General features: G+C 35.2%; 2 long non-coding RNA genes across 2 annotated transcripts; both read right to left on the reverse strand.

Moving 5' to 3' along the window:
- Window positions 1-2591: 2591 nt before the first annotated feature.
- LOC141700172 (uncharacterized) lies at window positions 2592-6442 on the reverse strand. The gene is made up of 3 exons (XR_012566232.1): window positions 6217-6442; window positions 3728-3991; window positions 2592-2672 (listed from the first exon to the last, which is right to left on the reverse strand). It is a non-coding gene; the product is annotated as an uncharacterized LOC141700172 (long non-coding RNA).
- An 8273-nt stretch (window positions 6443-14715) lies between these two features.
- LOC141700171 (uncharacterized) lies at window positions 14716-18726 on the reverse strand. The gene is made up of 4 exons (XR_012566231.1): window positions 18449-18726; window positions 16196-16459; window positions 15051-15141; window positions 14716-14781 (listed from the first exon to the last, which is right to left on the reverse strand). It is a non-coding gene; the product is annotated as an uncharacterized LOC141700171 (long non-coding RNA).
- Between the last annotated feature and the right edge of the window lie 53363 nt (window positions 18727-72089).

Consider the following 72089-nt stretch of genomic DNA (forward strand, 5'->3'; position numbering starts at 1 on the left):
TTTGTAGCTCATGAACCCGAAGCTCAAGAAGTCAAGGTTGCACCCTCCTCAACAATCAAGGAAATTGTTGTAGCTAAAATTGCTCATGGTGAGCCAGAGGATGAAAGTGAGTTTTATATAAGAACTTGAATAGTTGCAGGATAAATCTATGGCATACATGGCTACAAAATTTAGTCATGTTAGATTCAGAAGAAAACCCAACTCTAAATCAAGGGGTTCATCTGGGAGATTTCAGAAGGGAAGCTACTCGTCAGAGTCAAGCTCTAGAGAAGGCTACAAGTCAAGCTGGGTTGACAAGAGCGAAACAAGATGTTACAACTATAATAAGTTGGGGCACTTTGCATCTGATTGCAGAAAGCCCAAGGCAGTAAAGGGAAAAGATTCTTGTTGTGGATATTGTTATGACCGGCATTTTGTGTAATATTAATTGCGAACTTTGTATATATTTGAATCGAATATAAATATACCTATTTGATTATACACTTGTGTGAATGGAGTTGCTGCATTATAAATTGCTTTACTCAGAATATGAATTTTTCAAAGCGATAGTTTTATTAATTGCTCCTATTTTTGATTTATAAAGAATATTATTTACCATGGAAAATTATCTTTTAAAAATTATTTCAATCACAAATTTCAAAAGTGATCTCATAAAATTTCTAAAAATCCAAGTTATTTTATGGTATAAATTTTATAATTTTTAAACTTTTATTTTATTTTATAAAAATAGATCTTTGAAAATTAGTTGTTAGGTAATTAGTAAATTACATGAATATCCTTGCATGCAAATACCCTCCCATTCAACTAAAGGGCTAAAAAGACAATTCCAACCCCACTCACTCTCATTCTACTAGCCAATTAACCACTTTGACCTTGCATGCAAATTTACCTAACTTTAGCTAGAAGGTTACTTTTATTATTTACTAAATCCACTCATTTTTAGTCAAAACAAAGGCATAAAAACAAACACAAGTATCATAGCACTTCATTTTCACTCCACCATTCCACCCTCACCTCCCTCCCCTCCCTCTCGGCCTCTTGGCCGAAGCCCTACCCCCTCCCTTTTTCTTCCTTCTTCATTGAAACACCTAACTTCCATTCAAGTAAATATTACTTCCTATAACTTGATCATATGTAATCCAAAGAGTTTTGAGTAAAAAGTTTATGTTTTGATCTTGCATATCATATTTTTAGTTGGAACTCAAAGTACAATCTTGATTCTCATCGATTTAAGGTTGTATTATTGTGGGAACTACAAGGAATGGTGAAATTCCAAGTCAAGAGAGTGAAGATCTTGTTTTTAATGGTCGTTTCCCTTCTATTTAATTCGGATATGACCATAAGGGATCCGAATGAATGGTTCTTGATGGTGTTTTGTTTCCTTGTTTCATTTTTGCGTGTTTTTGTGATAATAACATGAATTTTTTAGTATAAACTTGATAAAACCCTTTGCATGCTAAGTGACCATTTAGTATTAGTCTATGTTAGGCTTGCATGTTGATTTTATGATAAAAATTATTGTGAAAATCATATGGTTTTGACTTATAAAATTCAAAGGCATGCATGCATATAAACAACTCATGATTTTCGGAAGTTTTTGATCATTTGGATTGATAATTGTTAGTAGGCTTTAATTTCAGTTGAGTTAAGATATTAATCTTGATTTGTGCTCCTTGATATGTGATGTTAATTCATATATATTTATAAAGAAGATATAACTTGTTGTTTTCAAAAGTTGATGACTTGTAATTAGTGTAGTGTGTTAACTTTTCTTTTGCTATGTTGCACCTTATGTACGGATGATCTCCATTAAGTCAATATTGAGTGTAGGAGAGTTATTTCAGTAGATCACCTTGATTGAGGTTTGGTTTGGGTTTTTGGTTGTTGTTGGTTGGGTTTGTCAAATAAGAATTTTGGTGAAAGGAGAGTATTAGTTTCTGCAGAAAATCAGTTGGGTTCCCTGAGGTTTAGAGTGAGATTTGACCTTGTCATTGTTGTGCACTTTGAGGCCCAAGTCACCAAAAGCTATCACTAAGGAGTATACAATAGGTTTTAGGTGTTTGTTGGAGGTTTGTAAGACGTTTGGTTAGGTGCACGAGTAGAAACACCAAATCTGTCCAGCAGGGGATAGTTTTGTTGCAACTTAGGAATGGGAAGTTTTGACCATGTCATATGTAGACCCTCATTAGGCCCTGTTCGACCTTAGTTAGAGGGAGTGTCAGAGGAGTTTTTCCAGCCATAGTTCATGTAACGCCCCCAAATCCGGGGTCAGGGGATTTGGTCGTCACGATGAAACCTCAATCCAAAATAACCTGTTAAATCAAATAATAAATGCCAGCGGAAGATATTTATCATAAATGACCCCAAACTAATCCAAGATCTTTTAAGGTTACAGTTCTAGAAACAAGATATCCAAATTCAACAAATAAATTTTCTCACTTTCTTTTAAAACTCTTTTCAATAAATTCCAACTCAAAACTAAACCCACTAGTATAACTTCGAAATGAAGTATACTAGGCCCAAATAAAATATACAACTATAATATAATCTAATATAAATAACTTTACACAATAAAACTTACACTAGTCCGTAAACCCTGGACCAACCACCTTCCAAGAGCTTCTTCTTTGCTTCCTCGAATTATGCAGCTAAACAACGCAAGCTAATCCTCACTGGAGGTTAAATTTAAAAACAGGCAAGTATGAGCGAAAGAAATGCTCAGCAAGTTAATTATAACATATATAGGGTCGTTTTGATATAAAACCGACATCTGCATCAGCGCAGAACATAGAAAAAAAATCATAATTGTTGAATCATAAAATTTTATAGTTGAGGAATCCCAGAATTGATTCCTTAATTATATTCAAAACCATTTTGATACTTTTGAGCGAAAGGCTTCAGCAATACTTTGAATCTTGACGAGAATAAAACTCGTAAAACAGTGTTTACGGAAATATCGTAAACCACAATAACATGAAATAATGAATATATATTGAATCATAAACTTTATTCAAAACCGAACTCTAGAAATTAATACTTATCAATGTTCAAGAAATTCCTAACTATTCAGTATCCATCATTATCGACTAAGTTTCCATAGACTTAGCCTGCTAAACCAGCCTGATAAGGACGGGTTAAATAATTAAGAAGATCCCAATTCATTCAAGATTCTAATTATCACTGAGCAACAAATGCTGCAGCAACAATCTGAACTTCGAATTCATTTATAAACACTGTAATTTTCCCGAAACTGAGTGCTAAGAAATTAATTCATAATCATAATTTCTTTTCAAGAAGGAATGCCGTCAATGGCGATCAACAATAAATTAGACTGGATACTAGAAACCAACATATGCACTATAATCTGCTGATCAGTCAGAATATAGTGCGGATCTATACCCAACTGCATAGACCCAACCAACATAAGGAGTACTCAGGCAACTATGGCCTAAAGGGTCCGGTTCATCTCCGGCCCATAGGATCCAGCTCATCACTGGTCCTTATATATATATATATAGTAACCATCCAGTCCGTGGAGTATTTTGATGTCAAATCACTTTGGGTACTTGCTCAAGAGAGCAATCGATGATAAAGGAATAATAGTGAAAGGAACTTGCATAAATAAGAGTAATTGCAGCGAAATATAAAACAGTTTAACTATTCTGAACTTAGAATAGGAACGAATAAATATTTGCAGTATTTAAGGAGAAAGGTTAGGAATACTTGCCTTTGGGTTTTTAGCAGTTAGTCACACTCGCAAAAACACAAATATCTCATGATGCTTTCTCAAGACGTCACAATTTCTTATTCTTAACTCTTTGATATGTCGCTAATGCAGTTACTGGGATCTGATACGAAATCTTATCCAACTTCAGTCTTGATCCCCAACGTATGGTTCTGTTAATCTCGAACCATCCGTAACTACTGAACCCCTATGCAACTCTCCCTTTTTCTTTTCTTTTTCTTGGTCTCACGCCCTTAATGCCTGATCCTATCATAAGCAAAAATATACTACTTTAGTATCCTTCTGAAATGATTATCTTATTTCTACCCTTTCGCGATATATATGTATATATATATATATATATCACATAACAGGTCGCACATATTATAGTTTAAAACTTACTACCAACTCAGAATATTATTTAACACGAGAACGCGCAACTTATGATAATATTTCTACGAAAAATTCGGCATGACCTATTTGTAATATGGACAATACCCTAAATAACCACACCACAAATACAACCCACAAGTCATTTCAATGTTCTTACCCAAACATATCCTATACGTGTTACGACTAACAATCATAACATGCTTTCAAATCATTGAAATCAAATAAGTCAAATAGATTTAGATACAGGGGAATTTTAGAAAATTTTGGCATGAAGTATTCGTAATTAGGACTATCCGCCTGTTTTTCAATTCCACAATTTAATCTTATAAACAAACAAAATAAAGTTGCCTCAACTTGCAGCAACATAAAAGTAAACAAGTAAGAAAAGTACCCGCCCAGACTTGCGGCACCTAAACATTTAAGGAAAATTACCCGCCCAGACTTGCGGCACCTAAACAATTAAGTATACTGAATAATTTATAATATTTGAACTTACAGTTATATAATTTAGCATCACCAATTCAACTTGAGTAAACACTTAAATAAATCACCTTACACATATATCACATAGACTAACTATACACATATTCAAATCACACTCTAATAATTAGCAACTAAACTCAATCTCAAATAGGCATATACTAACATGTATTTTCATAAGACACATCGTTGCTATCACATATACAAATAACAAGTCAATGTACATGTGCACAAGTCAAGTATGTCATCAAGTATGCTAACTTAAATCTATAATTTAATAAACTAGAAAGCACATATCAAATCACTAACCAACACTTCTATATTATAGGTTCATATATTTAATCTATTAAACAATGACTATCAATCACATATATTAGCACAAAACCATATGTCGAGTTATAACATACAAAATAGCTACCGAACCTAAAATTTAAGTTAACCAGCCTCGGAAGAATGACATTTTACAACACCTAGATGAACTTAAACAGAAAAGTTTAAAACATAAAAGTTGTAGGATATTTAGCGACCTTTCCAAAATGGTAAGGCTCGCTAAAAATGACCAAGTAACGAATTCAGAAACTTTAAAATATACAGCTGCATAAGCAGATTCAGCCCTGTTTTCGCAAGTAACTTAGTATTTGAGACTCCTAAATCATAGAATTGATTAATGAACTATAAGTAACAATTGTAGATCCTGAATTAAGCTTTTAAAATTGGTATAGTTCAAAGTCATAGCTAAAATAATGAATTTACTACGAATTTTGAAGTCAGGATGTATCAAACTGAAATAACAGGACAGATTTTACAAATGGCAGATTTTATCATAATTGCAGGCCGAATTTGGAAAAACACAAAGAATGAAAATTGTAGATAATTCCATTATCTTTCCAGAGAGTGCAAAATCATTATCATACGATGAACTAGTTAAAAGCTACGAATTTAACAAGAACTCAGCTTATTTCTAAACGGATTTGACAACACAATTCACAACATATCATGCATATAACTCACTAATAATCCTTCAAATAACTATGTATAAATCTGAAAATTTTGTAGAACAACTCAAAATACCAAGACTGAAATTTAAAACCACCATAAACTATTATAACTTAAACATATATTAACCGGGTCAAGCCATAATCACTTAACGAACCAAAACTCAAGTTATACACTACTACACCATTGTTATAAATCTAAAAACCCGGAAATCATCTGTACCAACTGAAATTTCAGATTTTATAAAATCAAGAATAGTAGTTGTCATTTAGACATTCAATCCGCCTAAGAATATATAAGCGAAATTCAACCAAGTATTGACTTACACAACTCGAAACTACACAAAATCAATTAGCAAGTTCATAACTATAATTAACAAGCAAAATCAACCTAAACCAAATAATATTTTATGCCGCCGACTCGCCGGAGTTCATTGCCGGCGGCCGGCTGACCTCCGATCAACCCCAAATCACGGGTGAAGATCGAGGTCGAGCCTCTGGTTCGTCGAAGCAGCCCAGTTCTCGTACTATCAAGGAATTCGCGATCTTCCCAACATCAATTGTAGGATTAAAACAAAAGAAATCAAGCCGAAGATATATATGTATGTATATGAGAGTATATACCTGATTGAGGGTTAAATTCAGAGGGTGATTGAATTAAAGAACGGAAGAAACAAAAAGAAAAAGAAAGAAAGAAGAGGGGTGGAGGAAAGGCGTTGAAGCGGTGGAGTAGAGGCGGGGGAGGGGAGCAGCGACGGGGAAGAAAGAAAAAGCTGGGGGGGGGCTGTGTTTTTTTTTGTTTGTTATTGTGTTTGTTGTTTTATTTTTTCCATTACTCCTTCCCAACAAGAAAGTGACACGCAGCCAAACCCATCCTAAAATCAAACGCGTGTACTAATAGATAATCACGAAGATTCTGAAACCCGGTTTATCCCGAAAGTTGACATTAACGGATCGAGGTGCAGACAAAACAATTCCAGAAAATTGACGAAAAAATTTAAAATGCTCGAAATATTTAAAAGTTAATAAAATAAAATTTTCTTGATTTTTGAAGCATTTCTGAATTTAATACTGATTTTATAATTAGATGAAATCAGGCAATCATTTAAAGATAAATAATCAATAAAATATTAATTTCTAAATTTTATAAATTCCTAAAACGAATAAATAAAATTATAAAACAATACAAATAATTTTAGAAATAATTTTAGCATTTATGAGAATAAATAATCAATAAAATCATTTTAAGAACAAAATAATGTCGTTCAATAATTAATTATACAAATAAGGTTCGTATCCACAATTACCCAAAATTAACAATAAAGTAACACACAGACTCATCCCATATTTTATTTTGAGCACATAAAAATTGAAATACTCAAATAATATCACATATAAACACCCAAACATCAATTCCACTTATCATATAATTCACTAAAATTCACATAAAATCACATAAATAATTCCAAATAATTATAATAATAATATCTAAAAATATGGGATATTACAATCTACCCACCTTATAAGGATTCCGTCCTCGGAATCAGCAGAAGAAAGCACTAAGGGTTTTCTAACCAACTTTCCATTCCCAAATAATCCTAGTTTTCCATAATCTCAAATAAATCTTGTATTCGTTGTATGATAAAACTTTTATAGGAGCTTCACCGTGCACCACTGTTCCATTCACCTCTTTTGACCAATTCCTCAATAGAATCGCTTTACTGATTGCGAGAAAGAAGAATAGAGAGAAAGATAGAGGGAAGAAAAGAAAGAGAAAGATAGAGAAATAAAGAAACAGAATGACTTCGCTATACACCCTGATATTTTAATCGCATTGCAATCCACTGTTGCTCTTGATAATCCCATCACATAACCCTGCTTTGACTTGACCAGGATAACTCAGCTTAACTTGATTGGCATACCTTCGAATGTTTGGGATGACAAAATCATGGAATTTCAAAAAGAAAAGAATTTGATACCATAACGGAACCAAAATCTGAATTTGAGAAAAAGTATTGTTGAAATAAAAGAATAACTGAGAGATCAATATGATCAAACGAACTTGGTATTGCGTGTCCAAATTAAGACACTACTAAAGGTTGTTAACCTTCATGTATTCACAATACACACAAGTGATGGCGTCCCATCCAACTCCTATCACACAGACAGGTATACCTTGTGTCCCCTATAGTTAGGGTTGTTTATCCCAGTCAGAATAAAAGAATATCAAAGTGATCGAAAATCAAATGAATAAAACTGAAAAGATTTCAAAGCTGATATTTCTGAAGGAATGAAATCCAGAGAAAAAAATTATGGCACCAAATGAGCAAGTGGTGTCACATCACCAAGAAACCATCCACCAAATAAGAAAAGTGGAAGTTAAATTATCATAACTTGGCAGAGCTATCAAAACCTGAAAAAATAGGCTTCATGACAGCCTCTGACACATTTAAAACACAGATAGGATTGAAAATGAGTGTTAGGGAATATATCCTCTAACAATCACTTCTTTTGAGAGATGTCAAAAGGAATTATAGAAAGAAAAGGTATTGCCAAAGTCTTAATATTTATCTTCAATTTGAACTCTCCAGTTGACTCGCCATCTGATTCTAGACGCTTCTTCATGTTCCAAGGATATCGATAATCTTCATCGTCGTCGAATCGTAGTAGCCTCGGAAGATTCCACAATAGAAGTTTGCAGCTTCCCGGAGTTCCGTCCAGCTCAACACAACCATCTCGAACGAATGCGCCTATCTTAACTTACTCGTTGGCACTATATCTGATAGTCCAACAGGAACTCGATATGAGCTCAAACGTCCTCACATAGCTATACACACTCCTACACACTCTCGTTTCTAGTTTACTATAACCTCAGCTCTGATACCAACCTGTAACGCCCCCAAATCCGGGGTCAGGGGATTTGGTCGTCACGATGAAACCTCAATCCAAAATAACCTGTTAAATCAAATAATAAATGCCAGCGGAAGATATTTATCATAAATGACCCCAAACTAATCCAAGATCTTTTAAGGTTACAGTTCTAGAAACAAGATATCCAAATTCAACAAATAAATTTTCTCACTTTCTTTTAAAACTCTTTTCAATAAATTCCAACTCAAAACTAAACCCACTAGTATAACTTCGAAATGAAGTATACTAGGCCCAAATAAAATATACAACTATAATATAATCTAATATAAATAACTTTACACAATAAAACTTACACTAGTCCGCAAACCCTGGACCAACCACCTTCCAAGAGCTTCTTCTTTGCTTCCTCGAATTATGCAGCTAAACAACGCAAGCTAATCCTCACTGGAGGTTAAATTTAAAAACAGGCAAGTATGAGCGAAAGAAATGCTCAGCAAGTTAATTATAACATATATAGGGTCGTTTTGATATAAAACCGACATCTGCATCAGCGCAGAACATAGAAAAAAATCATAATTGTTGAATCATAAAATTTTATAGTTGAGGAATCCCAGAATTGATTCCTTAATTATATTCAAAACCATTTTGATACTTTTGAGCGAAAGGCTTCAGCAATACTTTGAATCTTGACGAGAATAAAACTCGTAAAACAGTGTTTACGGAAATATCATAAACCACAATAACATGAAACAATGAATATATATTGAATCATAAACTTTATTCAAAACCGAACTCTAGAAATTAATACTTATCAATGTTCAAGAAATTCCTAACTATTCAATATCCATCATTATCGACTAAGTTTCCATAGACTTAGCCTGCTAAACCAGCCTGATAAGGACGGGTTAAATAATTAAGAAGATCCCAATTCATTCAAGATTCTAATTATCACTGAGCAACAAATGCTGCAGCAACAATCTGAACTTCGAATTCATTTATAAACACTGTAATTTTCCCGAAACTGAGTGCTAAGAAATTAATTCATAATCATAATTTCTTTTCAAGAAGGAATGCCGTCAATGGCGATCAACAATAAATTAGACTGGATACTAGAAACCAACATATGCACTATAATCTGCTGATCAGTCAGAATATAGTGCGGATCTATACCCAACTGCATAGACCCAACCAACATAAGGATTACTCAGGCAACTATGGCCTAAAGGGTCCGGTTCATCTCCGGCCCATAGGATCCAGCTCATCACTGGTCCTTATATATATATATATATAGTAACCATCCAGTCCGTGGAGTATTTTGATGTCAAATCACTTTGGGTACTTGCTCAAGAGAGCAATCGATGATAAAGGAATAATAGTGAAAGGAACTTGCATAAATAAGAGTAATTGCAGCGAAATATAAAACAGTTTAACTATTCTGAACTTAGAATAGGAACGAATAAATATTTGCAGTATTTAAGGAGAAAGGTTAGGAATACTTGCCTTTGGGTTTTTAGCAGTTAGTCACACTCGCAAAAACACAAATAACTCATGATGCTTTCTCAAGACGTCACAATTTCTTATTCTTAACTCTTTGATATGTCGCTAATGCAGTTACTGGGATCTGATACGAAATCTTATCCAACTTCAGTCTTGATCCCCAACGTATGGTTCTGTTAATCTCGAACCATCCGTAACTACTGAACCCCTATGCAACTCTCCCTTTTTCTTTTCTTTTTCTTGGTCTCACGCCCTTAATGCCTGATCCTATCATAAGCAAAAATATACTACTTTAGTATCCTTCTGAAATGATTATCTTATTTCTACCCTTTCGCGATATATATGTATATATATATATATCACATAACAGGTCGCACATATTATAGTTTAAAACTTACTACCAACTCAGAATATTATTTAACACGAGAACGCGCAACTTATGATAATATTTCTACGAAAAATTCGGCATGACCTATTTGTAATATGGACAATACCCTAAATAACCACACCACAAATACAACCCACAAGTCATTTCAATGTTCTTACCCAAACATATCCTATACGTGTTACGACTAACAATCATAACATGCTTTCAAATCATTGAAATCAAATAAGTCAAATAGATTTAGATACAGGGGAATTTTAGAAAATTTTGGCATGAAGTATTCGTAATTAGGACTATCCGCCTGTTTTTCAATTCCACAATTTAATCTTATAAACAAACAAAATAAAGTTGCCTCAACTTGCAGCAACATAAAAGTAAACAAGTAAGAAAAGTACCCGCCCAGACTTGCGGCACCTAAACATTTAAGGAAAATTACCCGCCCAGACTTGCGGCACCTAAACAATTAAGTATACTGAATAATTTATAATATTTGAACTTACAGTTATATAATTTAGCATCACCAATTCAACTTGAGTAAACACTTAAATAAATCACCTTACACATATATCACATAGACTAACTATACACATATTCAAATCACACTCTAATAATTAGCAACTAAACTCAATCTCAAATAGGCATATACTAACATGTATTTTCATAAGACACATCGTTGCTATCACATATACAAATAACAAGTCAATGTACATGTGCACAAGTCAAGTATGTCATCAAGTATGCTAACTTAAATCTATAATTTAATAAACTAGAAAGCACATATCAAATCACTAACCAACACTTCTATATTATAGGTTCATATATTTAATCTATTAAACAATGACTATCAATCACATATATTAGCACAAAACCATATGTCGAGTTATAACATACAAAATAGCTACCGAACCTAAAATTTAAGTTAACCAGCCTCGGAAGAATGACATTTTACAACACCTAGATGAACTTAAACAGAAAAGTTTAAAACATAAAAGTTGTAGGATATTTAGCGACCTTTCCAAAATGGTAAGGCTCGCTAAAAATGACCAAGTAACGAATTCAGAAACTTTAAAATACACAGCTGCATAAGCAGATTCAGCCCTGTTTTCGCAAGTAACTTAGTATTTGAGACTCCTAAATCATAGAATTGATTAATGAACTATAAGTAACAATTGTAGATCCTGAATTAAGCTTTTAAAATTGGTATAGTTCAAAGTCATAGCTAAAATAATGAATTTACTACGAATTTTTGAAGTCAGGATGTATCAAACTGAAATAACAGGACAGATTTTACAAATGGCAGATTTTATCATAATTGCAGGCCGAATTTGGAAAAACACAAAGAATGAAAATTGTAGATAATTCCATTATCTTTCCAGAGAGTGCAAAATCATTATCATACGATGAACTAGTTAAAAGCTACGAATTTAACAAGAACTCAGCTTATTTCTAAACGGATTTGACAACACAATTCACAACATATCATGCATATAACTCACTAATAATCCTTCAAATAACTATGTATAAATCTGAAAATTTTGTAGAACAACTCAAAATACCAAGACTGAAATTTAAAACCACCATAAACTATTATAACTTAAACATATATTAACCGGGTCAAGCCATAATCACTTAACGAACCAAAACTCAAGTTATACACTACTACACCATTGTTATAAATCTAAAAACCCGGAAATCATCTGTACCAACTGAAATTTCAGATTTTATAAAATCAAGAATAGTAGTTGTCATTTAGACATTCAATCCGCCTAAGAATATATAAGCGAAATTCAACCAAGTATTGACTTACACAACTCGAAACTACACAAAATCAATTAGCAAGTTCATAACTATAATTAACAAGCAAAATCAACCTAAACCAAATAATATTTTATGCCGCCGACTCGCCGGAGTTCATTGCCGGCGGCCGGCTGACCTCCGATCGACCCCAAATCACGGGTGAAGATCGAGGTCGAGCCTCTGGTTCGTCGAAGCAGCCCAGTTCTCATACTATCAAGGAATTCGCGATCTTCCCAACATCAATTGTAGGATTAAAACAAAAGAAATCAAGCCGAAGATATATATGTATGTATATGAGAGTATATACCTGATTGAGGGTTAAATTCAGAGGGTGATTGAATTAAAGAACGGAAGAAACAAAAAGAAAAAGAAAGAAAGAAGAGGGGTGGAGGAAAGGCGTTGAAGCGGTGGAGTAGAGGCGGGGGAGGGGAGCAGCGACGGGGAAGAAAGAAAAAGCTGGGGGGGGGGCTGTGTTTTTTTTTTGTTTGTTATTGTGTTTGTTGTTTTATTTTTTCCATTACTCCTTCCCAACAAGAAAGTGACACGCAGCCAAACCCATCCTAAAATCAAACGCGTGTACTAATAGATAATCACGAAGATTCTGAAACCCGGTTTATCCCGAAAGTTGACATTAACGGATCGAGGTGCAGACAAAACAATTCCAGAAAATTGACGAAAAAATTTAAAATGCTCGAAATATTTAAAAGTTAATAAAATAAAATTTTCTTGATTTTTGAAGCATTTCTGAATTTAATACTGATTTTATAATTAGATGAAATCAGGCAATCATTTAAAGATAAATAATCAATAAAATATTAATTTCTAAATTTTATAAATTCCTAAAACGAATAAATAAAATTATAAAACAATACAAATAATTTTAGAAATAATTTTAGCATTTATGAGAATAAATAATCAATAAAATCATTTTAAGAACAAAATAATGTCGTTCAATAATTAATTATACAAATAAGGTTCGTATCCACAATTACCCAAAATTAACAATAAAGTAACACACAGACTCATCCCATATTTTATTTTGAGCACATAAAAATTGAAATACTCAAATAATATCACATATAAACACCCAAACATCAATTCCACTTATCATATAATTCACTAAAATTCACATAAAATCACATAAATAATTCCAAATAATTATAATAATAATATCTAAAAATATGGGATATTACAATCTACCCACCTTATAAGGATTCCGTCCTCGGAATCAGCAGAAGAAAGCACTAAGGGTTTTCTAACCAACTTTCCATTCCCAAATAATCCTAGTTTTCCATAATCTCAAATAAATCTTGTATTCGTTGTATGATAAAACTTTTATAGGAGCTTCACCGTGCACCACTGTTCCATTCACCTCTTTTGACCAATTCCTCAATAGAATCGCTTTACTGATTGCGAGAAAGAAGAATAGAGAGAAAGATAGAGGGAAGAAAAGAAAGAGAAAGATAGAGAAATAAAGAAACAGAATGACTTCGCTATACACCCTGATATTTTAATCGCATTGCAATCCACTGTTGCTCTTGATAATCCCATCACATAACCCTGCTTTGACTTGACCAGGATAACTCAGCTTAACTTGATTGGCATACCTTCGAATGTTTGGGATGACAAAATCATGGAATTTCAAAAAGAAAAGAATTTGATACCATAACGGAACCAAAATCTGAATTTGAGAAAAAGTATTGTTGAAATAAAAGAATAACTGAGAGATCAATATGATCAAACGAACTTGGTATTGCGTGTCCAAATTAAGACACTACTAAAGGTTGTTAACCTTCATGTATTCACAATACACACAAGTGATGGCGTCCCATCCAACTCCTATCACACAGACAGGTATACCTTGTGTCCCCTATAGTTAGGGTTGTTTATCCCAGTCAGAATAAAAGAATATCAAAGTGATCGAAAATCAAATGAATAAAACTGAAAAGATTTCAAAGCTGATATTTCTGAAGGAATGAAATCCAGAGAAAAAATTATGGCACCAAATGAGCAAGTGGTGTCACATCACCAAGAAACCATCCACCAAATAAGAAAAGTGGAAGTTAAATTATCATAACTTGGCAGAGCTATCAAAACCTGAAAAAATAGGCTTCATGACAGCCTCTGACACATTTAAAACACAGATAGGATTGAAAATGAGTGTTAGGGAATATATCCTCTAACAATCACTTCTTTTGAGAGATGTCAAAAGGAATTATAGAAAGAAAAGGTATTGCCAAAGTCTTAATATTTATCTTCAATTTGAACTCTCCAGTTGACTCGCCATCTGATTCTAGACGCTTCTTCATGTTCCAAGGATATCGATAATCTTCATCGTCGTCGAATCGTAGTAGCCTCGGAAGATTCCACAATAGAAGTTTGCAGCTTCCCGGAGTTCCGTCCAGCTCAACACAACCATCTCGAACGAATGCGCCTATCTTAACTTACTCGTTGGCACTATATCTGATAGTCCAATAGGAACTCGATATGAGCTCAAACGTCCTCACATAGTTATACACACTCCTACACACTCTCGTTTCTAGTTTACTATAACCTCAGCTCTGATACCAACCTGTAACGCCCCCAAATCCGGGGTCAGGGGATTTGGTCGTCACGATGAAACCTCAATCCAAAATAACCTGTTAAATCAAATAATAAATGCCAGCGGAAGATATTTATCATAAATGACCCCAAACTAATCCAAGATCTTTTAAGGTTACAGTTCTAGAAACAAGATATCCAAATTCAACAAATAAATTTTCTCACTTTCTTTTAAAACTCTTTTCAATAAATTCCAACTCAAAACTAAACCCACTAGTATAACTTCGAAATGAAGTATACTAGGCCCAAATAAAATATACAACTATAATATAATCTAATATAAATAACTTTACACAATAAAACTTACACTAGTCCGCAAACCCTGGACCAACCACCTTCCAAGAGCTTCTTCTTTGCTTCCTCGAATTATGCAGCTAAACAACGCAAGCTAATCCTCACTGGAGGTTAAATTTAAAAACAGGCAAGTATGAACGAAAGAAATGCTCAGCAAGTTAATTATAACATATATAGGGTCGTTTTGATATAAAACCGACATCTGCATCAGCGCAGAACATAGAAAAAAATCATAATTGTTGAATCATAAAATTTTATAGTTGAGGAATCCCAGAATTGATTCCTTAATTATATTCAAAACCATTTTGATACTTTTGAGCGAAAGGCTTCAGCAATACTTTGAATCTTGACGAGAATAAAACTCGTAAAACAGTGTTTACGGAAATATCGTAAACCACAATAACATGAAACAATGAATATATATTGAATCATAAACTTTATTCAAAACCGAACTCTAGAAATTAATACTTATCAATGTTCAAGAAATTCCTAACTATTCAGTATCCATCATTATCGACTAAGTTTCCATAGACTTAGCCTGCTAAACCAGCCTGATAAGGACGGGTTAAATAATTAAGAAGATCCCAATTCATTCAAGATTCTAATTATCACTGAGCAACAAATGCTGCAGCAACAATCTGAACTTCGAATTCATTTATAAACACTGTAATTTTCCCGAAACTGAGTGCTAAGAAATTAATTCATAATCATAATTTCTTTTCAAGAAGGAATGCCGTCAATGGCGATCAACAATAAATTAGACTGGATACTAGAAACCAACATATGCACTATAATCTGCTGATCAGTCAGAATATAGTGCGGATCTATACCCAACTGCATAGACCCAACCAACATAAGGAGTACTCAGGCAACTATGGCCTAAAGGGTCCGGTTCATCTCCGGCCCATAGGATCCAGCTCATCACTGGTCCTTATATATATATATATAGTAACCATCCAGTCCGTGGAGTATTTTGATGTCAAATCACTTTGGGTACTTGCTCAAGAGAGCAATCGATGATAAAGGAATAATAGTGAAAGGAACTTGCATAAATAAGAGTAATTGCAGCGAAATATAAAACAGTTTAACTATTCTGAACTTAGAATAGGAACGAATAAATATTTGCAGTATTTAAGGAGAAAGGTTAGGAATACTTGCCTTTGGGTTTTTAGCAGTTAGTCACACTCGCAAAAACACAAATATCTCATGATGCTTTCTCAAGACGTCACAATTTCTTATTCTTAACTCTTTGATATGTCGCTAATGCAGTTACTGGGATCTGATACGAAATCTTATCCAACTTCAGTCTTGATCCCCAACGTATGGTTCTGTTAATCTCGAACCATCCGTAACTACTGAACCCCTATGCAACTCTCCCTTTTTCTTTTCTTTTTCTTGGTCTCACGCCCTTAATGCCTGATCCTATCATAAGCAAAAATATACTACTTTAGTATCCTTCTGAAATGATTATCTTATTTCTACCCTTTCGCGATATATATGTATATATATATATATCACATAACAGGTCGCACATATTATAGTTTAAAACTTACTACCAACTCAGAATATTATTTAACACGAGAACGCGCAACTTATGATAATATTTCTACGAAAAATTCGGCATGACCTATTTGTAATATGGACAATACCCTAAATAACCACACCACAAATACAACCCACAAGTCATTTCAATGTTCTTACCCAAACATATCCTATACGTGTTACGACTAACAATCATAACATGCTTTCAAATCATTGAAATCAAATAAGTCAAATAGATTTAGATACAGGGGAATTTTAGAAAATTTTGGCATGAAGTATTCGTAATTAGGACTATCCGCCTGTTTTTCAATTCCACAATTTAATCTTATAAACAAACAAAATAAAGTTGCCTCAACTTGCAGCAACATAAAAGTAAACAAGTAAGAAAAGTACCCGCCCAGACTTGCGGCACCTAAACATTTAAGGAAAATTACCCGCCCAGACTTGCGGCACCTAAACAATTAAGTATACTGAATAATTTATAATATTTGAACTTACAGTTATATAATTTAGCATCACCAATTCAACTTGAGTAAACACTTAAATAAATCACCTTACACATATATCACATAGACTAACTATACACATATTCAAATCACACTCTAATAATTAGCAACTAAACTCAATCTCAAATAGGCATATACTAACATGTATTTTCATAAGACACATCGTTGCTATCACATATACAAATAACAAGTCAATGTACATGTGCACAAGTCAAGTATGTCATCAAGTATGCTAACTTAAATCTATAATTTAATAAACTAGAAAGCACATATCAAATCACTAACCAACACTTCTATATTATAGGTTCATATATTTAATCTATTAAACAATGACTATCAATCACATATATTAGCACAAAACCATATGTCGAGTTATAACATACAAAATAGCTACCGAACCTAAAATTTAAGTTAACCAGCCTCGGAAGAATGACATTTTACAACACCTAGATGAACTTAAACAGAAAAGTTTAAAACATAAAAGTTGTAGGATATTTAGCGACCTTTCCAAAATGGTAAGGCTCGCTAAAAATGACCAAGTAACGAATTCAGAAACTTTAAAATACACAGCTGCATAAGCAGATTCAGCCCTGTTTTCGCAAGTAACTTAGTATTTGAGACTCCTAAATCATAGAATTGATTAATGAACTATAAGTAACAATTGTAGATCCTGAATTAAGCTTTTAAAATTGGTATAGTTCAAAGTCATAGCTAAAATAATGAATTTACTACGAATTTTTGAAGTCAGGATGTATCAAACTGAAATAACCGGACAGATTTTACAAATGGCAGATTTTATCATAATTTCAGGCCGAATTTGGAAAAACACAAAGAATGAAAATTGTAGATAATTCCATTATCTTTCCAGAGAGTGCAAAATCATTATCATACGATGAACTAGTTAAAAGCTACGAATTTAACAAGAACTCAGCTTATTTCTAAACGGATTTGACAACACAATTCACAACATATCATGCATATAACTCACTAATAATCCTTCAAATAACTATGTATAAATCTGAAAATTTTGTAGAACAACTCAAAATACCAAGACTGAAATTTAAAACCACCATAAACTATTATAACTTAAACATATATTAACCGGGTCAAGCCATAATCACTTAACGAACCAAAACTCAAGTTATACACTACTACACCATTGTTATAAATCTAAAAACCCGGAAATCATCTGTACCAACTGAAATTTCAGATTTTATAAAATCAAGAATAGTAGTTGTCATTTAGACATTCAATCCGCCTAAGAATATATAAGCGAAATTCAACCAAGTATTGACTTACACAACTCGAAACTACACAAAATCAATTAGCAAGTTCATAACTATAATTAACAAGCAAAATCAACCTAAACCAAATAATATTTTATGCCGCCGACTCGCCGGAGTTCATTGCCGGCGGCCGGCTGACCTCCGATCGACCCCAAATCACGGGTGAAGATCGAGGTCGAGCCTCTGGTTCGTCGAAGCAGCCCAGTTCTCGTACTATCAAGGAATTCGCGATCTTCCCAACATCAATTGTAGGATTAAAACAAAAGAAATCAAGCCGAAGATATATATGTATGTATATGAGAGTATATACCTGATTGAGGGTTAAATTCAGAGGGTGATTGAATTAAAGAACGGAAGAAACAAAAAGAAAAGAAAGAAAGAAGAGGGGTGGAGGAAAGGCGTTGAAGCGGTGGAGTAGAGGCGGGGGAGGGGAGCAGCGACGGGGAAGAAAGAAAAAGCTGGGGGGGGCTGTGTTTTTTTTTTGTTTGTTATTGTGTTTGTTGTTTTATTTTTTCCATTACTCCTTCCCAACAAGAAAGTGACACGCAGCCAAACCCATCCTAAAATCAAACGCGTGTACTAATAGATAATCACGAAGATTCTGAAACCCGGTTTATCCCGAAAGTTGACATTAACGGATCGAGGTGCAGACAAAACAATTCCAGAAAATTGACGAAAAAATTTAAAATGCTCGAAATATTTAAAAGTTAATAAAATAAAATTTTCTTGATTTTTGAAGCATTTCTGAATTTAATACTGATTTTATAATTAGATGAAATCAGGCAATCATTTAAAGATAAATAATCAATAAAATATTAATTTCTAAATTTTATAAATTCCTAAAACGAATAAATAAAATTATAAAACAATACAAATAATTTTAGAAATAATTTTAGCATTTATGAGAATAAATAATCAATAAAATCATTTTAAGAACAAAATAATGTCGTTCAATAATTAATTATACAAATAAGGTTCGTATCCACAATTACCCAAAATTAACAATAAAGTAACACACAGACTCATCCCATATTTTATTTTGAGCACATAAAAATTGAAATACTCAAATAATATCACATATAAACACCCAAACATCAATTCCACTTATCATATAATTCACTAAAATTCACATAAAATCACATAAATAATTCCAAATAATTATAATAATAATATCTAAAAATATGGGATATTACAGTTCATAGGATTTGAGTTAGAATCCTGTGTCACAGATTAGTTCAAATCAGGACCCTTTTCTGCCCAGAATAACAGGGGAAGCATAGACTTTAAGCATAGTCCTAGGGAGGCCCAAGCTAGGCCCTTGAGCCACATCAGGTTTTGGAGTTGGATTTTGATCAGGAGAGTCTAGTGTAAAAGTTTTGGAGGTAAACTTGAAGTGTAAGAGTGTCAAATGCACCCAAGAAACCTTAGATGTCATTCTGAAATTTACCATAATGAGCACATTCACTTACTGCATAGTTTTAGAGCATTTAGGAGTGAAGTTTTGGTTGACCACCATAGTTTCAAGATAGAATAAAGTCAGTAGAGTGAAAGGTCCAAGTTACGGTCAATAGGAATTGGATGGTTTAGTAAAGGCACATCGAGTTAGGAGGCCAAAATTTGGAGATTTTGTCTAGTTTAGCGATCAAGTGACTTAAGTAAGTGAAGCGAGATCATCCAAGCCTGGTGTTGCAATATGGTGTGTGTGATATTATTTGGTACTTAAATATGGTATGTGAGCATATGTGGCTATGTGTACTATTATGATTATAAAGTGATTATAAATTGTGTGTGTATAGGCCTAAGTGCCATTATGTTTAACTTTTGGTTTACAAATAGGTTGAGTTGGTAAGAATATATTATAATGAGGTTATTATTATTTGTGTAGGATCTCGATACAAGGGTAAACTTGCCATTAAGGTCGAGTAAGGCTTCCAGTTGCTCCTACCTGCCAGTCAAGTCCATCCTTTCTTAAGGCAAGTGATTCAACCTGCCTCTTTCGTTTACACTGCAAGTGTGTGATAACTACTTCATATATACGATGCGAGTATTTTAATTCACCTTGATATACATGAACCAAGTGGTTTCGAATCTATATCCGCAGTATATGAAAATGACATGAATCCTCAAGTATTTATTACAAGTAGTTTAACTCCACTTGAAGATTGCTATGCAAGTAAATTAAAAGTCCTATCATGCTAGTGAAAGAGATGTGTCCTAAGTCCAATCATGTATGATGATTTAGGAATAACTTTTATGTAATCTGTTTTGATTTTATTGATATTAATAAAAGACTTGTTTTGGTTTTATTGCGGGCTTTATCTATTTAAGTGTTTAAATAAGATATACCATAGTTTAGAGTAAAGCTTTTTATGGATTATGATGAGATCATAATAATGAGACCTAAAAGATGATAACTCTGAACTTAAATAGTTCCTGGTCGTAGGATTACTAACTGGTAATTAGTAATCCGCAAAGATCGGTACATACTATGCTTGCTTCATTATGAAGGATGTCTGTTCTCATAAACATTTGTGTGGTGACACTATAGCTAGTATGTAGGTGTTTATTACAGAATAAGTTCACTGAACATGACTCACACAGCTGAACAACTGATGGAGTTCACTCACGTGTCAGCAGATGTTCACATAGTGATAGTTGTACAAGTATCCTTAGACTTGAGGTCATCATAGTCATCTTGTGTACACTGAACTATACTTTGGGTTAGTTCTTAGTCTCCAGGGACAATAATAAGGGCTTTACTGGGTGTAGGAATTTGTACACGAAGATAGTGTATAATCAATAAAGGATCTACCCCTTCCAGTGAAGGAAGAGAATGTTCAATGCTGATGCACTTATGCTAGTTCAGGAATCTCTGGCCAGAGTGAATGAAATTAGAAAGGAGTTTCTAATTCAAATTAATTAGAACTAAGCATAGTGAATGGGAAAGCATATGATTAAATAGGATAGGCTTGAAACGAGTTCCATGCCTTGTATTTAATCATGACATTGTAGGGTAGAAGGAATTAATTGTACGGTAACTATTCACTGAATAGGTTCTTGGTATTCTAAGCAGTGAATTCGTATTATCCGGATAGTCGCGATATGCTGAGAAGTATCCCTCACGATGTAGACCAAATATGATTAATTTATTAATTAAATCCTATTTAATGAATTAGAGAATTTATATAAATAATGATAAAAAAAGTTTTATCATTATTTATTTCTACTACCGACTTAATATTGAACCTACAGGGTCACACCATAAAAGAGAATGATTTAATGGTGGAGGAATTAATAAATGATGGCTGGTAATTATTTATTTATGAAATAAATAATTAATTAGAAAATTTAATAATTGATTAAATGAGATTTAATTAATTATAAATTAATTAAGAAAAAGTTTTTAATATTATTAATTCAGAATTTAACTTTTGGAAATTAAATCAAGTGAGAGAATTATTTTCTAAAGTGTTTAGAAAAAGGATTAATGATTATAAGGTGTTTTAATTATTAGTTAATTGGTTAATGAGAATAATCAATTAAAGGGTTAATAATAATAATATTTTATGGGAAAAATTTCAGCTGAAATTTTTGCCTATAAATATACTATTATAAACCCTATTTGCCTCAACCCAAAAATAAACCCTAATTCTAAAGAAGAAAATAAAAGGAGGCAACCCTAATTCTCTCAACCTCTTCCTCCCTCCAATACTTCGATCTCTTAGTGGATACCGGTGAAGTGCTTCACACTTGAGGAACAGCTGCTAGGGATCTCCGTTCATCATTCTTGGATCGCTTTTAAAGGTTAGTAATCGATCCCTTGATTTATTCACTATTTATATACGTTTATATGGGTTTTTATGCATTTTAATTATAATCCACGCTTCCGTGTATACATAAATCCCAACAATTGTATCAGAGCATAGGTTGTATGCATCTAGATTCATGGTAAAAATTTCAGAATTTTTGATGCATGTATGAATTTTTAATTCGATTTATTGATTCGAGGGCTATATCGATTTAATTATGAATTAAATCGAAAAATTTAAAACATGGTACTTTTTATTTTAGATCTGGGTTCTTCATATTTTTCTGAGAGTTTACATATTTTTTTTGTAATTTTAAGATCCCAGAAAGTATTTGTTTTGATTTTTTTAAAGTTTAATTCAAACAGAAAATAATTTTCTGATTAATGACATTAATAATACACGTGGCTGATTCTGATTGGCTGCTGAATATTAGGTGGCGCTGAGTCAGCAGGCGACGTCAGCAGATGACGTTAGCGTGACGTCAGCAGATGACGTCAGCGTGACGTCAGCAGATGGCGTCATTGTGACGTCAGCAGATGACGTCAGCGTGACGTCAGTGGATGATATCGGCAGATGATGTCAGCAGATGACGTCATCGCGGCATCAGCAGATGACGTCAGCGTTACGTCAGCAGATGTCGTCAGGCGCTTGAATTTTTATTTTGGCTCCCTAGGACGCATACGAACTCCGATTTAGACGTGTAAGGTACCGTTGGATTTGTTTTTCCGAGATGCACCTTCTGGAATAATTTATTAATTTTAAAAAATTAGTTTTAAACTGCTTATAGCCCATAGAGTGTATTTAATGCATTATTTGATAATATTAAATGCATGATTAATTCGTACATTTGTATATAATTGCATTAAATGTTATGACATGCCTAGATATATGTTCTTTTATATTTTATATGTGATATATGCTTGAGTTATCATGCGATGATAGATTTAGGTGAACTTAATTGACATAAGGCGTATGTTAGACGATCTAGGCTTAGTGGAAGTGTTCCATAATTTTAATATTAATATTATGAATACAATCATGAGATTCTTGTGTTTATGAAACACGTAATTAAATATGAATTTTCTATATTGAGAGAAAGGATGATTCTATCAAAAACAGATTTCGATCTGTAAGAAAGGGGTATTAAGTGACGCCTCTTGACAATGCTCCCCCCGATCTGGGAATCATCTGATTATCGATTATTGATTTGAAATATTTAATTTAAAAGGAAGAATCTCTTTATAATATGATTATGATTGTAACATAATATAATCCCTCTAAAATTAAATAATATCAAGTAGTAATTGGCCAATGACACAACGAGCTTGTGTCGGTCAAAGCCTTCCAACATGGTAGAAAGTAGTTCTTATTTTTAAATCATTGTCATTTCATGCTACAGCCGAGGGCTTTGATTTCGAAATAAGAAATACTTGTCTATTACATAGAGATGTGTACATTGAATTAGAATCTAAAGGTCGTCACGTGCTGTAGCCGTGGGCCGTTGGAGACTGATTCAATTGTATAAAATGTTGGGTTAGACTTGACTTAGAATATTGAGTCTGTCATGCTACAGCCGTGACTCAATTATTCAAGAGGCTAAAGTTTTATTAGGTAATAACATAAGATGTAATTGACAAGAGTTGTCTGCCTATTGAACATCACATGACGTTTCGTGCTACAGCCGAGGTTGTGTGATGGAATGTAGGATCCCTATTCCCACTAGCGTTATGAATGCTTAATTTTTAGCTTAAGGGGGTTATATAAATTAGATAAACTAGTGGGAGCCACTTATGAATAAAGACCCGATTCCTACAGTATTTTGAAATGAAATTGAATATTTGCTAAGTGTTGTTATGCGTTCATCTTTAAAGATTTACTATATACGTTATGTCTTCTGCACTATCACTCCGGAGTATACTAGATGTTCATAAGTTGACTGGTCCTAATTTTGCTGACTGGCTTCGAAACTTGAGAATTGTTCTCAGGGTTGAGAAGCTGGAATATGTGCTTGACTCACCTAAGCCTACTGAACCTGCTAATGATGCACATAATGATGAACTTGTTGTGTATCGTAAGTGGATAGATGATGCAAATGTTGCTCAATGCATCATGCTAGCTTCCATGAACATTGAGCTACAGAAGCAGCATGAGCATATGGATGCTCACACTATCCTTATGCATCTACAAGAGTTGTATGATGTGGCAGGGTGGACAGCTCGATATGAGATATCGACGGAGCTGTTCGGTTGTAGGATGTCTGAGGGATCATCTGTGAATGACCATGTACTTAAAATGATCAATTTGATTGAACATCTTGGACAACTTAGTTTTGCCATGGATGGGGAGCTGAGCCAAGACTTGGTCTTGCAATCACTTCCGGGTTCGTTCTCGCAGTTTGTTGTGAACTTTCATATGAATAAGCTGGATGTCAGCCTGCCTGAACTCCACAACATGTTGAAGACTGCGGAATCGAATTTTCCCCCTAAGAAGAGTTATGTTCTTCTAAGTGGTGAAGGTTCCAATCCTAAGAAAAGGAAGAAGAACCCTTCCAAGAAGAAGAAAGTAGGTGACAAAAAGCCGGTTCTACCAAAAGCTGAAGACCCCAAGAGCAAAGCTGTTTGCTTTCACTGTAACAAGGTGGGGGCACTGGAAGAGGAACTACAAGGTTTACCTTGCAGAATTGAAGAAGAAGAAGGGTAGTGAGACTACCGCTTCTGTTTCAGGTATGTTAATGATTGAATTGAATATGTCATTAAATCAAATTTTAACTTGGGTATAAGATACTGCCTGTGGTTCTCATATTTCCAATTCGTTGCAGGGACTAAGGAGAAGTAGGACTCTTGAGGAAGAGGAGGTGATTTTACGGATGGGAAATGGAGCAAAAGTTGCTGCTGAAGCTGTAGGATCATTTCATTTACATATGCCTACGGGCAAGACTATTGTTTTAAATAATTGTTATTTTGTTCCCTCGATTGTGAAGAATATTATTTCTATTCCCATTTTAGACTTGGCTGGATTTTCGTTTGTTATTCAGAATAATAAATGTTCAATTCTTAGAGATAACGTTCTTTATGGAAGTGGTATTTTAAATAATAGTCTGTATGTATGTAACGTAGAGCATAATTTACTACAAATTGAACATACTAATAAAAGAAAAAGGGATGATGAAAATCTCATTTTTTTGTGGAACTGCAGACTTGGTCATATTAGTGAAAATAGAATGCGGACATTACATAAGGAAGGGTTACTTGACCCCTTTGATTTTGAATCATATCCTACATGCGAGTCTTGTCAATTGGGTAAAATGACCAAATATCCATTTAGTGGACATGGAGAGAGGGCTGCAGATTTGCTAGGATTGGTACATACAGATGTATGTGGACCAATGTCTACAGCAAGCCACGGGTGGATTTTCATACTTCATTACTTTCATAGATGATCGATCTAGATTCAGATTTGTGTATTTGATGAAACACAAGTCTGAAGCCTTTGAAAAGTTCAAAGAATATAAGCATGAAGTAGAGAAACAAACCAAACATAGCATTATAACTCTTCGTTCAGATCGAGGTGGTGAATACTTGAATGGAGATTTTCTAGATTATCTCAAAGAAAATTGTATAGTCTCCCAGTGGACTCCTCCATATACTCCACAGTTGAATGGGGGTATCTGAAAGGAGAAATCGAACTTTGGTAGACATGGTTCGGTCCATGATGAGCTATACGAATTTCCAGTATTCCTGTGGGGTTATGCATTGGAAACCTCAGCATATTTACTGAATAAGGTGCCTTCCAAATCTGTTCCTCAAACTCCATATGAGATATGGAAAGAAAGGAAACCGAGTCTTAAACACGTTAAGATTTGGGGATGTCCAGCTTATGTCAAGAAAGTTGACCCTGATAAGCTGGAATCTCGATCCGTAAAATGTAATTTTGTGGGATATCCTAAAGAGACTTTAGGGTATTACTTTTATACCGATCATAGGGTGTTTGTCTCCAGACATGTTACCTTCTTGGAAAAGCAGTTTATCCTTGAATGAAACAGTGCGAGCAAAATTGAACTTGATGAAGTTAAAGAAGCATAAACTACTACGGTTCAAATGGAAACATCTATTCAGATTGAACAACCTTCTGTGGAACAGCCCATTCGTAGGTCAGGGAGAGTGTCTCGCCAACCTGAGAGGTATTATGGCCTTGTCATTGAGAATGACAATGAGTTGTCAATCATTGATGATGATGACCCTATGACCTATAATGAGGCTATGAGTAGTGTTGACTCAGAGAAATGGCAAAGTGCCATGAAATCCGAAATGGAATCTATGTATACCAAGCAAGTATGGACTTTGGTTGAAGCACCTGAGGGTGTGAAGCCTATTGAGTGCAAATGGGTATACAAAAGAAAGATTGGAGCAGATGGCCATGTGGAGACCTATAAGTCCAGGCTCGTGGCAAAAGGATTCAGAAAAGGCAAGGGATTGACTTTGATGAAACTTTTTCGCCTATAGCCCTGTTAAAATCAATTCGGATTTTGCTTGCGATTGCTGCTTACTACGACTATGAGATCTGGCAAATGGACGTGAAAATGGCCTTCCTCAATGGGAAACTTGAAGAGGAAGTGTATATGACACAGCCAGAGGATTTTCTTTCCAAGGGAAATGAACACCTAGTGTGTAAGCTGTTGCGAACCATATATGGTTTAAAGCAAGCTTCTCGTAGATGGAACATCTGTTTTGATGAGACAATCAAAGAGTTTGGTTTTATCAAAAACATAGATGAACCATGTGTCTACAAGAAGGTTAGTGGGAGCGCGGTGACATTTCTTGTATTGTATGTGTATGCCATACTTCTTATAGGAAATGATATACTGATGCTGCAATCAGTCAAAGTGTGGTTATCGAAGAACTTCACTATGAAGGACTTGGGAGAAGCATCCTACATTCTCGGTATGAAGATCTATAGAGATAGATCTAGAAAAATGATAGGTCCTACCCAGGATACATACATCCAGAAAGTGCTTAAAAGGTTTAGCATGGAAAACTCCAAAAGAGGTCTCATATCGATGAGCCATGGAGTGTCCCTTTCCGAAAAGATGTCTCCTAAGACACCTGAGGAAAGAGAACGTATGGGTAAGATTCCTTATGCTTCAGCAATAGGATCTATCATGTACGCGATGTTATGTACTAGGCCTGATGTTGCTTATTCAATTAGTGTGACGAGCATATATCAGTCCGATCCAGGTGAAGACCACTGGAAAGCAGTGAAGAATATCCTTAAGTACTTGCGAAGGAATAAAGATATTTTTCTTGTTTTGTGGTGAATCTGAGTTGAAAATAGAGGGTTATACTGACTCTAGTTTTCAATAAGAAAGTGATGATAGCAAATCCATGTCAGGGTACGTGTTTACTCTGAATGGTGGTGCGATTAGTTGGAAGAATTCCAAACAGTCTACAACGGCTGACTCCACAGCGGAAGCAGAATATATAGCTACAAGTGAGGCTGCAAAAGAAGCCGTTTGGATGAGGAAATTTGTTTCTGAGTTGGGAGTTGTTCCTAGCATTGAGGAGCCTATTGTGTTGTATTATGATAACAACGCAGCAATAACACAAGCTATGGAACCAAGATCTCATAAGAATTCCAAGCATGTCCTGCAGCGCTTTCATCTGATTAGGGAGATTGTTGAAAAAGGAGATGTCAACGTCAAGAGAGTTGACACACATAACAACATAGCAGACCCTTTAACAAAGCCACTTTCTCAAAGTCACTTTGATCGTCATAAAGACAAGATGGGTATTAGATACCAGAGTGATTGGCTTTAGTACAAGTGGGAGATTGAAAGAGATGTGTCCTAAGTCCAATCATGTATGATGATTTAGGAATAACTTTTATGTAATCTGTTTTGATTTCATTGATATTAATAAAAGACTTATTTTGGTTTTATTGCGGGCTTTATCTATTTAAATGTTTAAATAAGATATACCATAGTTTAGAGTAAAGCTTTTTATGGATTATGTTGAGATCATAATAATGAGACCTAAAAGATGATAACTCTGAACTTAAATAGTTCCTGGTCATAAGATTACTAACTGGTAATTAGTAATCCGCAAAGATCGGTACATACTATGCTTGCTTCATTATGAAGGATGTATGTTCTCATAGACATTTGTGTGATGACACTATAGCTAGTATGTATGTGCTTACTACAGAATAAGTTCACTGAACATGACTCACACAGCTGAACAACTGATGGAGTTCACTCACGTGTCAACAGATGTTCACATAGTGATAGTTGTACAAGTATCCTTAGACTTGAGGTCATCATAGTCATCTTGTGTACACTGAACTATAATTTGGTTTAGTTCTTAGTCTCTAGGGACAATAATAAGGGCTCTACTGGGTGTAGGAATTTGTACACGAAGATAGTGTATAATCAATAAAGGATCTACCCCTTCCAGTGAAGGAAGAGAATGTTCAATGTTGATCCACTTATGCTAGTTCAGGAATCTCTGGCCAGAGTGAATGAAATTAGAAAGGAGTTTCTAATTCACATTAATTAGAACTAAGCATAGTTAATGGGAAAGCATATGATTAAATAAGATAGGCTTGACACGAGTTCCTTGCCTTGTATTTAATCATGACATTGTAGGGTAGAAGGAATTAATGGTAAGGTAACTATTCACTGAATAGGTTCTTGGTATTCTAAGCAGTGAATTCGTATTATCCGGATAGTCGCGATATGCTGAGAAGTATCCCTCACGATGTAGAATAAATATGATTAATTTATTAATTAAATCATATTTAATGAATTAGAGAATTTATATAAATAATGATAAAATAGTTTTATCATTATTTATTTCTACTACCGGCTTAATATTGAACCTATAGGGTCACACCATAAAAGAGAATGATTTAATGGTGGAGGAATTAATTAATGATGGCTGGTAATTATTTATTTATGAAATAAATAATTAATTTGCAAATTTAATAGTTGATTAAATGAGATTTAATTAATTATAAATTAATTAAGAAAAAGTTCTTAATATTGTTAATTAAGAATTTAACTTTTGGAAATTAAATCAAGTGAGAGAATTATTTTCTAAAGTGTTTAGAAAAAGGATTAATGATATAGGGTGTTTTAATTATTAGTTAATTGGTTAATGAGAATAATCAATTAAAGGGTTAATAATAATAATATTTTATGGGAAAATTTTCAGCTGAAATTTTTGCCTATAAATATACTATTATAAACCCTATTTGCCTCAACCCAAAAATAAACCCTAATTCTAAAGAAGAAAATAAAAGGAGGCAACCCTAATTCTCTCAACCTCTTCCTCCCTCCAATACTTCGATCTCTTGGTGGATACCGGTGGAGTGCTTCACACTTGAGGAGCAGCTGCTAGGGATCTCCGTTCATCATTCTTAGATCGCTTTTAAAGGTTAGTAATCGATCCCTCGATTTATTCACGAATTATATATGTTTATATGGGTTTTTATGCATTTTAATTGTAATCCACGCTTCCGTGTATGCATAAATCCCAACAGCTAGTAAACCCAAGTAATTGTGATAATGAACCATGTGCAAGTTATACTCAGTAACCTTATCTTAATACCTAAAAGTCAGTCATTTCTTAACGATTATCCTTGATTGATTGATAACCCTATCTTTACCCTAAAGCATGACACTCTGTTATACCTTGAGTTAATGCTCACCTTCTCTATATTTTAATACCTATACCTCATTTGGAACCATTAATGCTTACTTTCTTTGTATTTTTAAATACCTACGCCTTACCTAAAAACATTACCTAGAACCACGTTTGCCCTTGTTCCTTCATACTATCCGATAACCTTGCTAAATCTCACTGTCAAAATCCTTGTATATAGAAACCTTGCAATTCCCTTGATGATGTATAGTCTAGTTGATCATGGCCTTGAAATTTCGTGGACCTTTTCCCTGTGCTTCAAAGTTGATCTAGAACCCTTGATAAAGATGCTCACTGTTTAGGAAATTATCTATCACCTGGCATCGGTTTTTAATAAAATAAAAAGTTAAAAATATGATTTGCAGTCCCAAAGGGGGACAATTATTTTCTTTAAATAGTGGATCTGGACTGAGACGCAAGTCCTTTCTGCTCTTAATTTGTAGGCTTAAAAGTTGCCTAGGGATCCCATTAATGTTCTAGAACCCAGCAAGGTTTGGGATTACTTCGCGGCTGATCACCGGCTGTAATCCGTAGCGTCATAAAATAGTTTTTGATAAAGAAATGGTTTGAATGGTTTTATTACTGAATAAAAGATGCCATCACGCAAAAGTTTATCTCTTGCTATTATTAGCTCTACCTTCACATTGTTATTCTTATATCTCGATTTATGTTTTGTATTGTATTGTATAGCACTTGTTGAGCATTTGGCTCACTACTTTCTTTCACCCTGATATTTCAGCTAGCAGATATGGTTAGATTCAATAAGACAGCGCGTAAGACTTGTGATGCCGATGCATATGTTTGAGCTCAGGTAGATTAGTGATCGTTTTGTGTGAGGACTCGATATTAGAAATCAGGTTGAAATAATTTATATTGTTGGGCTGTTCCAAACCCTAAACTGTAAGATCTTGGATTTCGGTTGTATTTACTTTCTTTTATTATCTATTGTAGTAATTTGTATATTATATTGTTAAGTTGGGGCGTGACAGTTTTTGGTATCAGAGCTACGGTTTAGAGTCCCTTGACAGCCCAAATAGGTTATAGGATATATGTATAAGTTATAGGATATTATGTGAGATAGTAGGTTAAGCGAATCAATCATTAATACTCCTCTTATATATATCTATGTATTGTTTGTCAGCAAAGGGCGCATTCCTCGTCATCCTCTGGGTCGGCTGACACTATTGCTTTCTCTGTGTATGCTGACTTGAAGCGCGAGTTCGACATGCTTCAGGGCAAGTACGACCGACTGTTAGACCGATTGAAGAACGTGTATTCGGACAGCTGAAACTATGAAGGGAAGCCTAAGGAGCAGATGACTGTGATACTTGAGACTTTGGTTCAGTACGTCAAAACTAAGCTTGAGGAGATGTCATCGCACCGAGACCGTACCAGCTAGTATACCCTCCAGATTGCGGACGAGCTCCAGAGTATTGGGAAGACGCTTCGAGAGGAGAAGACTACCAAACCCCGTTCTGACGGAGTGGAGCCTTAGTTCTTTCCATTATCTACCTTTCATGTTGTTGTATTATCGGACTTTGTAGAATTCCCTATTGTTTCCTTTAAATAAGCATGTTATTCCTAGATTCAGACTTTATTCTAATCTTGATGTACCTTGACCTTAAAATTTCAATTATTATGCACTATCGTTTTATTTGCTTTCAATTATTTTACGCCTTTATATGCATCACCCTTATTGTTTAATTTAAAAACTCGACCTCATATGTGAACAGAATATCATGTGACACCTTATCCTCGAATTATCTTATTGTTCATACCTGTTTTGATAAAACTTTTATTTCAGGATCATGCCACCCAAAAAGAAGAACCCAACAACCACATCTACCACAGATCCTAATATTCTTCGATTAATGGAAACCTTACAATAGCAAACAAATGATATAGCTCAACAACAAAGAACTCTTCAACAACAATTTGAAAACCAAGATAACCGTGAACCACACCAACCACCTGATCCACCAGTACCACCTCGACAAGTTGTCACTTTCAAAGATTTTCAGAATGTGAATCCACCTGCATTTCATGATACCACTGACCCAGTAATAGCCAACACATGGATTAAGGAAATGAAAAGAGCTTTTGAATTGGTAAAATTAGGGGACGATCAGAAGACACCATATGCTACTTACTTCCTGAAGGGTGAAGTCATTTATTGGTGGGATTCAGTGAGAGCTATGGAGGCAAATCAGCAAGTTTCTTGGGAAAGGTTTAAGAAGTTATTTTTTGGACAAGTATTACCCTAAGTACATGCAGAATCAGATGGAGCTTAAATTTCTTGAACCAAAGCAAGGGAGTATGTCTATATTGGAGTATGAGAAGAAGTTTACAGAGCTGTCAAGGTTTGTGACAAAGTATATCAACAGTGAGGAGGAAAAAGAAAAGAGATTCTAACAAGAATTAGAGTCTTGGATCAGAGATAGAGTGGCTATGTTTGAGCTTGATACTTATGCAGGAGTAGAACAGAAAACTGCTCTGATTGAGGGTAATGGGATGCAGTCAAGGAAGGAAAAAGATAACAAGAAAAAAGAAGGTTCCATTTTACGGAGAGAAGTCTGAAGCTGGAAGCTCACAAGATAGGAGTGTGAAAAGGATTGGATTCCACAAAGGCAGGAATTTTCAGAAGAAGGGAAATTTGAATAAAAGACAAAAATCAAAAGGGAACAACCAGGCAAGCCAAGGGCAAGTTGGAGAAAATAGATTTCAGAGGCCAGAGTGCAAGCATTGTGGAAAAAGACACCCACGAGTGTGTAATAAGCTGAACATGACATGCTATAGATGCAACCAGAAGGGACATTTGGCTAACGAGTGTAAGATGCCGAAGCCGGGAGTCACATGCTACAAGTGTGGAAAGACTGGACACATAGCTAGGGAGTGCAAGTCAACTGGACCCGTCAAAGCTCTAATGAACGTGGCAAGCACCAGTGCAAGCATACCAACTAAGGTATTGGCATTACCTCCACAACCTACAACAACTCCGCAAGCAGGCAAGGATGTTTGCTTTGAAAATGAAGGATGCTGTTCAGAATTCTGAGGTGATAGCAGGTACTCTTTTATTAAATAATGTTGAAGCTAAAGTATTGATTGATTCTGGAGCAACGAGATCTTTTATATCAGAAACTTTTGTTGATAAACTTCAATGTGATAAAATGACCATGAACGAGGTAGTAAAAGTGGTAATTGCGAATCAAGAGAAGATTCCGGTAAGTCAACTTTGTCCTAAGTGTGAGATTGATATCTCGGGATATAAATTTTCAGCCGACTTGATACTTTTCAAGTTAGGGGAGCTCGATATAATCTTAGGCATGGATTGGTTAGGGAAGAACAACGCTCAGATAAATTATAAGTCTAAGAAGGTGTACTTAAAGACAGATAGTGAAAATAAAGTAGTATTTAAGGGACAGAGGCAAGAGCAACTATTTCTTACAATCGTTCAGGCTAAGGAGTTGCTTAGGAAAGGTTGTGAGTCATTTCTAGCTTATGTAGTAGATTCAGAAAGAGACAGCCTCAGCACAGAAGATATTCCCGTAGTCAACAAATTTCCAGATGTGTTTCTAGACAAACTATCAGGTTTACCGCCAGATCGACAAATTAAGTTTGAGATCAACTTAGCTCCAGGCATGGAACCAGTTTCAAAGGCCCCATATAGGATGGCACCAGCAGAAATGAAAGAGTTGACAAGCCAGCTACAAGAATTGTTGGACAAAGGAGTGATAAGTCCAAGTATGTCGCCATGGGGAGCACCTGTTCTGTTCGTAAAGAAGAAAGATGGAAGCATGAGGCTATGTATAGATTATCGGGAGTTGAATAAGGTGACGATTAAGAAGCGATACCCGCTACCAAGAATAGATGACCTATTTCATCAGCTGAAAGGAGCAAAGTGCTTTTCCAAGATTGACTTAAGATCAGGATACCATCAATTAAAGATCAAAGAAGAAGACATCCCAAAGACTGCATTTAGGATAAGATACGGACATTTTGAATTCTTAGTAATGCCTTTTGGGTTAGCTAATGCTCCAGCAGCATTTATGGATCTGATGAACCGGGTATTTAAGAAGTATTTTGACAAGTTTGTACTGGTATTTATTGATGACATTCTTATCTATTCAAAGTCGGAAGAAGAACATAAACAACATCTGTGGATAACATTGGATATACTCTGACAAGAGAAGTTGTATGCCAAGTTTTCTAAGTGTGAGTTTTGGTTAAAGGAGGTTCAATTTTTGGGTCATGTTATTGGAAGTAAAGGAGTTAAAGTAGATCCGGCAAAGATTGAGGCAATTATGAGTTGGGAAAGGCCAAAGACAAGTTTTCTAGGATTGGCAGGATATTATAGAAGATTTGTCAAAGATTTCTCGAAAATTGCCACGCCATTGACTAAGTTAACTAGGAAGAATCAAAAGTTCGAATGGAATGCAGAATGTGAGAATAGCTTTCAAGCGTTTAAGCAGAGGTTGGTTATAGCTCCGGTGTTGGTACTACCAGACGATCAAGGAAACTTTGTGATTTTCAGTGATGCTTCACATAAGGGTCTGGGTTGCGTGCTAATACAACACAACAAGGTGATTGCGTATGCGTCAAGACAGTTAAAACCACATGAATTAAAGTACCCTACGCATGACTTGGAACTAGCAGCCATAGTATTTGCACTTAAGATTTGGAGACATTATCTTTACGGAGAAAAGTGTGAGATCTACACGGATCACAAGAGTTTAAAGTATATTTTCACTCAGAAGGAGCTCATGAGGCAAAGGAGATGGTTGGAACTAATTAAGGACTATGCTTGTTTGATAAATCATCATCCTGGAAAGGCGAACATGGTAGCCGATGCTTTGAGTAGGAAGGAAAGACTGAATAGGATAACAATACCAAAAGAATTGTCTGAAGAGATTAAGAGATTTGAATTGGAACTTTGTGATTGTGGAATAGTTGAAGAGGTTTGTCGTACTATGACTTTTCAACCAACATTATTGGAAAGATAAAGAAATGTCAGGAAAAAGTAATGCAGCAGGAAAGAAATCAGCCAACCGGGGAAGAGATTGGGACTCAAAGAGATGAGCAAGGTATATTAAGGTTTTCCTCAAGAATTTGGATTCCTCATGTGACTGAATTGAAGAATGAGATATTGCAAGAAGCCCACAATTCAAGATTTTCAATCCATCCAGGAAGCACCAAAATGTACCAAGACTTAAAGCAGAACTTTTGGTGGCCAAACATGAAGCGAGAAGTGACAGAATGGGTTGTGAAGTGTTATACTTGTCAGAAAGTGAAGGCAGAACATCAAAGACCAAGCGGATTAATTCAGCCCCTAAAGATTCCAGAATGGAAATGGAAAAATATTTCTATGGACTTTATAGTGGGACTACCGCGAACGAAATCCGGACATGACGCTATATGGGTTATAGTTGATCGCCTTACGAAGTTGGCGCATTTTCTTCCAATCAACGAGAGGTCTTCTTTGGACAGATTGGTCCATCTGTATGTGCATGAAATCAGTATTAAAACATGGCATGCCCGTATCGATAGTTTCAGACAGAGATCCCCGATTTAACTCGAGATTCTGGAAGCAATTTCAAGAAAGTCTTGGCACGAAGTTAAACAATGAGTACGACGTATCATCCGCAGACTGACGGTCAAAGCGAAATGACAATTCAAGCAATCGAAGACATGTTACGTAGTTTTGTAATTGACTTTACTGGAAGTTGGGATGACCACCTGCCATTGGTAGAATTCTCCTATAACAACAGTTATCACTCCAGTATTGACATGCCACCATACGAAGCTTTATACGGACGGAAATGCAGATCACCAACTAGTTGGGATGAAGTGGGAGAAGGAAAGATTCTAGGCCCAGAATTGGTACAACAATTGCATGAGACAGTCAAATTAATTCAGAAGAGGTTACTTGCTGCTCAAGATAAACAAAGAAAGTATGCGGATCCAGCGCGCAAGGATGTCAGATTCCAAGTGGGTGAAGCCGTTTTGCTGAAAGTATCACCAAAGAAGGAATTGTCTAGATTTGGCAAGAAAGGGAAGTTAGCACCTAGATATAGTGGTCCTTTTGAAATTTTAAGTCAAGTGAGGAAGGTGGCTTATGAGTTAGCCTTACCGCCTCAGTATCAGCATGTTCATAATGTGTTCCATGTGTCATTGCTTAAGAAGTACAATCTTGATGTCAACCATGTGATAGAATATGAACCTATAGAAATTCAGGCAAACCTGTCATTTTTGGAGCAACCTGTCAAAATACTCGACTGGCAAGCAAAGAGTCTTAGAAATAAGTCGGTGAAGTTGGAAAAAGTACTTTGGAGGAACCTCAAGGTCGAAGAGTCAACCTGGGAGTTAGAGTCTGATATGCATTCCCGGTATCCTCATCTGTTATTCTGAGGACAGAATCCTTTAAGGGGGAGAGGATGTTACGACCGGCATTTTGTGTAATATTGTAATATCCGAGATATATCGTGTAATTATTTTGCTATTAAATAATTATTATGTGTGTTCAGTATCTATTCTGTGAGTTAATTGTTAAGTGTTATCTGTACTTGGATATTCAAAAATAATATTAATTGAGTATTTTAATTTTTATATGTCCAAAATAAAACATAGATAATTGTCATATCTTCCTAATTATTTTTATGTTGATTTATGGATTTATAAGGATCATATGAAATTTATAAAATCTTTTTCCGAGTATTTAAAATCTATTTTATAAAAACGGGAACCAATAGACGTCATCCGTTGTTACGTTTTTGGAACCCGAAAACTCTTCCGAGAACTCCTTCCTAACCTAATTGTAATATTCCGAGCATATTCCATGTTTCGACTTTTTCGATCCGGCGTACGGTTTGTTCTGCGCCGGTCCCGGCGCAATATTTTCGATACAATATTTGTTTCGGTAAATCAATAAAACCCGTATTTTCGATAAACGGGAGTTTTTATTAAACTATCTCAATTATCACTTCGTAGTACGTGTAAGCAGGCGCTGAGACCAAGACCGCAGTACAAATTGTACTGGTTTGGATAATTATCCCGAAAACTGATACCGTTTGGATCAGTTTTTATAAATAAACGTACCGTTTTATATCCGGAATGATCCAACGGGATACTAATTTTTCGTAATTATAAATATCCTTTTACCGTATTTTATTCCGTATCAAAATCATTTGCAGATAGTTAATTTTATAATTTTCAGAGAAAAACCCTAATTATATAAACTGTTCTAAGAATGAAACAGCAAAACGAAGACGTTACTGATCTCTGTTTTCAAAGCTTGAGTAACCAAAATGAAGGATTTGAAGTGTTCTACCAGATTCTGAATCGTAGGGAGTTGTGTTTTTAAAATTCCCGATGTTCGCCGGAAACCGGCGATGTTCTTGGCCAATTTCCGGCCAGAACAGGGATGATTAGAATGATTTGTTTGCATGGATATGTTCCTGGTAATCTGTAGTTTAATTCTGGAGGTGATGGTGGTGGGAGGATGCCGGAGGTGAGTTCTCCGGCCACCCCCACTTTTCCGGCGACTGGAACTGCAAAATTACAGTTTGGTCCCTGTACTTTTGAAAACGAGGAAGTTTGGTCCCCCAAGTTTCCAGACTTTGCAAAAATTGGAATTCCTGTTTTAAAAATACTCAAAAATCATATTTTCTATTTATTTTTATTATAAAAAATTCGTTTTAAATTTCTAAAAATTATTATTTTAATTCTGAAAATTATTTTTAATTCAAAAATAAATCTGAATTAATTAGTTAATTAATTTCAGTTAATTTTTAATTGATTAATTGGTCAATTAATTCGAAAATTAATTGATTAATTAATTTAATTAATTATTAATTGATTTTAGTTAATTATTTAATTAGATTTAATTATTTAAAAATGATTTAAAAATTCCGAAAAATAGTTTCGAGCTTTAAAATATTATTCTAAATTATTTACAAGGCTCGATAATTAGTATAAAATTGTTTGGGAGCCAGAATTGGCCAACCGAACCCTGTTTATTAACCCGAAATTGATCCAACGACCCGTTTTAATTCCGAAAAATGTTTTAAAATTATTTTAAATACCAGAAAGCCTATTTATGACCCGAGACTTATTTATAAAAAATATATCATTGATTACGTGATGTATTATGTGCTATATGTGACTTGTTGATTGAATATCAGTCTATATATTCGGTGTTTACTTGATTATTGCATAACTTTCAATCCGTTAATCGGATTTGGGTAAAACGAAGGGTAGATAGAAGTATGTGTTGAATAGAACTCTATGAGTCGATTATTGATAGATGCTTATGATATGTGAGCAGAAGAGGCAAGGCGTAGGAAAGGCAAACAGGTAATTGAGGAGTAAGACGATTGTGATTGGAAGCGAGTGCAGTGTAGTAAGCTAATACCAGGCAAGTGTTCTGAACTTTCTCGAGATATTGTAGTACTTGATAGTTTTGTTGATATTGCAAGTGCTTTGAAATACTGTACCCTAAACCTTGATTCCAGTTATTGATCTTGAGTTGTAACCTGATTCTTTCTAGACCATTGATTGTTGTATACCCAAACACGAACCTCAAGTATACGATCCTACTCCATAAATACATACAAACTAAATATTAAACACTGAACCAGATTGCTTACACAATCAAATCTTTGTATTTTATGCTTTGAAAGACCAAATCCTTGAAACCCTGAAATATTGATTCCTTTGTTATCCAATTCTTTCATTACCCAGCATCCAAGCTTTGAAATTACCTTATTGATCCTTACAAGGATTGAAACCCTTTCATTGTTAAACACTCATTGTTGTTAATAATTCTGGTTATTGATTATTATTGCTTATTCTGTTATTATGTTAGAATTGGATTGTTTTTATAAAATTATGGACCAGATTCGTGGTCAGACCATATAATGGTCAAGTTAGGCCAATGTGTGTCTTGGATCCAGTAGTTAAAGCAGTGCTATGTGCTTTGCTCGGGGTTAGTGCATGACTGATCAGCAACCTAACCTTGGTTTTTAACATGAAAATATAATATCCAATTCTAAATCATAATCCATTGTTCACTTGATATCATAATCATGTTCACTTGATGATCATTATTCTCAGTTTTGTCATTGTGACTTGCTGAGCTAGTTAGCTCATTTGTGCGATATTGTTTCTGTTCTTTTCCAGTTAAGAAGGAACCATTTGGTACCGCGGATCCCCAGTCCAGCGCGAGAGCTAGGGGTTCAGGTTGATCGAGCTAAGCTAGTAGGTTTCTTTTGGGATAATTTAAGTCTGTAAAAGTTTGTAATAATGTTTAATACTCAGTTTTGAGTTTGGAATAGTTGGGATTTGAACAGTATGTAATATAAGTAGATGTGTGGATTGTGTGCATACTTTAACCTGTTGCGATCCGTACTAGATGGTAAATATGGTCACTGCATATTATTGTTATCTTTATTATTGTTATAAGCAGGTTATAAATAAGGCGTGTGTGTGTGGACCCCAAACTTCTGACCCGGGTTTGGAGGGCGCCACAAATATTATTTGCGAACTTTGTATAATATTTGAATCGAATATAAATATACCTATTTGATTATACACTTGTGTGAATGCAGTTGCTGCATTATAAATTGCTTTACTCAGAATATGAATTTTTCAAAGCGATAGTTTTATTAATTTCTCCTATTTTTGATTTATAATGGAATATTCTTTACCATGGAAAATTATCTTTTAAAAATTATTTCATTCATAAATATCAAAAGTGATCTCATAAAATTTCTAAAAATCTAAGTTATTTTATGGTATAAATTTTATAATTTTTGAACTTTTATTTTATTTTATAAAAATAGATCTTTGAAAATTAGTTGTTAGGTAATTAGAAAATTACATGAATATCCTTGCATGAAAATACCTTCCCATTCAACTAAAGGGCTAAAAAGACAATTCCAACCCCACTCACTCTCATTCAACTAGCCGATTTACCACTCTGACCTTGCATGCAAATTTACCTAACTTTAGCTAGAAGGTTACTTTTGTCATTTACTAAATCCACTCACTTTTAGTCAAAACAAAGTCATAAAAACAAACACAAGTATCATAGCACTTCATTTTCACTCCACCATTCCACCCTCACCTCACCTCCCTCCCCTCCCTCTCGGCTCCTCCCTCTCGGCCTCTTGGCCGAAGCCCTAACCCTTGCCTTTTTCTTCCTTCTTCATTCAAACACCTAACTTCCATTCAAGTAAATGTTACTTCCTATATCTTGATCATATGTAATCCAAAGATTTTTGAGTGAAAAGTTTATGTTTTGATCTTGCATGTCATAGTTTTAGTTGGAACTCAAAGTACAATCTTGATTCTCGTGGATTTAAGGTTGTATTATTGAGGGAACTACAAGGAATGGTGAAATGCCAAGAGAGTGAAGCTCTTGTTTTTAATGGTAATTTCCCTTCCATTTCATTTAGCTATGACCATAAGGGAGCCGAATGAATGGTTCTAGATGGTGTTTTGTTGCCTTATTTTATTTTTGTGTGTTTTTGTGATAATAACATGAATTTTGTAGTATAAACTTGATAAAACCCTTTGCATGCTAAGTGACCATTTAGAATTAGTCTATGTTAGGCTTGCATGTTAATTTTATGATAAAAATTAGTGTGGAACTCATATGGTTTTGACTTGTAAAATTCGAAGGCATGCGTGCATGTAAACAACTCATGATTTCCGGAAGTTTTTGATCATTTGGATTGATAATTTTTAGTAGGGTTTAATTTCAGTTGAGTTAAGATATTAATCTTGATTTGTGCTCCTTGATATGTGATGTTAATTCATATATATTTATAAATAAGATATAATTTGTTGTTTTCAAAACTTGATGACTTGTAATTAGTGTAGTATGTTAAGTTTTGTTTTGCTATGTTGCACCTTAGGTACAGATGATCTCCATTAAGTCAATATTGAGTGTAGGAGATTTAGTTCAGTAGATCACCTTGGTTGAGGTTTGGTTTGGGTTTTTGGTTGTTGTTGGTTGGGTTTGTCAAGTAAGAATTTTGGTGAAAGGAGAGTATTAGTTTCTGCAGAAAATCAGTTTGGTACCCTGAGGTTTAGAGTGAGATTTGACATTGTCATTGTTGTGCACTTTGAGGCCCAAGTCACCAGAAGCTAGCACTAGGAGTATAAAATAGGTTTTAGGTGTTTGTTGGAGGTTTGTAAGACGTGTGGTTAGGTGCACGAGTGGAAATACCAAATCTATCCAGCAGGGGACAGTTTTGTTGCAACTTAGAAATGGGAAATTTTGACCATGTCATAGGTAGGCTCTCATTAGGCCCTGTTGGGCCTTAGTTAGAGGGAGTGTCAGAGGATTTGTTTTCCAGCCATATTTCATAGGATTTGAGTTAGAATCATGTGTAATAGGTTAGTTCAAATCAGTACCCTTTTCTACCCAGAAAAACAGGGGAAGCGTAGACTTTAAGCATAGGCCTAGGGAGGCTCAAGCTAGGACCTTGAGCCACATCAGGTTTGGGAGTTGACTTTTGATTAGGGGAGTCTAGTGTAAAAGTTTTGGAGGTAAAATTGAAGTGTAAGAGTGTCAAATGCACCCAAGAAACCTTAGATGTCATTCTGAAATTTACCATAATGAGCACATTCACTTACCGCATAGTTTTAGAGCGCTTAGGAGTGAAGTTTTGGTTGACCACCATAGTTGCAAGATAGCATAAAGTCAGTAGAGTGAAAGGCCCAAGTTAGGGTCAATAGGATTTGGATGGTTTAGTAAAGGCACATCGAGTTAGGAGGCCAAAATTTGGAGATTTTGTCTAGTTTAGCAATCAAGTGACTTAAGTAAGTGGAGCGAGATCATCCAAGCCTAGTGTTGCAATATGGTGTGTGTGATATTATTTGGTACTTAAATATGGTATGTGAGCATATGTGGCTATGTGTACTATTATAATTATAAGGTGATTGTAAATTGTGTGTGTATAGGCCTAAGTGCCATAATGTTTACCTTTTGGTTTACAAATAGGTTGAATTGGTAAGAATATATTATAACGAGGTTATTATTATTTGTGTAGGATCTCGAGATGAGGGTAAACTTGCCATTAAGGTCGATTAAAGCTTCCAGTTGCTCCTACCTGCCAGTCAAGTCCAGCCTTTCTTAAGGCAAGTGATTCAACCTGCCTCTTTTGTTTACACTGCAAGTGTGTGATAACTGTTATGACCGACATTTTCGTGTAATATTATTTGTGGATTTGGTATAATATTAAAGCCAAAAGTAAGTATGTTCTATGATTGTACGTTTGTGTTAGGGAGAATTTCTGCATTATAAATTTTTTTATGTGTAGTAGATGATTTTTCAAAACAAAAGTTTATTTATTTCCTTTATTTTTGATTTATAAGGAATATTCTAAGCCTTGCAGAAATTTTCTTTTAAAAGATATTTTGTAATTTCATTCTACTAGTCACATTACCATTTTGTCCTTGCATGCAAATCCACCTAACTATGATGGAAGGTTATTCTTGTAATTTCTCTCATCGACTCACTTGTGGGAAAATAAAAACCAAGTAAACATGATAAACACTCCACTTTCACTCCACCATTTCCACACTCCTCATCCCTCCCCCTCTCCTCTCGGCCCTCCCACTCTCCTCTCGGTTTTTCAGCCGAAACCCTACCCCCTCCCCTTTTCTTCATTCCTCATCCAAGCTTCCACATTCCATACAAGTAAATATTACTTCCTATATCATGATCATATATAATTCAAAGAGTTTTGAGTAAAAAGTTTAAGTTTTAAGTTTGCATGTCAAAGTGTTAGTTGGAACTCAAAGTACAATCTTGATTCTTATGGATTTAAGGTTGTTTTTGAGAGGACTACAAGGAATGGTGAAATGCCAAGTCTTGAGGAAGAGACTCTTGATGTTGAATGGCTATTTCCCTTCCACTTCATTCGGCCATGACCTTCAGGGAGCCGAATGAATGGTTCTTGAGAATATTTTGTTGCCTTGTTTCATTTTTTTATGTGTTTTGGTGGTGATAACATAAATTTTGGATCAAAAACTTGATAAAACCCTTTTCATGCTAAGTGATCATCTAGATATAGCTTATTCTAGGCTTGCATGTCGATTTCATGGAAAAGTACATTTAGAAAATATGTTGTTTTGGTTTGTAAGACTCGAAGTCATGCATGCATGTAGATTTCTCTTGGAATGTTGGAAGATTTTGATCATTTGAAAAGATTTTCTTAGTAAGCTTTAATTTCAGTAGGGATAAGGAATTAATATTGATTAGTGCACCTTGATATGAGGTAATAATTCGTATATATATTTTATAAGAATATATAACTTGTTATTTTCAAAAACTGGATGACTTGTAAATTGTGTAATATGATTTCCTTTGTTTTGCCATGTTGCACCTTAGGTAAGGAAGATCTCCACCAAGATTATTTTGAGTGTAAGGGAGTTAGTTCAGTAGATCACCATAGTTAAGTCATGTTTTGGGTATTTGAGTTGTTGGTGGTTGAGTTTGTCAAGTAAAAACCTTGGAGAAAGGAGAGTCTTAGTTTCTGCAGAAAATCAGTTTAGTACCCTGAGGTTTAGAGTGAGTTTTCACCATATCATTGTTATGCACTTTGATTCCCAAGCCACCAGAAGCTAGAATTAGGAGTATATAAAAGGTTTTAGGTGTTGGTTGGAGGTTTGCAAGTCGTTTGGTTAGGTGCACAAGTGGAATCACAAAATCTGTCCAGCAGGGGACAGTTTTGTTGCAACTTAGAAATAGGATGTTTTGACCATTTCTTGGGTAGGCCCTCATTAGGCCCTATTCGGCCTTAGTTAGAAGAAGTGTCATAGAAGTTTTTACAACCATATTTCATAGGAATTGAGTAAGAACCATGTGCCACAAGTTAGTTCAAGTCAGGGCGTTTTCTGCCCAGAAAAACAGGGGAACCATGGACTTTAAGCTTAGGCCCAAGGAGGCCCAAGCTAGGCCCTTGAGACACATCAAGTTTGGGAGATGCCTTATGGTCAGAAGAGTCTAGTGTAAGAGGTTTGGAGGTAAACTTGTAGTTTAAGGGTGTCTAATGCACTCAAGAAACCATAGATGTCATTCTGAAATTTACTCCTAGTGAGCACTTTCACTTATCACATAGTTTTAGAATACTTAGGAGTAAGACCTAGGTTGACCACTATGGCTAAAAGATAGTATAAAGTCATTAGAGTAAAAGGCTCAAGTGAGGGTCAATAGGTTTTGGATAGTTTAGTAAAGGCACTTTGAGTAAGGAAGCCAAAATTTAGAGACTATGACTAGTATAGCGACCAAGTGACTTAAGTTGTGAGTCGAGATCATCCAAGCCTAGTGTTGCATTATGGTGTATGTGATATTATTTGGTATTAAAATATGATATGTGAGTATATGTGGTTATGTGTACAGTTATATTTATAAGGTGAATATAAATTGCGTGCATATAGGCCTAAGTGCCATTTGTGTTTAATTTCAGGTTGTAAATATGTTAAGTTGGTGAGAATATATTATAATGAGGATTATTATTATTTATGTAGGATCTCGAGACGAGGGTAAACTTGCCATAAAGGTTGAGTAAAGCTTCCAGTTGCTCCTACCAGCCAGACCAGACCAGCCTTTCTCAAGGCAAGTGATTCAACCTGTCTTTCGTATTCACTACAAACAGTTCATATATATATTGATGCGATTATCCTGAGTCATTTGAATATACTTGAACCAAGCGTTTATTAAGTTTATCTTTGAATTATATATAAATGCCATGAACCCTCAAGTACGTATTGCAAGTAGATCAAAAGTCTTATCATGATAGTATATTAAAGTAATTGGTATGCCTTGATAAAATAAAGAGTCGTTATAATACTTGATTGATCCTCTTGATTATAATGCTAATGATTCCTAAAGTATTGATATCTCACCCTGATGCTTGAACTCCTATAGAAACATTACCTTGATACCTAAAAGCAAGATATCCATCAAAGTTGTTCTTGATTGATTGATACCCCTCTTTCTTACCCTAAAGTTTGACATCCTGATATACCTTAAGCTAATGATCACTTACTTTATAGTTGAACACCTCTAGTCTTCTTGTAACCTTTGATGTTCATCTTCTTGATGTTATAATACCTATACCTTGTCTAGAATCCTTGCTTTAAGCCTAGTTTGGCATTACTCTTTCATAATATTCAATAGCCTTGCTAAATTTCCTTGTCCAAGTTCTTGTATATGGAAACCTTTCAGTTACCCTAATAGAGTAAAGTCTAGTGGATCATGGCCTTGAGATTTTGTGACATATTTCCAATATTTCAAAGTTGATATATAATCCCTTGATAAAAATGTTTACCGTTTAAGAGATTTTATTATCAATCGGCATCGATTTTTGAAATGATTAAAATGTGGACTTTTTTTTTCAATCCCAAAGGGGGATAAATGTTTTCTTTGAATAGTGGATCTGGACTGAGACGCGAGTCCTTTCCACACTTATTTGTTAGGCTTAAAAGCTGCCTAGGGATCCCATTAATATTTTAGAACCCAGCGAGGTTCGGGATTACTTCGCGGCTGATCACCGGCTGTAATCCGTAGCGTCATAAAATGATTTTGATTAAGATATGATATTGAAAATGTTTTGATACAAGCAAATGATGCCATCACCCAAAGTTTTATCTCTTGTTATTATTGGTTATGTCTTCACATTTTTATTCTTTAATATATATCTCGATTTATATTTTGTATCGTATTGTTTAGCACTTGTTAAGCATTTGGCTCACTCCTTGCTTTACCCTGATATTACAGCTAACAGCTATGGTTAGATTCAAGGAGACAGCACGTAAGACCTGTGACGCTGATGCGTATGTTCGAGCTCAGGTAGAATAAGAGATAGTTTTGTGTGAGGATTTGATATAAAATCAGTTGTAATAGATGGTAGTGTTGGGCTGTTCCAAACCCTAAACTGTAAGATCTTAGATTTTGTTATGTTTACTTCCTTTTAAATATTGTAATAGTTATATTTATTTTGTTATTAAGTTGGGGGGGTGATGTTACGACCGGCATTTTCATGTAATATTATTTGTGGATTTGGTATAATATTAAAGCCGAAAGTAAATATGTTCTATGATTCTACGTTTGTGTTAGTGAGAATTTCTGCATTATAAAATTTTTTATGTGTAGTAGATGATTTTTCAAAGCAAAAGTTTATTTATTCCTTTATTTTTGATTTATAAGGAATATTCTAAGCCTTGGAGAAATTTTCTTTTAAAAGATATTTTGTTCACAAATTTTGGAAGTGATTTTATAAAATCACTAAAAATTCAAGTTATTTTATGGTATAAAATTTATAATTTTTGAACTTTTATTTTATTATATAAAAATAAATCTTTGAAAATTAGTTGCTTAATAATTATCAAATTACATGGTTACCCTTGCATGCAAATTCTCTTCTATTCCAAGGGGCAAGGAAGGCATTTCCAACCCCACTCACTTTCATTCTCCTAGCCACATTACCATTTTATCCTTGCATGCAAATCTACCTAACTATGTTGGAAGGTTATTCTTATAATTTCTCTCATCCACTCACTTGTGGGAAAATGAAAACCAAACAAACATGATGATCACTCCACCATTTCCACACTCCTCCTCCCTCCTCCCACCTCTCCTCTCGGCCCTCCCCCTCTCCTCTCAGTTTTTCAGCCGAAACCCTACCCCCTCCCATTTTCTTCATTCATCATCCAAGCTCCCACCTTCCATACAAGTAAATATTACTTCCTATATCATGATCATATATAATTCATAGAGTTTTGAGTGAAAAGTTTAAGTTTTAAGTTTGCATGTCAAAGTTTTAGTTGAAACTCAAAGTACAATCTTGATTCTTATGGATTTAAGGTTGATTTTGAGAGGACTAAAGGAATGGTGAAATGCTAAGTCTTGAGGAAGAGACTCTTGATGTTGAATGGCCATTTCCCTTCCACTTCATTCAGCCATGACCTTGAGGGAGCCGAATGAATGGTTCTTGAGAATATTTTGTTGCCTTGTTTCATTTCTAATGTGTTTTGGTGGTGATAACATAAATTTTGGATCAAAAAACTTGATAAAACCCTTTGCATGCTAAGTGTTCATGTAGTTATAGCTTATGCTAGGCTTGCATGTCTATTTCATGGTAAAATATATTTAGAAAATATGTTGTTTTGGTTTGTAAGACTCGAAGTCATGCATGCATGTAGATTTCTCTTGGAATGTTGGAAGATTTTGATCATTTGGAAAGATTTTGTCAGTAAGTTTTAATTTCAGTAGGGATAAGGTATTAATATTGATTAGTGCTCCTTGATATGTGGTAATAATTCGTATATATATTTTATAAGAATATATAACTTGTTATTTTTAAAAAAAAACTTGATGACTTGTAAATTGTGTAATATGATTTCCTTTATTTTGCCATGTTGCACCTTAGGTAAGGAAGATCTCCACCAAGATTATTTTGAGTGTAAGGGAGTTAGTTTAGTAGATCACCATAGTTAAGTCATGTTTTGGGTATTTGAGTTGTTGGTGGTTGAGTTTGTCAAGTAAAAACCTTGGAGAAAGGAGAGTCTTAGTTTCTGCAGAAAATCAGTTTAGTATCCCTGAGGTTTAGAGTGAGTTTTGACCATGCTAATTATTGTGTACTTTGATGCCTAAGCCACCAGAAGCTAGCATTAGGAGTATATAAAAGGTTTTAGGTGTTGGTTGGAGGTTTGCAAGTCGTTTGGTTAGGTGCACAAGTGGAATTACAAAATCTGTCCAGCAGGGGACAGTTTTGTTGCAACTTAGAAATAGGAAGTTTTGACCATGTCTTGGGTAGGCCCTCATTAGGCCCTGTTGGGCCTTAGTTAGAGGAAGTGTCAGAGAAGTTTTTCCAACCATAGTTCATAGGAATTGAGTAAGAACCATGTGCCATAAGTTAGTTCAAGTCAGGGCGTTTTCTGCCCAGAAAAACAGGGGAACCATGGACTTTAAGCTTAGGCCCAAGGAGGCCCAAGCTAGGCCCTTGAGCCATATCAAGTTTGGGAGATTCCTTATGGTCAGAAGAGTCTACTGTAAAAGGTTTGTAGGTAAACTTGTAGTTTAAGGGTGTCTAATGCACTCAAGAAACCATAGATGTCATTCTGAAATTTACTCCAGTGAGCACTTTCACTTATCACATAGTTTTAGAATACTTAGGAGTAAGACCTAGGTTGACCACTATGGCTAAAAGATAGTATAAAGCCAGTAGAGTAAAAGGCCCAAGTGAGGGTCAATAGGTTTTGGATAGTTTAGTAAAGGCAATTTGAGTAAGGAAGCCAAAATTTAGAGACTATGACTAGTATAGCGACCAAGTGACTTAAGTTGTGAGTCGAGATCATCCAAGCCTAGTGTTGCATTATGGTGTATGTGATATTATTTGGTATTAAAATATGATATGTGAGTATATGTGGTTATGTGTACAATTATATTTATAAGGTGAATATAAATTGTGTGCATATAGGCCTAAGTGCCATTTGTATTTAATTTCAGGTTGTAAATAGGTTAAGTTGGTGAGAATATATTATAATGAGGATTATTATTATTTATGTAGGATCTCGAGACGAGGATAAACTTGCCATAAAGGTTGAGTAAATCTTCCAGTTGCTCCTACCAGCCAGACCAGACCAGCCTTTCTCAAGGCAAGTGATTCAACCTGTCTTTCGTATTCACTACAAATAGTTCATATATATATTAATGCGATTATCCTGAGTCATTTTGATATACTTGAACCAAGCGTTTATTAAGTTTATCTTTGAATTATATAGAAATGCCATGAACCCTCAAGTACGTATTGCAAGTAGATCAAAAGTCTTATCATGATAGTATATTAAAGTAATTGGTATGCCATGATAAAATAAAGAGTCGTTATAATACTTGATTGATCCTCTTGATTATCATGCTAATGATTCCTAAAGTATTGATATATCACCCTGATGTTTGAACTCCTATAGAAACATTACCTTGATACCTAAAATCCAGATATCCATCGAAGTTGTTCTTGATTGATTGATACCCCTCTTTCTTACCCTAAAGTTTGACATCCTGATATACCTTAAGCTAATGATCACTTACTTTATACCTTAACACCTCTAGTCTTCTTGTAACCTTTGATGTTCATCTTCTTGATGTTATAATACCTATACCTTGTCTAGAATCTTTGTTTTAAGCCTAGTTTGGCATTACTCTTTCATAATATTCAATAGCCTTGCTAAATTTCCTTGTCCAAGTTCTTGTATATGGAAACCTTTCAGTTACCCTAATAGAGTAAAGTCTAGTGGATCATGGCCTTGAGATTTTGTGACATATTTCTAATATTTCAAAGTTGATCTATAATCCCTTGATAAAATGTTTACCGTTTAAGAGATTTTTTTATCAATCGGCATCAGTTTTTGAAATGATTAAAATGTGGATTTTTTTTTCAATCCCAAAGGGGGATAAATGTTTTCTTTGAATAGTGGATCTGGACTGAGACGCGAGTACTTTCCACACTTATTTGGTAGGCTTAAAAGTTCCCTAGGGATCCCATTAATGTTTTAGAACCCAGCGAGGTTCGGGATTACTTCGCGGCTGATCACCGGCTGTAATCCGTAGCGTCATAAAATGATTTTGATTAATATATGATTTTGAAAATGTTTTGATACAAGCAAATGATGCCATCACCCAAAGTTTTATCTCTTGTTATTATTGTTTATGTCTTCACATTTTCATTCTTTAATATATATCTCGATTTATGTTTTGTATCGTATTGTTTAGCACTTGTTGAGCATTTGGCTCACTCCTTGCTTTACCCTGATATTACAGCTAGCAGCTATGGTTAGATTCATCCAGACAGGACGTAGGACCTGTGACGCTGATGCGTATGTTCGAGCTCAGGTAGAATAAGAGATAGTTTTGTGTGAGAATTCGATATAAAATCAGTCGTAATAGATGGTAGTGTTGGGCTGTTCCAAACCCTAAACTGTAAGATCTTGGATTTGGTTATGTTTACTTCCTTTTAAATATTGTAATAGTTATATTTATTTTGTTGTTAAGTTGGGGGTGTGACAATAACTAGTTCATATATACGATGCGAGTATTTTAATTCACCTTGATATACATGAACCAAGTGGTTTCGAATCTATACTTTGATCACTGACTGTAATCCGTAGCGTCATAAATGGTTTTTGATAATGAAATGGTTTGAAGGTTTTGTTACAAATAAAAGATGCCATCACTCAAAAGTTTATCTCTTGCTATTATTAGCTCTACCTTCACATTGTTATTCTTATATCTCGATTTATGTTTTGTATTGTATTGTATAACACTTGTTGAGCATTTGGCTCACTACTTGCTTTCACCCTTATATTTCAACTAGCAGATATGGTTAGATTCAAGCAGACAGCGCGTAAAGACTTGTGATGCCGATGCATATGTTCGAGCTCAGGTAGATTAGTGATCGTTTTGTGTGAGGACTCGATATTAGAAATCAGGTTGAAATAATTTATAGTGTTGGGTTGTTCCAAACCCTAAACTGTAAGATCTTGGATTCAGTTGTATTTACTTTTTTTATTATCTATTATAGTAATTTGTATAATATATTGTTAAGTCGGGGCGTGACAGATATGACATATTAGAAGACCAATTGAGCATCTCTAGCAATGAGACTCTTTTGGAAATGCAAGAAAAGATAAATCTCTCAGAATCTGAAGAACTGGAATTCCACAGACAGCTCCAAAATCAGATAGAATAAAACAACAGAAAGCTTGGAAAGAGATCCAGATCTTCAAGGAATTAGATTAATCTGCTCAGGCTAGAGGAGCACCCTGAAAATGACTGTGAGCTAATCTTTGTGCATTTTGTTATTTGAAGCACTTTACAGTTTTATCTACTTACTTTTAAAGCTATATTTTTAGAGTATTTTGTTATCATCAAGTTTCTCTTAGTTTATGGCTACAATTCCAGTAGGCATAAATTGGGGGAGATTGTTGTGGATATGTTGTGAACTTGATGATTTCATTAACAAAACACCTTAGTAGATTTTACTTGGTAAAAAATGTAGCACTCGACGGATAAGGATTATAGTCCTGACGGATGACTCAATATAGTCTCGACGGATGATGATTTATTATCCATCGAGTGAGTAGCTTGTGTAATAATGAGTCTGTAGCACATTTCTGCATAAACCTTATTTAGATTTTGTAGTAGCACTCAAGTCATGTTGACTTTAATTAGATATGTAGAATAGGTTGATTAATTGTACATAGATGACGTCGTGTAATTCTGCATAAATGAAATGAAGTCAAGTGCCAGATAGCTACCCGACGGATAAATAACAATGCCACTCGACGGATGATCAACAAGGCAACTCGACGGATGATCATGTTCCCGACGGATAATAATTTCAAACATCTATTGACAGTGAGCGTCGAGTGTATGCAAAAGGAATGTGGAAGCCTATTCAACTGGGTTTTAGAGAACAAAGAAGCATTGCTATTTCCATGCTATTATGAAGATATTCAAAGTTGCTGGAATAACGTAATGAGGCAGCATATTATTAGACTTGATAGGTTTTGTTTTATTATCTTGTCTTATTACTTTGTAATCTTGGTGATATATAAACCTAGAAGTAGCAAATAGAACTACAACAAGAACAAGACTGAGAACATTATCTCAGGGAAACAACTGTAAGCTGCATCCTTAGCATTTCTCTGTAAACTTAGTTGTTCATATTTGTAAGCAGTTGTGAGCTAATCTTGCTACACAAAGCTCTCTTGATATAATATATATATCTCTGGTGGATACATTGAAATCCACCAGAAAGTTTTTAAAGACTCGTGTTTTTAATTACTTGTGGTTGATTTTACTAATTTCTTATTCCATACTTTGCAAATCAAACACTTATATATTATTAAGATAGAACATTTTATATTTTGGAAAAAGGTTCAAGAATTCCATTCAACCCCCTTCTATAATTCTTGTTGCATTGTTAGGGACTAACAATTGGTATCAGAGCAAGCTCTTGATAAACAAAGAGTTTAAAGATCACAACAAAACAACAAGATGAACAAGAAGGATGTTGGAGTCAAGATTCCTTTTCTGGATAAAGATAATTACCATCATTGGAAGGTAAAAATGCATCTCCATTTACTTTCTCAAGATGATGCCTATGTGGATTGCATAGAGAGAGGTCCTCATATGGCAATGAGAGCTGCAACTGGAAACGAGCCATATGTTCCCAATCCAAGGCATGAATGGCCTGATCCTGATATTGAACAAGTCAGGAAAGATAAGTAAGGCCATGAATATCCTGTTCAATGCAGTTGATGGTGACATGTTTGACAACATCATCAATTGCAAAACTACCAAAGAAGTTTGGGATACTATACAGATTATCTGTGATGGCACTGAGCAAGTAAGGGAAGATAAGATGTAGCTACTCATTCAGCAATACGAGCATTTTCATAGTGAAGAAAGTGAGTCTCTCACTGACATCTTTAGTAGGTTTCAAAAACTACTAAATGCTCTGAAGTTGCATGGAAGGGTGTATCAGACAAAAGACTCCAATCTAAAGTTCCTTATATCTCTTCCAAAGGAATGGAAACCTATGACAGTCTCATTGAGAAACTCTCAAGATTACAAGGAGTTTACCTTGGAGAGACTGTATGGCATCCTAAAAACTTATGAGCTTGAAATAGAGCAAGATGAGAGGATGGAGAGAGGAAAGAAGAAAGGAGGATCCATTGACTAGTTGCTGAGTTAGAGAAAGAGAAGGAGATGAAGATGGAAGCTGTTGAATCAACTTCAAAGGTCTGTGAAAACAAGGGCAAGGGGCTGGTAGTAGAAAGTGAAGATTCTTTGAGCCAAGATGACATGGAAGATATTGATGAACATCTAGCATTTCTTTCCAGAAGATTTGCCAAGATCAAGTTCAAGAAGAACTTTGGAGAAGCTAAGCCAAATAGAAACATGGTGGATAAATCAAAATTCAAATGTTTCAAATGTAGCTTAGCAGGGCACTTTGCCAGTGAGTGTAGAAAGTCAGATTCTAGCAAAAAGAAGTTTGAGCCCGTGGATTATAAACAGAAATACTTTGCAGTTGCTCAAACAAAAGGAAAGGGCTTTCATTACACAAGAAAATGACTGGGCGGCAAATGGTTTGGATGAGGATGAGGATGTCAGCTATGTCAATCTAGCCCTAATGGCCAAGTCTGATGAAACAGAGACAAGTTCTTCAAGTAATCAGGTAATCACCACTAACCTTGCACATTTATCTAAAGCTGAGTGTAATGATGCAATACATGACATGTCTACAGAATTATATCATTTGCGTGTTACACTTAAGTCTCTTACTAAGGAAAATGCTAAAATTAAAGAAAACAATTTGTTTTTAAGTGAGAGGAATAATGTGCTAGAGTCTCAGTTCATTGAATTTGAAAAATTAAGAATTGAGTGTAAAATTGCTAAGGATGAATTAACCGAGTCCTTGAAGAAAGAAGAGATATTGAAGAAGCAGCTTGAACGAGAACATGAGGTGATTAAGGCATGGAAAACATCTAGAGATCTTCATGCTCAAATCACCAAAGTTTATGGTATTGAGTCCTTTTGTGATGCAGTTTGGAAGAAGAAGAAGGAGAAGCTGGAATCCAATTTGGTTGAAGGATTGCTAACAGATGTAGACTCAACGGATTTATCCATCGAGTGACATAAATCCTCATCCGTCGGCTGTGAGCAAGCCTGTGAGTAAAGCCAAACTTGCCAAGTTAAATGAAAAGTATGGATCAATTTCCAAAAACTTCATTTCAGGAGAATCTAGTCAAGTGAAGAAGAAAAAGGCTAATGTTGGTCATATGACTGTCAAGCAATTGAGTGACAGACTGGAAAAGATTGAGGTTAAAACAGAGGTTAAAAAGAAAAATAATAGAAATGGTAAAGTAGGAATTAACAAGCATAACAACTACACACCTGATAAATATGCTCCTAAAAAAAATGTGTCAAGTGTGGTAGTGTAAATCATTTGTGTGTTAATTGCAAAACTGCCAGGCCTACTTCCATATCTGTGCCACCTCATTTTTCCAACATAAATGCCATGCCTTCTATGCCTATGAATGCTATGTCTACACAGAATATGAATGCACAGTTTGCTAATATGCCATTTGCACCTAATCCTTATTATGCTGCATTTAGTATGCCACAAATGCCATTTAGCATGCCTTACTGGAATAACATGTTTAATAATAGCATGCCATTTCCTGTTAATTAAAATATGTATGATAATTCTGTTATAATGAATGGTTTCAAAGGTTCAACTCAAATGACTAAGGATGAATCTAATATCCCCAAGTCAAATGAGATAAAGCCTAAGAAACAGAAAAAGAAAGCTAACAAGGCAGGCCCAAGGAAACTTGGGTACCAAAATCAACATGATTTGATTTTAATGTGTGTAGGGAAATAGAAAGAATCTATGGTACTTGGATAGTGGTTTTTCAAGACACATGACTGGTGATTCTACCCTGCTCACAAAGTTCAAGGAGAGAGCTGGCCCAAGTATTACTTTTGGAGATGACAGCAGGGTTATACTGTGGGATATGGCTTGATTTCAAAAGACAATGTCATCATTGAGGAGGTTGCCTTAGTGGATGGTCTCAAGCACAATTTGTTGAGTATCAGCCAGCTATGTGATAAATGCAATTCAGTAAGCTTCAACTCAGAAGCCTGTGTTGTGACTAACAAGAGGAACAACAAAGTGGTTCTCACTAGTATGAGAAAAGGAAATGTGTACTTAGATGACTTCAACTCATCAAATGCAGAATCTGTTACTTGTCATCCCAGTAAAGCAAGTCAAGATGAAAGTTGGCTATGGCACAAGAAGCTATCCCATCTAAACTTCAAGACCATGAATGAACTTGTAAATAAAGAACTGGTTAGAGGTATCCCTCAAGTGGAGTTTTCTAGGGATGGATTGTGTGATGCTTGTCAAAAAGGAAAGCAGATCAAAGCATCATTCAGAAAGAAGCTTGATTTAACAATTGAAGAACCTTTGCAACTGCTACACATGGATTTGTTTAGACCAATCAATGTGTTGTCCATCTCAAGGAAAATATTTTTCCTAGTAATTGTAGATGATTTCTCAAAGTTCTCTTGTACATATTTCCTAAAGTCTAAAGATGAGGCTAGTGAAATCATCATCAATCACATAAGGCAAGTCAATAATCATCCTGATTTCAAAGTAAGAAGAATCAGGAGTGACAATGGAACTGAGTTCAACAATTCTGTCATGAGAGCATTTTGTGAAGAAAATGGGATTTTGCATGAATTTTCAGCAGCAAGGACTCCACAACAAAATGGAGTAGTAGAAAGGAAGAACAAATCACTTATTGAAGCTGCAAGGACAATGCTTGAAGAATCTAAGTTACCAACATATTTCTGGGCTGAAGCTGTAAATACTGCATGCTACACTCAGAATATTTCTTTGGTTAATCAAGTAAAATGCATGACTCCCTATCAATTGTTCAAGAACAAGAAGCCAACTCTAAATTTTTTCATGTCTTTGGCTGCAAATGTTATATCTTGAGAAATCAAACTGTTCAGAATGGGAAGTTTGATGCTAAAGCAGATGAAGGAATTTTTGTTGGATATGCTATTGGTAAAGCATATAGAGTCTACAATCTAAGAACCAACATTGTTATGGAATCAATATATGTTGTGTTTGATGATAAAAAGATTGAAGGACTGCAAGATGGAGATTACCATGAGAGCCTTAAATTTGACAATGTGGAGATGGTTAGTGATGACATTGATGATGAAAGTGATCAAGAAACAATATCAAAGGATAATGCAGAAAAATCCACTACCAATGAGGCACAAAATTCAACATCTGTCGAGTTGCATAATGCTTCATCCGCCAGGAGACAATCTGCTTTATCCGTCGGGAGACAACCAGCTTCATCCGTCGGTACTCAAAATTCACCATCTATCGGGTCATCAAAAGAAGCTGGAAGTCAGAATAGATCACTTACAGAAAGTTCCCCTTTCTCAAATCAAAGATCCATTAACTCAAGGGGAGTTTCTTGTCGACGGTGGATGGTGTTGTACATTTCTGAGTCCTACGAATAAAAACATAAAAATGTGAATAATAATAATAATAACTTATAATTGAATATGTATTGGTGTTTGGGAATTACGAGTTGTGGTTGGTTGTTGTGATTTTATTGGGTTTGACGTCGATTATGTTTCGATGGGATAGTCCGATAAATAGAGAAAAAGCTGCCCGATTTTCGAAAAATCAAATTACGGAAATACGAGAACGTATCATGTAATTATCGGGACGTTGAGCGAATATATATATATATATATATGTATGTATATAAATATCTTATACGAAATCTGATTGTTTGTCGTGGTTAAACCTTTTGCCAAAAATACCCAATAACCCTTATTTCCAAAAATGACGAGTATACGTATTTTCTGAAATTGACTACCGAACCGAATTTCGAAGATATGAACCTTGAATGTTATGTGTATATCAGTAATACATATAAACACGAGTCGGGTTTTTATATTGAGTGGGTAGGTTTAATAGCAAGAATATGTCAAGCATAAACGATTATCTAAATTAGGGTATTTCGACTCTGTAGGTTCTAACTGGAAGACCCGAAAATTGACGTCGGACTAGAAGTAGCCTAGTGGTTAGTCGTCAAGCTCAGCAAGGTTCCAATCGAAGAACTTGAGTGTTAAGATCGTATCCAGGATAAGTTAATGGTTAGACGATAAAGCCGAACGTCCAAGTCGGTCCAAAGTCAACCAATAATAATGGTTAAAGCTTATCAAGGCAAGTATTCCTGAACTTTCTTATGATATACTGCAAATATTTCATTCATATTCTAAGTTCAGAATAGTTAACTGTTTTAAAATTCGTTGTAATTACTCTTAATTATACATTTTGATCGAAACGAACACTCTTACACTCTGAAAAATGATATGTTTCCAATAAAAATAGTTTTAAATCTTGATTTCTTCCGGAAACGAGTCGGATTTATATATTTAATTATTTATAGACTTTATTAATTAGAAATATGAGCTAATAAATTCTAAAATTAGGGAAAGAGTAAGATATTGTTCAACAATGTAAACAGTGATTCAATTTCAATTCTAAAAATATTTGAAACCTTAAAGTGACTATATGACCTATGTGCTATGTGATTTATGTGGTTAATCGAGTCTTAATTGCTAGTTAAATATTATACGAGTCAGTTATAATCGTGCGGGTAGATGTTAAGAGCTATGTGGATTCGGATTGATATACGATTAAGGTATGAGTCAACTAAATAAGTATCTTTCCTTGATAAATACAAATCCAGCAAGGCAGCTCCAGCCAGTGTTAGAGAATTATGATAGACTTGAGGTAGATCGCGTATCAGGCAAATTTTTCCCCTGTTCTAAATCTAGAATAGTGAATTGCTTTATCTTATTCGAAATCCTCAACTCAATGAATGTTGATACTTCTTATTCACAGACACTGATACACAATTAAATTCCTTTGATCATACTTTATATTGAATACTCTATTCATATTGCAATAAATTATACACTATTTTTATCCTGAGATATTTTGATGTTGGGATACATCAAAACATGCCGATTGTTCCGGATGCTCATCTGTGAACTGGATGGTTACGATAAAGGCTAGTGATGGACATGACCTTATGGCCCGGGAATTTACCAGATCCCTGTTATTGGGCCATAGTGTCTGGGTACCCGAATGGATCTATACAGGTAGGTATAGATCTGCATTGTATCCTGACTGATCAGTAGGATATGGGTGCGAAGGTTGATTTGTTGTCCAGTCTAGTTTATTGGTAACCGCTGATAGCGGCATTCTTTATCTTTTACATCAATATATAGATACAAATAGAATCTAATTTACCTATTCAGATCAGATTCCCTTAGCTTTCTTATGATACTATATACATATTGTGAACTTACTGAGCAATTATGACTCACTCTTTTTGTTGTTACTCACTTTGTTTTACAGTAAAAGCAGAGAATGAAACCCATTCGCACCTGAGTGGTAAAGAAGTGAGTCAAAATCCAAGATCCTTTGCACCAAGGGTGCTAATCCCGATTCATGAAGAGAGCTTTGAACTTCCTGAGTAGGTGTAGTGTAGATAGATGTAGTAAGTATTTGAATAGAATGAATTTAGTTTCAAAACATGTTTAGATAATTGGTTTGTAATAAATAGAACTTTGTAAGACTTTGAATTTGGGATTGTAATAAAAGTAGTGTTTTTGTTCTTGTCTTCATACCTTAGTTTAATATAAAGGGGTTAGATGTATGTTTAATATAATTAGTTTGCAGGTTAATTATGTTGGTAGTTGGCAAGTAACCCCCAGATCTAGACCCCGGATTTGGAGGATGTTACAGTTTGGTATTATAGCTGTAGGTTTTGGTCCCTGAAACAAGAACATTAGGACTAAGATAGGATAGGAAGATCACATAAGATAGGAACATGATTGGTAGGGTTTTGTTAGCTCATAGGAGTAGGAATTTGTAGGTTCTAGGAATACAAAGTTGACCCTTTTCTTATGTTTTGGTTATATTATTAGATGGAGACTTCCTCTGGGAGGACACACAGAGAGTTGGCAGCTGTGGGACCATCAACACCAGTACTTCCACCAGTATATGTTGAGCCCTCAGTGCAGTTACTACCTGAGCAGATATCGCCAGGGTAGATATTTCTACCCCCAGTCCAGTTACCAGGACTACTGGATTTGTTTGACCCATTGGGATTGCCTAATCTAATAGATTATATGCTGTTCTTTGAGCCTTTGAAACCATTACCACTACCACCAGAGTACCGGTATCCACAGGAGGATCAGCCACAGTTTTAGCCTGCGTTAGCTCCGGTTCCTTTAGCTGTATATGCCCACGCTCCTCAGTTTTCCAGATGGCACTGGTAGAGGGCATGTGAGATCACGAGATAGATCAGCATATGGGTATGCAGCAGGATATTACTGAGATTCAGAGGGCACCATCCCGAGAGTCGGCAGGAGAGGTCAGGGAGCCCCGTATAGTACCATATCATGAGTTTATTAGTATCCAGGAGCATATGCAGTACTAGAGACCTCAGTGCCGCGAGATATTGGGTTTGTTTGAGCAGAGAGAGACAGGTCCATTGGAGGCACTTCATTCAGACTATCTTTTGAGAGAGAGACTCCACCAGACATACTATAGAGCCTCCCGAGAGCTGGGAGAGTTGGTTCATGAGGATAGACACACAAACACGGAGTTTCACCAAGCTATTTGACTTATTCAGTCTGTTTTAGAGACGCTACGACAGGAGGTGGATCATATTCCACCAGGCTTTTAAGACAGGATAGACAGTCAAAGATGTTGTATGATATGTGACATATATATATATAGAGGTAGTTATAGTAGTAGTGAGATTATATATGTTTAGCTTACAGTTTTGGCTTGTATCGGCAGTAGTTTATGACAAAAATTTTGTAGTAAGCATTCAAACCTGATGCTGGTGTTGTTTTATATATAAACCTTTTTCAATTTTTTATTTATTTATTTATATAATCTTCATTCTTTACAACATTTACATTTACTTTACTATTTTACAGTCTTTTTATATTTTTAAATATTGTTTGATCTTTGAAAAGATAAACGAGTTATTTAAAAATGATATTATATGGAACAGAACTATACAAAAAATATATTTGAGTTGTTTAAAGTTTGTGTTCCAATACAAGTTAAATTGTTTCTTTATTAACTTCCAACTGTTTAATAGATTATTAAATAAATTTTTTGTTTTCTCACCAGAACAACGACACGTAAGAGAAAGTCTAGAACTGAGACTTCTAATAACAACTTTGAAGAACAAAACAATAACTACCATATGGACCTGATGTTTTATTTGATGCAACAACAGGTGGTTAGATACAACAACAGATGCAATAATAAAAACAATTTCAGCAATAGATGTTGCAACAGCCACCTCGCCCTGAGCCACAAGTACCACCACCAGTTGTGCCTGTTGTTACTTTTAAACAGTTTTAGTCAGCAAAACCTCCAGAATTTAAGGGTACGACATATCCTACCAAGACCAGAGCATGGTTGAAAGAGATGGAAAAATCGTTCGCGCTAGTAAAAGTTGAAGTAGATCAGGAGAATGATTTTGCTAATTATTTTCTGAAAGGAGATGCTAATTACTGGTGGGAATTAAAGAAAGCGTTAGAGGATGATGATATCGTGTCATGGGATAGGTTCACCGAGTTATTTTTGGAGAAATACTTTCCCCGCTAAATGAAGAATCAGATGGAAATAAAGTTTTGGAATTGAAACAGGGGAACATATCAGTGACTGAGTATAAAGCCATGTTTACCGAGTTGGCTAGGTATGTTCCAGAACAAGTGGATACTGAGGAAAAGTGAGCTAAAAAATTTCAACAAGGATTAAATACATGGATCCGCAGTGGAGTAGCAGTGTTTGGGTTAACAACATACACGGCTGTAGTTCAGAAGGCCAAGATTATTGAAGGAGAAAGTGATATGTCCCAAAAGGAAAAAGGACAAGGGAATTTTTAGAATCGTTTCAATAGGAAGCCGGGATTTCAGGCCCCGCCAAATATGAATTTGAGAAGGCCAGAACAAGGAAATCAAAAGACATGTAATCGTTTCCAAGCCCCGAACTAGCAAAGAATCACAAGATTGTCGTTACCATATTGTAAGATATGTGGTCAGAAGCATACGGGTGTCTGCAACAAGGCAAATGTGACGTGTTTCAGGTGTAAGCAGAAAGGGCACTACTCCAATGAATGCCCAATAGGAAAGATAGATATTATGTGTTTCCAATGCGAGGGAAAAGGACATGTTGCCAGGGATTGTATAGGACCAGCTATGGCAGCATGTATTCCGAGGGTTATGGCACCACCTACAACACCACAACAGAATCAGTCTAGGGCGAGAACTTTCATACATGATAATAAAGAAGGTAGTTTAGAATTTGAGCATAGTTGCATGTAAGCTTTCTGTGAACTCCGTAGACGCAAAAGTATTAATTGATTCTGGAGCAACAAGATCTTTTATTTTTGAATAATTTTTTGACAAATTATGCTATGAAAGTCAATGGTTAGGCGAGACGTTAATTTTAAAGTTAGTGAATAATGACCAAGTTCCCGCAGATTGGGTGTGTCTAGAGTGTGATATCGAAATAACCGGAAATCATTTTTCCACTGACTTGATACCTTTCAAGTTAAGAGAATTTGACGTTATATTATGAATGGATTGGTTCGCCGATTATAATGCTCAAACTGATTGTGCAAACAAGAAAGTAATTTGTGAACTGTGAATAATGCAACGGTAATATTTTGAGGTGAGAAACAAAAAAAGAAATTTCTTATGGTGATACAGACTAAATGATTGATACGCCAAGGATGTAAAGCTTATCTAGCCTATGTGCTAGATACTAACAAGGAAGGTCCAAGAATTGAAGACATTCCGATTGTATGTAAGTTTTCAGGTGTATTTCCTGTTGAACTTGCAGGGTTACCTCCAGATCGAGAAATTGAGTTTACCATTGATCTAGCACCAGGCACTGAACCAGTTTCGAAAGCTCCATATAGAATGACACCAGTTAAGATGAAGGAATTGGCGATGCAATTACAAGATCTTTTGGACCGAGGGATTATAAGACCTTGTGTATTTCCATGGGGTGCACCAATATCATTTGTTAAGAAAAAGGATGATAGTATGCAACTATGTATTGATTATCGCGAGCTGAACAAATTAACCATAAAAAATAAGTATCCCTTACCAAGGATTGACGATTTGTTTGATCAATTGAAAGGAGCAGCATAGTTTTCTAAGATTGATTTAAGGTCAGGTTATCATCAATTAAAAATCAAGGCTGAAAATATTCCCAAAATTGCTTTTCATACCAGATATAGACACTATGCGTTTCTCGTAATGGCGTTTGATTTGACCAATGCGCCAACAACATTCATGGATTTGATGAACAGAGTTTTCAAGAAATACTTGGAAAAACTCATGATTATATTTATTGATGACATCTTGATTTACTCAAATACTGAAGAAGAGCATGCCAAGCACCTGAGAACTGCTTTAGAAATTTTGAGACGAGAACAACTTTACGCGAAATTTTTGAAATACGAGTTCTGGTTAAGAGAAGTACAATTTCTAGGCCATGTAATCAGTATTGACGGAATCAAAGTTGACCCAACAAAGATTGAAGCTATTTTGAACTGGGAAAGACCCAAGACACCTACGGAAGTCAGAAGTTTCATGGGATTGGTGGGTTACTATCGCAGATTCATTAAGGATTTTGCAAAGATAGCTACGCCATTAACCATGTTGACTCTAAAGTATGAAAAATTCGCGTGGAATGAGAATCGTGAGGAAAGTTTCCAGGAATTGAAGAATCGATTGGTCACCGCACCTGTATTGGTTCTACCAAATGATCAATGAGACTTTGTTATATACAGGGCTGCTTCCTACCGTGGAACTCGGATGTGTATTGATGCAGCACGGTAATGTAATCGCATACGCTTCCAGACAATTGAAACCTTACGAGCAAAATATCCTACGCATGACCTGGAATTAGCTGCAAATATGTTCGAACTAAAACTTTAGAGACATTACATGTATGGTAAAAAGTGTGAAATATACACTGATAACAAAAATTTAAAATATATCTTCACCCAGAAGGAGCTCAAAATTAGACAGCGACGATGGCTAGAGTTAATCAAGGACTATGATGTGTCGATGAATTATCACCCGATAAAAGCAAATGTTATAGCAGATGCACTGAGCCGAAAAGAAAGATTGAATGTGCTAACTTCTTTGGAAGAATTGATCAAAGAATTTGAGAAATTAGAGATTGATTTTCATATTCCAGAAGAATCCACTAAAATGAATTATACAATGATGTTTCAGTTAGAGCTGTTGGAAAAGATTCGAAGATGTCAAGAGGAGATAATGAGTCATGAAAGAGACAACTTAACAGGAGAGGAAATTACAAGCCAGAAGGACGACAAAGGAATTTTATGATTTTCCTCAAGAATTTGGGTACCTAATGTAACAGAATTGAAAGAAGAAATCTTACGAAACGCTCACAACTCAAGATATTCCATTCATCCTGGGAGCACAAAAATGTATAGAGATCTGAAAGAAAAATTTTGGTGGCCAGACATGAAAAAGGAAATAGCAGAATGGGTGAATAAATGTTATACGTGTCAACGAGTCAAGGCAGATCATTAGCGTCCAAGCGGACTACTACAACCACTGGATATTCCAGAATGGAAATGGCAACATCTTGTGATGGATTTCGTAGTAGAAATTCCAAGAACCAGAGAAAATCATGATGAAATCTGGGTTATTATTGGTAGACTAACAAAATCAGCATATTTTCTTCCCATCAATGAAAAGATTTTCGCTCGATAAATTAGTGAACTTATATCTCCAGGAAATTGTGATGTGATATGGAGTTCCTGTATCAATCGTGTCTGATCAAGATCTTTGTTTTAATTCGAGATTCTGGAGACAATTTCAAGCATGCTTGGGTACTAAGTTAAATATGAGCACTGCATATCATCCACAAACGAACGGGCAAAGAGAAAGGACAAATCCAAATAATTGAAGATATTCTACGATTATATGCATTAGCTTTTGAAGGCAGTTGGGATGTGTTGGGATTCGTGGCACAAACGCAGCGGAAAAATAAAAATAAATATGAAAAATAAAACACCAAACGCAGGATCCATACGAAATAAGACATTTAATTTGGAGATTAGATGTCTACTTTAATAAAGCTTTCCTTCTGATTGTGATAAATATACAGATCTTGATGAACCAACATATCAGCCCTCCTTTCGAAGATCTGCTTTCTAAGGTATCCATACGAACGCCCGATCGTCCAAAGATCACCAGAGCCATTACTAGCCGATTTAGTTGCTTCTTCACTCTCTCTCTCTAGCCTCTCTAAGATGTAGATCTGCTAGGGTTTTCTCAAAAACCTGATGTGTCAACTAAACCCTAAAAATATACATCTTAATGTATATATAGGGAGAGAGGATTTGGGCCTAACCCTAATCTTAATGGGCTTCTAAAAGGACCCATTCTGATTTCGGGTTTATATTATTATTAAATTCGAGTTTTAATATATATACAATTAATCAAGTCTCACTTAATTAATTTAATAATTAAATTCGAATTAATAATAATAAAAAATTTAAATTCATAATTTAAATAACACTTCATTTTAAACGTTCTTTGTGTGTGACCCTTTAGATTAAAATTACGTTCACAATAATTTTATTTTCTAATAATAAAATTATAAACAATGAGTGGCATCTAGTAATACATCATTGCTCCCCAAGTAATAATAATAATTGGCGATTCAATCAAACCTTTTATGAATAATGTATAATGTTATATAATCCCTTTAGCCTTATATTATTGATCAAACTCGAGGCATGCATTGTGTCATCCTGTATTAATGTTTAATCCTTATTTCCTTGATCAATGAGTAAACTATTAAACAAATTAGTATTTGAGCACGGTCATGCATTTTATAGTCTTACTCAATCAAGAGGCCAATAATATCACTCCTTTAATAAAGGAGGGCTAAATCTCATCTAGATCATTTATATTTCTCATACGATCCATAATATACCCAATGTCTACTTTTATTATTACCCGGTCAAGGATAACTTTCAATAGTATGAATGTATATTAATTCTCGTATAAAAATATATTGATTTCAGGTCAAAGGACCAATACATTATATTATTATTGTGAGATTAACTTATGACACTTTAAACATGTAGTATCTCACAACGGGTCAATCCAGCACCATGTATTTAATACATGTTCTTGTGTTTTTACTTTAGTATCACCATACTTATGATCAGTTAGATGTGATCATCAGTCAACAAACACACTAGTTTCAACTTATTTATTATCGTCCCTTAACAATAATACTTGACTAGGGACATTTAGGAATATGAATACTAGTCTCATAATCTCATTTTAAGTCTTGTACTTAGAGACATAGATTTACATATGATATTCCAAGGATATTTTTTAATCTAACATTTTATCGCAGAAAAATAAATATATAATAAATTACTATAGAATAATCCATAGAATCATAATTAATAATCCAAATGTTTCATAATAGTGTTGTCTCTAGGGCACAAACACTAACAATCTCCCACTTGCACTAGAGCCAATCACTCATGTATCTAATACCCATAAAACTAGTATGACCTTCATGCTTTTGCTGCGACAAAGCCTTAGTCAGTGGGTCTGCAACATTATCATCAGTATGCATTTTACATTTATGTATATCTCCTCTTTCGTTAATCTCTCGAAGAAGGTGATATCTCCTAAGTATATGCTTTGCTCAGGAATGGGACCTTGGTTCTCTAGCCTGCGTGATGGCTCCATTATTGTCACAATAAAGATTAACTGGATCTGTGATCGATGGAACCACACCAAGTCCTGTTATAAATTTCCGTATCCAAACAGCCTCTTTGGCTGCTTCACTGGCAGTAATATACTCAGCTTCCATTGTAGAATCAGCTACTGTCTCTTATTATGAACTCTTCCAACTTACAACACCTCCATTAAGGCAAAACACAAAACCTGACTGAGATACTGAATCGTTTATGTCTGTTTGGAAGCTGGCGTCAGTGTAACCCTTTACAACCAGCTCCTCATATCCTCTATACAACAAGAATGAATCTTTAGTCCTCTTCAAGTACTTAAGGAATATTCTTGACAGCTTTCCAGTGACCCTCACATGGATTAGACTGGTATCCACTCGTCATGCTCAAGGCATACGAAACATCAGGACGAGTATATATCATCACATACATTATAGATCCAATTGTCGAAGCATATGGAACTTTGTTCATACGGCCCTTATCATCTAATGATTTAGGGCAGTTTTCTTTTGAGATCAATATCCCATGAGACATTGGGACATATCCTCTTTTTGCCTCTCGCATCCCAAAATGATGCAATACTTTATCAATGTATGTACTCTGACTTAGGCCGATTAATTTCCTTTATCTATCTCTATAGATCTTGATCCCTAATATATAGGTAACATCGCCTAAGTCCTTCATCAAGAAACTATTTCCCAACGAAGTCTTAACAGCCTGTAAAGAAGGTATGTCATTCCCTATTAGTAGTATGTCATCTATATATAGTACTAGGAATGCCACATAGCTCCCACTAACCTTCTTGTAAAGACATAGTTCATCTTCATTTCGAATAAAGCCAAATTTTTTGACTGTTTCATCAAAACAACGATTCCATATCCTTGAGGCTTGCTTCAATCCATAAATAGATCGAAGCAACTTACAGACCAGACCATCTTAGAAAACTTGGGATTGACAAAACCCTCAGGTTGTATCATGTATACATCCTCTTTAAGGCTCCCATTTAAGAAAGCGGTTTTGACATCCATTGGCCAAATCTCATAGTCGTAGTAAGCAGCTATTGCTAGAAAAATCCCGATGGACATGACCATAGCAACTGGTAAAAAAGTCTCATCATAGTTTATACAATGAATTTGTTTGAAACCTTTTGCCACTAGTCGCATTTTATAGGTCCTTACTTTACCATCCATATCAGTTTTATTCTTGAAAACCCGCTGTAACCCTATATGTTTTACCCCTTCAGGTGGATCAACTAAAGTCCATACTTTATTTTGATACATGGATTCCATTTCAGCTTTCATGGCCTCTAGCCATCTCTCGGAGTCTGGACTATTCAGAGCTTCTTGGTAGGTAAGAGGCTCATCATTGTCTATGAGCATTACATCGTCATCTTGAGTCAAGAGAAATCTATAATATCTCTCCGGCTCATGGCGAGCCCTACTAGATATATGAACAACCTGTGTTTCCGGAGCAGGAACATCTTGATGTACTTCTTTCCCACTTTACAACTCTGGTTCAATGTTATTTTCTACAACTCGATCTTCATCGAGATCTATAGTCCTCCCACTAATTTTCTTGGTAAGTAACTCCCTTTCAAGAAATACAGCGGTTCGAGCAACAAACACTTTGTTCTCGGTAGGATTATAGAAACTATACCCTTTAGTTTCTTTAGGATATCCCACAAAATAACATTTATCCGATTTTCGTCCCATCTTGTCAGACACCAAGCATTTCAAAAATGCTTCACTTCCCCATACTTTCATAAAGGACATGTTGTGACTTTCTCAGTCCATATCTCATATGGAGTCTTTTGAACCGATTTAGTTGGAACTCAAATTAGTATATATGCAGCCGTTTCTAGAGCATAACCCCAGAAACTTATTGGATGATCTGCTAGACTCATCATTGATCGCACCATGTCTAAAAAGGTACGATTTCCCCTCTCAGAAACTCCATTCCATTGAGGCATTCCAGGAGGAGTAAGCTGTGATATGATACCACACTCCTTCAAGAAACCTTTAAACTCGAGGCTTAAGTATTCTCCTCCATGATCTGATCATAGAACTTTTATACTTTCCCCTGCTTGCTTTTCCACTTCTGCCTTATATTCTTTGAACTTTTCAAAAAAATCAGATTTGTTCTTCAAAAGATATATATATCAATATCTACTGAAATCGTCAGTAAATGTAATGAAGTAGTAAAAGCCACCTTTTTCCATCGTACGCATTAGACCACATACATCACTATGTATAAGTCCTAATCATTCGGTGGCCCTTTCACCTTGTCCAGTAAAAGGAGCTTTAGCCATTTTACCAATGAGACAAGATTTGCATTCTTCAGATGATTCAAAATCAAATTTATCCAAGTAACCATCTTGATGTAATTTGGAAATGCGTTTCTCATTTATGTGACCTACACGACAATGCCAAAGGTATGTTTGATTTGAGTCTTTCATCTTGATACGTTTATTATCATTATTTATGTTATAGACAGGAGAATCTAAATCGAGAACATATAAACCATTAAATAAACGTGCAACCCCATAGGTAACTGTTAGGACGAAAAACGCACGTTAGATTTAAACGCATGTATACGCATTCACAAGTAATATAGAATTCTTTCTAGTTCGTTCCCACAGAGACTAGTTTAGGTTAATTTCATTTTATGCACTTATGCAACAATGGTATGGCTATCGTTCAATGCTAAGATGAATAACAAATTGGGTTTTGATTAAACTGAGAGATTATACTAAATAACATTAACTAAGAGAATTGAGGTTGAATTACTTATATGAGACAAACATGGGATTCTAACTTCTTTACTACTTCATTCAAAGTCATTGTTCTTAACCGTAGCATGCAATGGTGATGACAACTAATAAGATAACACGAAACTAGTAAATGCCAAATTTCATTATACGAATACCCTACTACCAGACATCCACAAAAGAGATTGAAGCTGAATAGACACCAATTATGTTGAGACCCTATATGTCTATAGAATTTGACAACACAAAGGTTTAATGCGCAAGTTATCTATTGTGATTACATAGGGAAAGTAAGATGGTTAAAATTACCTATGAATTATGCATAACAATACATGAACCTATGCTAGCATGGCAAGTTCTAGACCTCTATATTCATTGTTGCTTCAATAGAGATTAACACACTATCTTATAAGTTTGCGACGCTCATAAGCGAATAAGCACAACCAATACTAGGATATCATACAATCACCATATACTAAGATATCGAAACAAGTTAACTATTAAAATCCATAAGTAAATATGTTAGAACCCTATGATAAAGATTAGTTCGTAACCGAACTCATCATCACCGTGGGTTTCGATAAAAGCATGGTATAATAAACTAAGTCTTTATAAACTGAATAAATAATCAAAGTACGTAATCAAGAGTAATAGGTTCAAAAAACAAGAAAACAAGCATCCAAGATTACAACTCAATCAAAGAATCACAAGTAAAAACAAGCTTTTCTTCTCCTTTGTTGAATTTGTGCTCCTAGGTCTTCTCTCCCTCTTCTCCTTAGTCTCTGTTATGAAAAATGTCTTAAAAAGGTCTTTATATAGCAGCCCATCTGATCAGAAGTCCAAAGAATCAGCCTTCTAATCAAATCAGGATTCCAGGATTTCGACCCGGCGCGACCGCTCTATCAAGAGGCGCGGCCGCCCTGATATTCTGTTAAACTGGCGCGGCCACCCTGGACTTGGGCGCGGCCGCTCTGAGCTACCGGAAAATCTGCAATTTTCTTATTTCTTTGGCTTCTTGTGCTGGTTTCTTTCACGCAATCATCTGAGGCTCCATCCTAACACTCTTCTAAGCATAAAAATAATGTAAAACAATTCATGCTTCCAATATTGCCCTGAAATGCAAAACACTACAAAAATACATCAAATATGCAAATAACTTGAGTACAAAACACAAATTCGAACCTTTACAAATCGTTCTAAGTGGACATAAATGCCACTTAACACACCCCCAAACTTGAATCGATGCTTGTCCTCAATCAAAAATAAACTCAAAGAACGAAAAAAAATACCAATGCATGAGTGTAACTACATGAATGCAACGATCCCTCAGAATAACTAAACCAACCAATTAGCAACATCTCAACAAATGCAATTATTCGCACAAAATACAATTAAATCCCACAAATCAATTCACAAACCAGAAACGTGCGTGTGTGTAGTTTGCTTAACATATATACTTTCACCACTAGATCAATAATCATAGCCCACCACTCATCAAGGCAATCACAAGGTTATAAATAGAATAAATGATAAACTCAAAATGTCTGACAACACTTCAATTTTATCAGAGTTATACAAGGATTCATGCTTTTATTTATAACATATAACAAACATAAATATGCTTATTTAATCATGCAATGAGTGAAGTCCACAAAAGACTTATGTAATAATACCCATATAGCGAGCATTGGGTTAGAGGATCCCAGACTATAAAAGCCTAAGGTCAATAGGCACAAAGTCCCCTAAGAACCTAATACTCGAGTATTAAAGAGCCCACTCGTGATCAATTATGCATAACACATATTTTTTTTCTTTTCTTTTCTTTTCTTTTTTTTTTCTTTTTTTTAACAAATGCTGAACGAGTGTGTTTCGCTCCATCTCGCTCAACCCTAGACTACTCATATAAATATGAACTGGCTACTAGCCATTTGACACCTAGCTACAATTAGCAATGAAATCCAATGTTTTTCTTCAATTTTTAAAAATCCATGTTATTTCGCCACTAAGAGAATATCCTAAATTCTAAACATAAACAAGTGATTAAACCTCGACAAGCAATAAGACATGATCATGATCTAGCACTCAAGCAACCTATAAGACTTAGTGAAAAATTTCTTGTTTCTAGCATGCTAATCAATTTGATAGGACATAAAATTCCTCTATACAAAATCACTACACTCGAATCAATATCACAAATTAATCGGAACAGTAACCTTAGGGATCATGATAAAATGCACATGCAACTATATGCGACATGCAAAATAAAAAAACTACATGACAAATATGCAACTATATGAACTAAACTATCATGAATATGCATCTAAATGGACTCACACAAACATATTCCTTAACTACCACCTCCAAACTTAAAATTTTCACTGTCCTCAATGAAGGTAATAGTAAGGAATAAAGGCATACCTACTCGGAACCAGGATGGTCATCACCCTCTGCGGGTGGAGTGTCAGGAGGCGGGTACACAGAATCCTCACCAAAAACTGGCCACTGAATGTCAACTCATGTGGTTCTGGAAGCTGTTCCCAACGCAAGGGTGAAATTATGTGCAAACCTACTATGCGACTCGTACATCGCATCCATCCCCCTCGAAAGCCGCCTATACTGCGCTGAACCTAAACCAGCACTATCCTCAGCCTCTCGCTTCTACTACTTTGAAGAACCGGCCTCACCCATCTGATGTCCCCATGCTGCTCTTCTGGCCTGAGAAGGAACCACCAGCATATGTCTGATCAGCTGGTTGGCTACCCGACAAGTGATCATAAGTGTAGCCAAGCCCCTTCTCATCAGCTTTTCCACCTTACCACTCCTGCATCACTACCATCGTTAACTGGAAATAGGGGCACTAGGTAGCTGAAGTTGCTCGTGTACGGGCCAATGAACTCCCATCGCTACACAAAGCTTCGTCACAATCGATGTATACAGAATAGAACCCGTAGTGCTCCCACACAGAAACCTCAGAATACAATGATAAATAATGGAGCCAAGATCCACATAATCGCCCTGTAAAATTCACCACAACCACTTTCCCCGATCCATAGTAACATCATGCACATGAGAAGAAGGCATGATGTTCACACAGATAAAAGAGTTCGAAGCACAAGCAAACCTGTTCATGCATGAGGTAGGGAAAGTAGCATACTCGTTCGAACCCCTCTTGAACTTGCAATGAATGTTTGGGACACACAACGTAGCAACAATCATGTCCAAGTCGAAATCCTCCCCAGTCTTAGTCACCTAATCCTCCTGAGCCGACTGTCTCTCGGGTTGGTTGACCACCCTCAGAATAGCCTCCGACGTATAATCTGAAGGGTTTTAGCACATAAACGCAATGAAAACGTAAATTTAAATCTTAAAAAAAATGAAACCCTCCGCAGGATCCCTGCGAAAAATAATATTTAATTCGTAGTTCAGTATGTTTACCTTAAGAAGCTTTACGTTAATGGAAAGATGGAAGTCTTTAATAGCGATCCAAGAACGACGAGCGGAGATCCCTAGCAGCTGCTCCTCAAGTGTGAAGCACTCCACCGGTATCCACCAAGAGATCAATGTAATGGAGGAGGAAGAGGTTGAGAGAATTAGTTGCCTCCCTCTTGTTCTACTTTAGAATTAGGGTTAATTATTTGGGTTGAGACAAATAGGGTTTATAATATTATATTTATAAGCAAAATTTTCAGTTGAAAATTTTGCATAAAATATTATTATTATTAACCCTTTAATTGATTATTCTTATTAACCAATTAACTAATAATTAAAACACCTTTTAATCATTAATCCCTCTTCTAAACACTTTAGAAAAATAATTCTCTCACTTGATTTAATTTCCAAAATTAAATTCTTAATTAATAATATTAAGAATTAATTAAATCTCATTTGATCAATTATTAAATCTGCTAATTAATTATTTATTTCACAAATAAATAATTACCAGCCATTATTAATTAATTCCTACACCATT

Source organism: Apium graveolens, unplaced genomic scaffold, assembly GCF_009905375.1.
Source record: "Apium graveolens cultivar Ventura unplaced genomic scaffold, ASM990537v1 ctg1866, whole genome shotgun sequence".
NCBI classification, from domain to species: domain Eukaryota; kingdom Viridiplantae; phylum Streptophyta; class Magnoliopsida; order Apiales; family Apiaceae; genus Apium; species Apium graveolens.